The sequence below is a fragment of the Cervus elaphus genome, chromosome 32 (genome assembly GCF_910594005.1).
Source record: "Cervus elaphus chromosome 32, mCerEla1.1, whole genome shotgun sequence".
Classification (NCBI taxonomy): Eukaryota; Metazoa; Chordata; class Mammalia; order Artiodactyla; family Cervidae; genus Cervus; species Cervus elaphus.
In genome coordinates, this window is record NC_057846.1 from 9,331,563 (window position 1) to 9,403,651 (window position 72,089).

Below are 72,089 nucleotides of genomic sequence, written 5' to 3' on the forward strand. Positions count from 1 at the left end.
GAGTGCAAGTTCGATGCATGAAGAAGGGAGCCCAAAGTCGGTGCTCTGGGACAACCCAGAGGGATAGGTTGGGGAGGGAGGGGGGGGGTTCAGGATTGGGGAGCACATGTATGGCTGATTCATGTTGATGTATTGCCACAACTGTCACAATATTGTAAAGTGATTATCCTCCAATTAAAATAAATAATTTTTAAAGCAAAAAAAAACTGCTTTCAAGAAAAAAAATGAATTCATATAAAGGTGATGTAATAAACCATACAAATGTGATGTGTTTAGCAACAAACTGATAAAGAGAAAAAGATATAAAGCTATTTGAAGAAGGATATTCTACAGTAGGAAGGTTAAGGACCAGAAGCAAAGCAAGTTTTGAAACTTGCAGGCATATGTGCATGTATAGAATTCACATAGAGGATATCAGAAAATTGTAGCTGAGATGTCCCCTGAAGCACAAATGTTTCACGTTATTGAGAGACTGACTCAGCTGTACCTATGAAACTCTTAACAAGTTACTGGCGCTAGTGGTAAAGCACCCATCTGCCAATGCAGGATATGTAAGAGAGGCAGCCTCAATCCCTGGGTTGAGAAGATCCCCTAGAGGAGCGCATGGCAGTCCACTGCAGTATGCTAGCCTGGAGAATCCCATGAACAGAGGAACCTAGTGGGCTACAGTCCATAGTGTTGCATAGAGTCAGACACGACTGAAGCGACTTAGCACAAACCAAGATATCACAACGTTCACTGGAGAAAAGGAGTTGCATTGGTGGTTATTTGCAGCTTCCCTGCAAGAAATGTCTAGCTGATAAATCAGCTGAAAGCTTCAATGACAAGCATTTGGAAACTCACATGTCTGGAAATAATGTTGCCTTTTCAATAAGAATAGGAGTTGGGATGTGATTTTCCAAAGCTGCCTCCAGCTTTTGCTCACTCAGCCATGTCTGGCTTGTCGTCACCGTATGAACGATAGTCCACCAGGCTCCTCTGTCCATGGGATCCTCCAGGCAAGAATATTGGAGTAGGTTGACACTTTTGCAGCTTCATTTGTATTCAGGACTAATCAGTAGAAAGGACCTGAATTTGAACACCAGTCCTACAACCTCACAGAGAAAAATGATATGATGTAACTCTACCCCTCAGCCTCAATTTTACCTTATATAAAATTGGTATCACAGAATTACTTACAAGGTATGAAGTTCATTGTGACACCACGTACAGCAGCAAAAGTTTGGAAACAGAGTTAAATAAATCAGAATAGATTCATACTATAAATCATGGGTTTCCCTTGTGACTCAGACAGTAAAGAATCTGTCTGCAAGGCAGGAGACCCATGTTCAGTCCTTGGGTTGGGAAGATCTCCTGGAGAAGGGCATGGCAACCCACTCCAGTATTTTTGCCTGGAGAATTGTATGAACAAGGAGCCAAGCAGGCTACAGCCCATAGGGTCATAAAGTCAGACACGACTAAACTAACTAACACTTTTACTTTTTATTTCATGAATCAATATATAGTCCAAGAAGCATGAGATAAATATATCCTCTTATGGAAAGGTGTTCATATCATACTACCAAATGAACAAACTTAGTTACAGAATAGTATGTAAATCTAGACTCTTAAAATAATACCTTTTTTTTTTAACTTCCCCTCCTTTCGATAATTTTCTTTATTTATCCAGGAGAAAGCTCTGGAAGTAAGGTGGTAACACCTTGTGACACAAAGTTACCATATGGGTTGAACTGTGTTCCTTCAAATGGCAATTCACTCCAGTATCTTTGCCTTGAGAAGCCTATGGACAGAGGAGTCCATGGGGCCACAAAGAGTCGGACACTACTGAGTGACTAACACACACACACACACACAATCCATAATGGTGGTATATGATGGATTTTGTCTATTCAAATCAACTTTTGCACTGAAAATTTCAAATTTTCAACTGACCTCCTCTGATACTTGAAATAAGTTTAACTCATTCATATCATGCCAGACTTTTTTTTTTTTTTTTTAATTTTTTTATTAGTTGGAGGCTAATTACTTCACAACATTTCAGTGGGTTTTGTCATACACTGATATGAATCAGCCATAGATTTACACTTGTTATCCTTGGGCATGGGAGTAGATAGAGGAGGTCTTTAAACTTTTAAACTTCAGCACTTTTTCATTTTAAAATAACTTTGTTTTACATGATAAATGTGACTTAAAGTGATGTGATTTATATAAACTCTCCAACACAGGGCCAATCATTTAATGGGCACTCAAAACTGGTCATAACACATTATAAATACATATACAAATCAACTCAACAATTTCACCTCCAGGAGTTCATACTTATAAAATGTCAAAAACATTTCATTGTTGAATTATTTACTATGTACAAAGACTGGGGAATACATTAAGAGGAACAGATGCATCAACTTTTGTGTATCTTCATAAAGTTGTAAGGGATTTTAAAGAAATGGAAAGATTTAAGTCTATATATCATTAAGAACAGCAGAGTGGTAAGATACAAAATTCATTAAATTGAAAGATAAACACAAACATATGTATGAAAATATTTTTGTTCTTGCAAAGGTTATTACTTAAAGAATTTCAGAAGCAGAATAAAGTGACTGCATCTGGAAGGACTGAGAGCTATTGATTTGGAATGCAAAGGAGGTTTATTTTACAATATTTCATTTTGCATAAGCTTTATTTTTAATAGTATTATTTGACAACATATTTGTTTTTTTTTTATTTAAAAACATTTATTATGCTAAAATTTCATATGTAAGGCAAGTGAAACAGAATAAATAGGATAGTTTATACCACATTAAATATTTTAACTAATAAATAGAATGAAGATAAAAGAAAAGAACCTAATTGAAAATAAAAATGAAGAAATAAAATGTAATAAAAGAAAATGAAGAAATTAATTAAACATTTCTGTAACTCTTTAAAAGTGTCATTGACTAAAAAAAAATACATATTGTTTATTGACTCTCTATGATAAATGAATTTCTTCTTTATAAGTGAAGTGACAACCCAGACATTATCCAGTTTATTTTCTAGAAAGGAAATTGATTAAAAGCACAAGCACATAGTTTATTTTTACTTATAATTAACATTAATCCTACAAAGAAGAGTTTACATCAGGTTTATGATAACTTTTATATTTCAAATAAATTGACCCTAATGATAATTTACTGTCTTCATGACAATAAACGTACTAAATTACTACTTGATCTGCATTTTTTTCCTCCAAAACATCTTCATAGCATTAATCATCTCATAATTTTGTAGACTGTAGACTAAGGGGTTAAGCAAAGCAGTTATGACTGTATAAAACACATTCAATGGTTTATCAAAGGTGAAGGTCTTAGCAGGTCTTGCATATATGAAAATACAGGGGACAAAGAAGCAGACAACCACAGTGATGTGGGAAATGCAGGTCTGGAGAGCTTTCTGCTTGCCTTCTTGACTAAGTTTTCTTAGAGAGTGCAAGATGACTCCATAGGAGATGAGACAGAGCAGAAACACAGTGCTGCAGATCAGTCCTCCATTGACCACAACTAAGATGCCAATGACATCGATATCAGCACAGACAAGTTTCAACAAGGGGTGCACGTCACATATAAAGTGATCAATGACATTAGGGCCACAGAATGGGAGCGCATAGACAGCACTACGCTGAATTACTGAGTATAAAACTTCTAATGCAGAGCGCCAACAGCAGAACAACACACACCCCCTGCCTCATGATAACCAAACGATACAAGGGCTTACAGATGGCCACATAGTGGTCACAGGCCATTACACCAGAAGAAAGAACCCTATTCCACCAAGAATGATATGTTCTATAAGCAGTTTTCTCATGCAAGCTTCAAAAGATGGTATTTCCCCCAAAGAATAAAGCTGAAATCAATCTGGGGGTCATAGAAGATGAATAAGCAACATCCATACTTGATAAGCAAGCAAGACAAAAGTGCATTGGCAATTTCAGGATCTTATTGGCAATTATAGTCATGATAATAAGCACGTTGCCCGCTACCATGTACATGGTCTACACCAAGATATAGAAGAGTAAGAATATAACAGAAAGGACTTTCTACTCTTTTTGAATCTGTGTGAGGCCCAAGAAGATGAAATAAGTTACACTGTTCCTTGACTCCCTCTAATCTGAACAGGAGTTGACTTTGCATATTATAAGCAGCTGATGTGAAAAGCAAGGAGGAAATCTTTTAAATACATTATAAATGAATCTTCATTTATTCATTCAATTAAAACAAGGTGTATGAAGTATCTGTGTCCAATGTGTCATAGGCTTCCCTTTAGTTCAGACAGTAAAGAATCTGCCTGCAATGTAGGCGACCCAGTTTCTATCCCTGGGTTGGGAAGGCCCCCTGGAGAAGGGCATGGCAACCCACTCCAATATTCTTGCCTGGAGAATCCCATGGACAGAGGATCCTGGCTGGATGCAGTCCATGGGACTGTAAAGAGTTGCACATGACTGTGAGACTAACACACCCGTATCCTTAGTGCTGTGGCATGTAACAAGGGATTGCACCATTTCAGGGCACTGCATTAAGGACAACTGCGAGAATTTTCATACAATATAATGAGTCATAGTGTAGGATTATATCAGTCAATCTGGAAAAAGAGAAGGCTTCCTGGAGGAAGCAATGCTATGGCTGAATTGCAAGGAAAAGTAAAAGAATAAGAAAAGGTGGGAAGTGTATTCCAGGGAAAGGTTCACCATTTGTAAAGTCATAAAGCTGTGCTAGAGTCACACTTAATCTAATTTATATTTTCATTGAGAGTAGATCAAACTTTAAATAAAAGATCAATGATGGGGATTGTCTCAAAACTCACTGAGACAACTTTCTTATGGTCTTTAGCTGGATGTTCCTCTTTTCCCTAACCAGTAAATACTGAAACAATCTAATCTTTGTGTCTCCAGCCCCTATTCTAACTTTATTTTGAAACTAGTGCATGTAATATCTCTAATTTTGGACATCTCTAGCTGGATATCAATTCAGCATATTTAAAATTTAAAATTTCTCCTCAATAAAAAAGAAGCTCCTCGGCTCATTAAATGGTATCACCTTCAGTGTAATTACTTAGGGAAAAAAAACAAAACAAAACACTCACAATGTTTTTCTCTTCTTTATTGATCTCATATCACGTATTCATACCTTTAACAAACCCTGTTATCTCTAGTTTCAAAATGTATCACAAATTGATCATTCCCTAACCCCATTTCCTTCCTGACTCCTTCCAATAGCTTCTGGCAACTATGTCCTCTTTCACTCTGACCTCCAACAATTTGTTCTCTGAAGGAAGCCCAAGTGATTCCCTTTTAACTTGTGTCCTTATCATATCACCCAACTGCTGAAAACTTCCCTGGTGGTTTCCAATCATGCACTCACAATTTAGTATATCACATTTAATATTACAATAGCAATAACAATAATTCTAACTTTTTATTTGAAATAACTGAGGCTATGGGCATCTTGATTAATCTACCCAAGGTCACACATTTTCTAAGTGAAAAAAAAATAGCATTGGAATTTAAGTTTGACTTATTTCAAAATAATTGATGTTCTTACACAATGTGTCACACAACTGTGACACCTGGATATAACTGTTCAGTCTCATCTTGTTCACAACCTGAGGGAAGAATTTTTAACTCCCTCATAATGAAAGGTTGTTGCTGAACGATAAGACGCCAGGATTCTTGGCCTCTAGAGGAGACAAATTCAATCCGAGGCCAGAGACGAGGCTGGATCGCTCAGAGCTTTTGTGTAATAAGTTTTATTAAAGTATAAAGGAGATAGAGAAAGCTTCTGACATAAGCATCAGAAGGGGGCAAAAGAGTACCCCTCTTCCAGTCTTCAGCTGGATGTTATATAGTCACTCACAGTCTGTTAATGAAAAGAAAGGAATGTCTTAGAATTTAGAATGGCACCAGATAATTCATCCCCAGCCATAAACGACTGACTTGAGTCTTGTAGAAGGGAAGATTCCCACACAAATAATTTTGTTTACATAGATTAGGGAACAATGCCTGAGTAAGTAGGTTGGGCCATTTGGCAGAACTTACAGAGTCTGGGGTAAATTAACATATCTTAAGACAAACATTTCCATAAAAAAATGTACTGGTTAACTCAAGGTTTGAGAATAGTTAGCTTCAGGTGAAACCAGGTGTCATGGCAACACAGCATTTTAAGAGAAACCTCCTTTTAAATTTGTATAGAGAAGAAAAAAATATTGCTGGTTTGTTTCCTCCTGCCACTTAAGAGAGATAAAAATGTCTGGCACTTGCAGCCTATTTCCTCCGTTTGGGGACCCCTGGCCTTCCTGCCTGTTACCCTCTCAATAATGACCTGGAATTCATTTCATCCAGTTTGACAACAGAGGTCAAAGACTGCTTAAGGATATACTTTCTTTCATTTAGCTCTCTGTTTGTCTCCTCCATGGACTCAACTGATTATTTGCCCTGTAGATTATTTAAAGTAATTTCACAGAGCTCACACACACACACAAGAAAAACTTACTATGTTAGGATAATTTAAAAAGGGCTGAAAATTCCATGTTTCCATAGGAAGATAGCAGTGAGTCATTTCCCAGGGAAATTAATCTCAAGCAAGTTCTTTTCCTACATATTCCAATATTTTAAAAAAAAAAAATCAATTGTTTAGTCCTTCTCATACTATTACATTGGTGTGATCAGACTAGCTGAAAATTGAACTAAACTTTTGAGATATTACTTTCTTGTTCTGTTTTTCCTCCTTTCTGTCTTTTGTTTAATGAATTGTGTTAAGACTAACAAAGAATCTCCTGAAAAATTATATCAGTTCTTAAAAAGATATCATTTTTCCCTATAAGGTCAAAAATCACTAGATGCTTTATCTCCTTTAAACTTATTTATCATTGACTCAAAATTGAAATGTGTCCCAGACTGATTCTTGCTTAATTAAATTCACTGGGATTTTCCACTACATTTTAAAAGTACATATGTATTTAAAGATATTACTAAACCATATCACAGAATTAGGGTCAAAAAGATGTCACAGGGAGGAAAAAACCAGTTTTGTGTCCACTTTTACACTATTTTTATACAAGTACAAAATATCAGCCCAATCATTTTGTTTCAAGGAAGATTAATTTATCAAGCATTCCTTGATAAATTTATAAACTTTCCATAGCAAGTTTATAATTCTTTTTATTTTACACTCAATTTATACTGCCTTGACATTTATTGTATATATATATAAATGTTATCACCAATTTGAATATAACATTTAAACTTTTATGTATTTTTTTTAATTTAAGGTATCTATTTTATACCAGGAATTATGTCATGGGTGAGGACACAGTAATTAATAAAGCAGGAGGAATATTGTGTAAAAGTTCATTCCCACATGGACCTTATATTCTTATAATGGCATCAGATGATAAACAAAGAGATAATTTAATAAAGAAGTTGTAGTCTTATGTAGTGATTATAGGAAAACAAATAGGGTTCTATGTCAGAAATAAGACGGAGAATTCTACAATGGGTCCTTTAATCAGAGAAGACCTTTCCTAAAAGGTGAAGCTTTGGCTGAGATGTAAATAAGAATGGTTATCACTGAAATCACAGTTACAGTCAAATTAAGTAAAAATTAATTGAGTTAAATGATTTCACTTCACAGATGACCTGGTCTATGTATAGAAAAATTCTAAAAATTTAACAGAAATTTTAATAGCAGTGCTCTTTTTTTTTTTTTTTTTTTTAACTTTTTGTCAGTGGCAGTCTAGAGGAGCAAGGAGAAATGTATTTTGCTATTTTATTTTTTAACTTTTGGCCCCACTTCATGGCACGTGTGATCATAATTCCATGACTAGGGATTGAACATGTACCACCTGCAGTGGAAGCACGGAATTAGCTCATCGATTTAGGAAGAGTGAGTGGTCCCATTACCAACTTGGGACTTCCCTGCTGGCCCAGAGATTAAGACTCTGTGTTTTCAGTGTAAGAACAAAAATCTGAACCCCTGATCAGAGAACTAAGATCCCACAAAACACCAGGAGTGGACAAAAACAATAGTTCAAAAAATTTCTCTTAAATAATAATAAAAAAAAATATTTAAAAGACTCCAACAATAAAATGTTCTTAATAACTAGCACTTATGAGCACTTGGTTGTATGACAGTTTATACATATAAGAGTTTATATTTTATTTGATCTTGAAAATATTGCCATTATTTCCCATTTAACAAAAATTGAGAAAGCCATAATTTGCCCAAATTTACATTGTAAGTGGCAAAGCTAGGATTTAATCTCACAGGAATCTTCCTCAAAATGACTATGCTTTTGACCATTAGTGTATACTAAAACTTTTCACTTATTCCTAAAAAATGTCCATGAAATATATCATATATAAAAATCCAACTAAAATAGAAAACTACAAAAACAAGGTTCTTAAAATGATTGACTGGTTAACATTATAAGAAAAATGAGCTTTTTATATCAAGTCCAAGTTTGTATTTCTTGCACTGTGTTAGGACAACAAATTGAGACACAAATTTTTAGGGTAAGGGGTGGCAAATTTCTTCAGAAAGCTAGTAGAGTGAGGATATGATAGACTAGTGTTCAAAAGGACCATCTTGCCTGGATTTGGGTTCTAGTTTCCTTATAGAATAAAAACAGAGAGGTTAAGGGGTAAAGTAAAAAAGGTGATTGCATGTGTTTAGTCACTCAGTCATGCCTGACTCTTTATGACCCCAGGAACAGGAGTCCGCCAGGCTCCTCTGTCCACGGGGATTCCCTAGGCAAGAATACTGAAGTGGGTTGCCATGCTCTCTTTCAGGAGATTATCCCAACCCAGGGATCAGAACCAGGTCTCCTGCATTGCACATGGAGTCTTTACCATCTGAGCCACCAGGGAAGCCAAAAAGGTTATGTTGATGCAAATATTTCCTGGTTCTGGCCAGACTACAGAGGATATGCATTATTTTCTTCTTTCCTGCAGTCATTCCCAGGGGAGACTGGTCAGAATGTTTCCTTGAACTGCTGCTGCTGCTGCTAAGTCACTTTAGTTGTGTCCGACTGTGTGCGACCCCATAGATGGCAGCCCACCAGGCCCCCCCATCCCTGGGATTCTCCAATGCATGAAAGTGAAGTCGTGTCTGACTCTTAGTGACAAGGCAAGAGTACTGGAGTGGGGTGCCATTGCCTTCTCTGTTCCTTGCTCTAAATAAATATAATTTATATTAATATTATATTATATTTAATTTATATTAATATTTATATTAATGTTTAGGCATGGGAGGCAGCATTCCCAGAGATGGACCATTTCTTTTGTATTCTATTAGCTACAGGCAACATCTCTTTAGTGATTCACTTGTAGCAACAGTAATAGAATACAAAGTTTAAAGTAAAACAGATCCAGTATGGAGTCATGTTTGTTCTTTCCCATTACAGTGACATTGATTTTAGTGTATCTATATAAAGAGTAAAGCCATAACCAGGAATGACTCAACCATAAAAATGAAAAAAAAAAAAATTGGGTCATTTATAGAGACATGGATGGGCCTAGAGAATGACATACACAGTGAAGTATGTCAGAAAGAGAAATGCAAATATTGTATAATAATGTATATATGTAGACTCTGTTAAAAAAAATGATATAAATGATCTTATGTACAAAACAGAAATAGACACCCAGAAGTAGAGAACAAACATATGGATACTATGGGGGGAAAGCAGGTGTAGAATGAATTATGATATTGGGACTGATATATATATGCACACTATTGATGTTTTGGGTAGAATAATGAGTAATAAAATAGGTAACTAATGAGAACCTATGCATTGACACTACTCAATTCTCTGTGGTGACCTAAATAAGAAACTCGAAGAAGACCAGAGCTATATGTGTATGTGTAGGTGATTCACTTTGCTGTACAGCAGAAAGTAGCACAACACTGTAAAGCAACTATGCGAGCATGTGTGCTAAGTTGCTTCAAACGTGTCCAACTCTTTGCGACCCTATGGACTGTATACTGCAATAAAAATTTAAAAAGAGAATGTTTTTAGATTTACAGAAAAACTGAGAACATATTTCAGAAAATTTCTGTATATTCCACACAATTAAAATTCTTATATTGCTAATGGTTCAGTTGTTACAAATTAATAAGTGAGTATTTATACATAAAAACAAAGCAGTATGAGGAAACTGAGAATTAGTTAGGTCTATATGGACTGCAAGGAGATCCAACCAGTCTATCCTAAAGGAGATCAGCCCTGGGTGTTCATCAGAAGGACTGACACTGAAGCTGAAACTCCAATACTTTGGCCACCTCATGTGAATAATTGACTCCTTGGAAAAGACCCTGATGCTGGGAGGGATTGGGGGAAGGAGGAGAAGGGAATGACAGAAGATGAGATGGCTGGATGGCATCACCGACTCGATGGACATGAGTTTGAGTAAACTCCAGGAGTTGGTGATGGACAGGGAGGCCTGGCATGCTGCAATTCATGGGGTCGCAAAGAGTCAGACACAACTGAGCAACTGAACTGAACCGAACTGAATATGCACTGGTATGTAAAGATATTCAGAAGGCTAAGTAGTGCAAAGGAAAATTTATACCCAGAGACATAAACACACACACACACACACACACATATGTGTGTGTGTGTGTGTGTGTGTGTGTGTGTGTATATACACTTGTACTTTCAAAATATTAGTTGAATTTCAGAAACTGAATGACTGCATTTGGAAGTACTGGGGAACATGTTTTGTGATGTGCATGAGGTTTATTCTACTTTCATTTGCCTGGCTTCTATATTTAGTATTTAAACTTATTCATCTTGTTTTCAATTTTGATTTAAAATTAAATATTATACTAAAACATTCATGTGTAAAGCAAATGAAATAGAAAAAAAAGAATGGTCCATATAGAGTTAAAGTGTTAACTGGTATAATAATAAGAATGAGGTAAAGTATGAGAATTCAACTTAAAACCAAGAACGGAAAGTAATGAAAGTAAATGCAGAAGTTAATTAAAAATTAGTGTGCTCTATAAAAATTTCATTGACTAATTCATTAAATGCTATTTATTGATGTCCCACTGAATGTATTCCACCTCTTTAAGTGCAATCATAAATCAGGCATGATAGAGTGTACATTTAGCAAGGAAACTATCATTATTTCTAAAAAAAAAAAATAGTTCATTCTTTAATTTAATTATTGTAAATCCTTTAGAACAAAGGAAAGCTTGCATCTCATTTATAAACATTTCAACATTCCAAATAAATTGTTTCTAAGGCTAAAGTAGTTTCTTCCTGATGAATAACACACTTATTTAATACTTGATCTCGTTGTGTTTCTCCAGAGTTTCTTCATAGCATTAGTCATCTCAGAATTTCTTAGACTGTAGATTAATGGGTTCAGCATGGGGGTTATGACTGTGTAAAACACGCTCAATGATTTGTCAAAGGGAAAGGTCTTAGCAGGTCTTGAATACATGAAAATGCAGGGGACAAAGAAGCAGAAAACCACAGTGATGTGGGAGCCACAGGTCTGGAGGGCTTTCCACCTCCCTTCCTGACTCAGGTTCTTCAGAGAGTGCAGGATGACTCCATAGGAGACAAGTAGAGCAGAAAAACCATGGCAGAGCTCAGTCCTCCATTGGCCACCACTAAGATGCCAATGACATAGGTGTCAGTACAGACGAGTTCCAATAAGGGGTACATGTCACACATATAGTGATCAATGACGTTGGGGCCACAGAATGGGAGCCCATAAACAGTGCTAAGTTGAATTACTGAGTGTAGACAACCTCCAACACAGGACACCACCAGAAGTACAACACACACCCTCTGCCTCATGATGACCAAGTAATGCAAGGGCTTACAGATGGCCACATAGCGGTCATAGGCCATCACCAGCAGAAGGAAGACCTCTGATCCTCCAAAAAGGTGTTCAGTAAAGAGCTGGGTCATACAAAATTGGAAGGATATTGTATTTACCCCAAAGAACAAGTCTGAAATAAATCTGGGGGAAATGGAAGAAGAGTAAATTAAATCTATAAATGACAAGCTAGCAAGAAAAAAATACATAGGTGAATTCAGGGTCTTACTGAAAGTTATCGTCACAACAATGAGCAAGTTGCCCATCACAGTCAAAATGTAGACAAGCAAGAACAGAACAAAAAGGACTTTCTGTTCCTTTGGATTCTGTGTGAGGCCCAGGAGGATGAAATAAGTTACATTGTTCCTTGGTTCCATCTAATCTGGATGGAAGCAATTTACCTGCAAAACAAGGGAGAACACTTTTAAATGCATTTTATTTATTTATTTATTTATTTTTCATTTGTCCCTATTCCCTTTACTCATTTTAAATAATATGCATATTTATTTTTTCAATTGAAGGGTAGTTGATCTACAGAATTTTGTTTTCTGTCAAACCTCAACATGCATTTTAAATTAATCTTTTTATTAATCCATTCAATTAAAACAATGTATATGGAGTTTCTATGTCAAATACATCACAAGCATTATAATTACCAACTTGAATAAGGCATATTTCCCTATCTTCAGTGATATGACACATAGCAAGGGATCAAACAATTCCAGGCCAATGCATTAAAGGCCATTACAGAATATCCATACAATGCTAAGAGTCACAGTGTCAGATTATATCAATCAATCTGGAATAAGGGAAGACCTCTGAGAGGAAGTAATGCTTTGATTAAGCTTTCAAGGAAAAGTAAAAGAACAAGGAAAGATGAAAAGGGAATTCCACTGAAAGATACCCCATTTATGAAATTCCAAATGTGCACCACTGAGTCCCATGTAATATAATTTACATATTCAGTGAGAGCAGATCAAACTTTAGGTATAAAGTCAGTAACCTGGATTGTTTCAAAACTCACTTGGGGTCTTTAGTAAAATATTCCTCTTTCTTCCTGAGCAGTAATTACTGAAATAGTGTAATTTTGTGTCTCCAGCCTGAATGCGTGCACTTATTTTGAATCTTGTACATGTAACACCTCCAATTTTGGACATTTCTAATTGGATATCAATTTGGTATTTTCACAAGAAATATTTTTTCAATAAAGAAATCCTGTTCCTCGTCTCATTAAATGATATCACCTTCAATATATTTGCTCAGACCAAAAAAAAAAAGCAAATCTCAGAGTGCTTTTCACTCACTTATTGATCTCATATGCCTTTTTCAGAGCTTTACCAAATCCTCTAGTCTCTAATTTCAAAATGTATCACAAATTTAATCCTTCCCTACCCTCATTTCCTTCCTGGCCCAGTGCAATTTCCTCTCCCCAATTATGTCCTATTTTATTCTCACCTCAAGCAATTTGTTCTCCTGAAGCAGTCCAAGTGATTTTTTTTTTTTAAATTGTGTTCTGGTTCTAGTGGTAAAGAACCCACCTACTAATGCAGGAGACGTGAGAAGAGGGTTCAGTCCCAGATTCGGGAAGACCTCCTGGAGGAGGGCATGGCAATTCACTGCAGTATTCTTGCCTGGAGAATCCCATAGACAGAAGAGCCTAGTGGGCTACAGTCCATACAGTCACACAGTCAGACACAACTGAAGAGACTGAGCATGCATGAATGCATATCACTCAACTGCTCAAAGCTACCAAGATGGATTCCAATCATGCACTCACCATTTAATATATCACACTTCATATTACAGTCTCCATAATGGCATTTCTCACATTTTATTTGAAGTAATTTCCCTAAGGTCACACACTTTATCTGATAAAACTAGAACTGGAATTGAAGTTTGACTTGCTTCAGAACAGCTTACTCTCTTACACGGGATAGTCACACAGCTGTGAAGCCTGAATTCCACTATCTATTTAAGTCTCACCTTGTGGAGAAATGTTCACAATCTGAAAGATGTATTAACTCACTCATGAAGCCTTGGAAATCTTCTCATCCAGTATGACAACAGAGATCAAAAGACTGCTTGAGGATATTTTTCCTTTATTCAGCTGCTTATTTCCTCCATGGACTTGTCTGATTATTCAGAAGATTTCCATTTTCACTGTAGACTAAAGAAATTGCACAGAGTGCACTAAAAAAGAAAAAAAGAAAGAAAAAAAGTTTACCATTCTAGGATAATTTAACCAAAAGAATTGCAAATCTTCTATTTCCATGGGAAGACAGGAACTAGCCTTTTCCCAGGGAAATTGATCTCAAGTAAGTTCTTTCCCTACCTATTTTAGTATAGAAAAATTCCATTCAATTATTTAGTCCTTTTCATTCAATCAAGTTGGTTTGATAAAACTCAGTTCAGTTCAGCTCAGTCATGTCCAACAATTTGAGACCCCATGGTCGGACTAGTTGAAAGTTGAATTGAAATGTTGACATGCTATTTTCTTGTGCTGCTTTTCTTTCTTTCTTTCTCTTAACGCATTGCATTAAGCTTAACAAAGAACATACTGAAAATGTATATATGTTCTTAAAAAGATATCATCATATTTCCCAATAGTGTAAAAAAAAATCACTGGACATTTAATCTATTCTGATTTTATTTATTATTGTCAGAATTGGCATGGGTCCAAGACTGATTCTTGTTTAATTAAATTCACTGGGATTTTCCACTACATTTTAAAGCAACATGTATATGTAAAGATACTATTAAACCACATCACAGAATTAGGGTTAAAAAGATATCACAGGGAGAAAAAAACAGCTCTATAACCATTTTTAGACTCTTTCCAAATAACAAAATATCAGCCCAATAATTTTGTTCCAGTGAAGATTAATTCACCAAGTGTCTCCACAATTGCCATAGCAAGTTTGTCATTCTTTATATTTCATACTCAGTTTATCCTGTCTTGACATTTGTTACACATAAAATGTTATCAGTAGTTTGGATATAATATTTATGTTTTTGTCAAATTATTTTTCATAATTTAATAAAAAGATAGCTATTTTATACCAGTAACTGTGTTATGCGTGAGGACACAGCAACTGATAAACAGGAAGCAAGCCATGTAAAAGTTTCTTCCCACACGCACTTTATATTTTCATACTAGAGTCAGACAGTGAAGAAGGAGACAATTTAATAAATTAGTTGTAGTCTTATGCAATGCTTATAAGAAAACAAATTGGGTACTGTGATAGAAATAAGAGGGAGAATTCTACTGTGCATACTGTAATCAGAGAAGACCTTTCTTAAAAGGTGATGTTTAAGCTGAGATCTAAATGATAAAACTGGCTAGCATTGGAAGCACCATTACAGATAGTCAAAATAACTAAATATTAAGTTAAATTATCTCATTCCAGATATGACCTGGGCTATGTGTAGAAAAAAATTATAAAATTTAACAGATTTTTTTTATTGCAGTCTTAAGTTATAAAGGAGTATATAGAGTGTGCACTTGTCTTGCTTCATATTTTAAGGAGAAAGCTTTCAACTTTTGAAAGTTGAGTACAATATGAGCTGTGGTTCTGTCAGATACAGCCTTAATTATGTTTGGTACTTTCCTTCTATACTCAATTTGTTGGGGATTTTTTTTTTTTTTTTTCATTATGAAGGGATGTTGAATTTGCATACTATGAAAACATACAATGAATAACGCAGTGGTTCTTAGGTCAGGAAAGAGGCGGCACCATTTTAGTTTAACCAACAACAGCATGATTAGCATCAACAGTACAGCATCTCCTTGAGGATTCCTGTCCTTTTCGGGTGTGCTTCGGCAAGTTGTTAACTGTAGCTCAGATTAGAATCTGTAAACCAAACCATCCAAAGATTCTCTAAGACATTTAACTGGATAGAATAGATAGACATAATTCAGTGCCTTCAGATGAGAACTTTCCCATGTACCAGACATAAAACTCCCCACATCGTCATCACTTTTAGTGGAATGTCATCGATTTCAGAAGCATTCAGTTAATAAGAGCCTCCCACTTTTGTGCGTGTGTTTTTTTTGTTTGTTTGTTTGTTTTGTTTTATTTTGTTTGCACAAGCAGTTACTTCTAAGAGGGTTAATTAGACATGATGGTCATTCATTCAATAAATATTAATTAAGCATTAATTTGGGCTTCCCTGGTGGATTCTGGGACAAATTCTCTTCTAGCTCAGGACATGTGATACTGAACAAAACAGACACCCTATACTGCTTCTTAACTTCCTATATTTGGAGTCTTTACATATACTACTAGCATGTTATAATGAATTCATGTTCATAGCAAAATCAAGTTTTGACTTATCACACACGTGTTGTTAGGGGACTCAGACTTACAGCTGTGTCACTTCAACTTTTGAAAATACAGGGCCAGTTTATAAGGAAAGGATAAGAAAAAGAAATTCAAGTAAGGCCAAGGATATAAAGTACCATTAGAAGCAAGAATGCATACAAGGCCAGTCAGCTTTCACAGTGTTCTTCCCAGCTGAGAGAGAGAAATTATGCACAACCTTTCCTAAAATTAGATTAATGAATGAATTCATATATATATGTATACATATATATGTGTATGTGTATATACACACACACACAATAATCTCAAAAATGACAAAATGATCTCTGTTCATTTCCAAGGCAAACCAATCAATATCACTGTAATCCAAGCCTATGTCCCAACAAGGAACACGAAAGAAGCTGAAGTTGAACGGTTCTATGAAGACCTACAAGACCTTTTAGAACTAACACCAAAAAAAGATGTCCTTTTCCTTATAGGGGACTGGAATGCAAAAGTAGGAAGTCAAGAAACACCTGGAGTAACAGGCAAATTTGGCCTTGGAGTACAGAATGAAGCAGAGCAAAGGCTAATAGAGTTTTATCAAGAGAAAACACTGGTCATAGCAAACACCCTGTTCCAACAACATAAGAGAAGACTCTACACATGGACATCACCAGATGGTCAACACCGAAATCACATTGATTATATTCTTTGTGGCCAAAGATGGAGAAGCTCTATACAGTCAGCAAAAACAACACTGGGAGCTGGCTATGGCTCAAATCATGAACTCCATATTGCCAAATTCAGACTTAAATTGAAGAAAGTAGGTAAAAACCACTAGATCATTCAGGCATGACCTAAATCAAATCCCTTATGAATATACAGTGGAAGTGAGAAATAGATTCAAGGGACTAGATATGATAGACAGAAAGCCTGATGAACTATGGACAAAGGCTTGTGACATCGTACAGGAGACAGGAATTAAGACCATCTCCATGGAAAGGAAATGCAAAAAGCAAAATGGATGTCTGAGGAGGCCTTACAAATAGCTGTGAAAAGAAAAGTGAAAAGCAAAGGAGGAAAAGAAAGATATTCCCATCTGAATGGAGAGTTCCAAAGAATAGCAAGGAGAGATTAAAAAAAAAAAAAAAAGAAACAAACAAACAAAAAAAAACTTCCTCAGAGATCAATGCAAATAAATAGAGGAAAACAATAGAATGGGAAAGACTAGAGATCTCTTCAAGAAAATTAGAGATACCAAGGGAACATTTCATGCAAAGATGGGCTCAATAAAGGACAGAAATGGCATGGACCTAACAGAAGCAGAAGATATTAAGAAGAGGTGGCAAGAATACACAGAAGAATTGCATTAAAAAGATCTTCACGACCCAGATAATTACGATGGTGTATTCACTCACCCAGAGCCAGGCATCCTGGAATGTGATGTCAAGTGCGCCTTATTAAAGCTAGTGGAGGTGATGGAATTCCAGTTGAGCTATTTCAAATCCTGAAAGATGATGCTGTGAAAGTGCTGCACTCAATTTGCCAGCAAATTTGGAAAACTCAGCAGTGGCCACAGGACTGGAAAAGGTCAGTTTTCCTTTCAATCCCAAAGAAAGGTAATCCCAAAGAATGCTCAAACTACCACACAATTGCACTCATCTCACATGCTAGTAAAGTAATGCTCAAAATTCTCCAAGCCAGGCTTCAGCAATACGTGAACCGTGGACTTCCAGATGTTCAAGCTGGTTTTAGAAAAGGCAGAGGAACCAGAGATCAAATTGCCAACATCTGCTGGATCATGGAAAAAGCAAGAGAGTTCCAGAAAAACATCTATTTCTGCTTTATTGACTATGTCAAAGCCTTTGACTGTGTGGATCACAATAAACTGTGGACAATTCTGAAAGAGATGGGAATACCAGACCACCTGACCTGCCTCTTAAGAAACCTGTATGCAGGTCAGGAAGCAACAGTTATAATTGGACATGGAACAACAGACTGGTTCCAAATAAGAAAAGGAGTATGTCAAGGCTGTGTGTTGTCACCCTAATTATTTAACTTATATGCAGAGTAAATCATGAGAAATGCTGGGCTGAATGAAGCAAAAGCTGGAATCAAGATTACCAGGAGAAATATCAATAACCTCAGATATGCAGATGACACCACCCTTATGGCAGAAAGTGAAGAGGAGCTAAAAAGCCTCTTGATGAAAGTAAAGGAGGAGAGTGAAAAAGTTGGCTTAAAGCTCAGCATTCAGAAAACCAAGATCATGGCATCTGGTCCCATCACTTCATGAGAAATAGATGGGGAAACAGTGGAAACAGTGTCAGACTTTATCTTTGGGGGCTCCAAAATCACTGCAGATGGTGATTGCAGCCATGAAATTAAAAGACACTTACTCCTTGGAAGGAAAGTTATGACCAACCTAGATAGCATATTTTAAAAGCAGAGACATTACTTTGCCAACAAAGATCCATCTAGTCAAGGCTATGGTTTTTCCAGTAGTCATGTATGGATGTGAGAGTTGGACGGTGAAGAAGGCTCAGCGCTGAAGAATTGATCCTTTTGAACTGTGATGTTGGAGAAGACTCTTGAGAGTCCCTTGGACTGCAGGAAGATCCAAGCAGTCCATCCTAAAGGAGATCAGTCCTGGGTGTTCATTGGAAGGACTGATGTTGAAGCTGAAACTCCAATACTTTGGCCACCTGATGTGAAGTGTTGACTCATTGGAAAAGACCCTAATGCTGGGAGGGATTGGGGGCAGGAGAAGAAGGGGACGACAGAGGATGACAAGGCTGGATGGCATCATCGAGTCGATGGACATGGGTTTGGGTAGACTCTGGGAGTTGGTGATTGACAGGGAGGCCTGGTGTGCTGCAGTTCTTGGAGTCGTAAAGAGTTGGAAATGACTGAGCAACTGAACTGACTGACTGCTCATATATATAAACAGAAACCCACACACAGACATATATACTTGGTGGTTCAGTCACTAAGTCATGTTCATCTCTTGCGACCCCATGGACTGTAGACTGCCAGGATCCTCTGTCCATGAGATTTCCCAGGCAAGGATAGTGAAGTGTGTTTCCATTTCCTTCTTCAGAGGATCTTCACTACCCAGGTTTGAACCCAGGTATCCTGCATTGCAGGAGCTCTATTGCATTGCAAGGGAATTCTTTACCAACTGAGCCACCATGGGAGACATATATATATATATATATATATATATATATATATATATATATATATGTTATACATTTATTAGTTTAACACTCTAGAGAGTTTATTATTAGTTTAACACTCTACTCCATGTGAGTAGTTCTATTACAATTTACAGGACTTATCGTTGGCAATAAAGTGTTCAAAATAACTAACATTAATGAGCACTTAAGTTCAGTTCCTAAAGAATCTGCCTGTAATGCTGGAGACCTAGGTTTGATCCCTGGGTTGGGAAGATCCCCTGAAGAAGGAAAAGGCTATCCATTCCAGTATTCTGGTCTGCAGAATTCCAAGGACTTATAGTCTATGGGGTCACAAAGCATCAGACATGACTGAACAACTTTCATTTTCCTTTCACTTTCAGGTGTCTAAGAACTTACTTGGATTATTTTCTTTGATCTTGAAAATATCTTCATTATTCCCCATTTAATAAAAAATAAGAAAGGCATATTTTGCCAAAGTTTGCATTATTAGTGGCAAAGCTAAAATTTGATCTTAGAAGAATCTTTCTCAAAGACTATGCTCTTAACCATTAGAATATATTGAAAGCTATCACCCATTCCTTAAAAATGCACATGAAATATATTAAGCATAAAATCCCTACCAACAAGAGAAAAACTATAAAAATGAGGCTTTTAAAGTGAATGATTGGCTAAGATTATAATAAAAATGACTTTTTGTCATTGTGTCCAAGTGTGTACTGCTTGCCACACATCAGGCCAATAAAAGGAGAGACACGTTGTTAGAACAAGGAAGGGGAACTTTATTCAGAAAGCTAGTGGAGAGAGGATACAGTGGGCTAGTGTTTGAAAGGATCATCGTCCATGGGTTTGTGTGCTAGTTCCTTTATAAAACAAAAATGGAATGAGCAAAAATGAAGGAGCAAAATTTTAAGAGGCAGTAAGTCGATGCAAATATTTTCTACTTTTGGCCATACTCCAGAGGGCATGTGTTAATTTCTTATTTCCTGCAGTCATTCAGTGGTGGGCCTGGTCAGGAAGTTTCCTTGAGCTAAACAAATGTATTTTATTTTAATATTCATGCATAGAAGGCATTTTTACCTGAGATGAGCCATTTCTATTATATTCTTTAAGCTATAGGCATCATGCCTTTAGTGAGCAACTTGTACCAAAAGTAATAGAATACAAAGTTTAAAGTAAAAGAAAAAGATCTGGTAGGAGTCATATTTGTTCTTTTCTATTTCATGGACATCAATTCTAGTGCATCTTTGTTGCTCAATCACTCAGTCATGTCTGACTCTTTGTGACCCCATGAACTGCAGTGCCCCAGGCCTCCCTGTCCCTCACCATCTCCCAGAGTTTGCCCAAACTCATGTCATATCCAGTTTATAAAGACTGTATCGGGTGGAGAGGAAGGTGGAAGGGGGGATCGGGATGGGGAATACATGTAATTCCATGGCTGATTCATGTCAATGTATGACATAACCCACTGAAATGTTGTGAAGTAATTAGCCTTCAACTAATAAAAAAAAAAAAAAAAGACTGTATCTTTATAAAGAAGTAGAGTAAGAGCCAGGAATGACACAGCTATAGAAAGGAATGAAACTGGGTCATTTATAGAGACATGGATGGACCTAGAGACTGTCAGAGTGAAGTACATCAGAAAGATAAATGCAAATACTGTATAATAACACAAATATGTAGAATCTGAATAAATTGATACAGATGATCTTCTTTATGAAGCACAAATAGAGACTCAGATGTAGGAAACAAACATACAGATGCCAAGGGAGAAATGCAGGCAAGGGATGAATTGTGCAATTGGGATTGACATAAATAGAGTATTGACACTATGTATAAAATAGGTAACTAATGAGAATTTGCTGCATAGCACAGGGAGCTTTACTCATTGCTCTGTGGTGACCAAAACAGAAAGAAATTCAAAAACAGAGGGGATATATGTATACCTATATCTGATTCACTTTGCTATACGGTAGAAAGTAGCACATTGTAAATCAACTATGTTGCTGTTTAGTTGCTAAGTTGCGTCCGACTCTTTTTGCAACCCCGTGAACTGTAGGCTATTAGGTTCCTTTGTCTATAGAATTATTCAGGCAAAAATACTGGAATGGGTTCCTGTTTTCTTCACCAGGGGGTCATCCCTACCCAGGGATTGAACCTGTGTCTCCTGCATTGGCAGAAGGATTCTTTATTACTGAGCCACGACAAATAAAAATTTTAAAAAGAAAATTCTTTTTGATTTACAGAAAAATTGAGAACATATTTCAGAGAATATCTATATATTCTACACAATCAACATCATATATTATCATGGTACATTTTTTACAAATTAATAAACCAATATTTCTACATTAAAAAAAGTAAAGCAGTATGAGAAAATTGACAATTACTTAAGTCTATATGGACTAGTAGGGCTTCCCAGGTGATGCTAGTGGTAAAGAACCTGCCTGACAGTGCAGGAGACATAAGAGACAGGGTTCGATCCCTGGGTTGGGAAGATCCCTTGGAGAAAGTTATGGCAACCCACTCCAGTATTCTTGCCTGAAGAATCCTGTGGATGAAGAGCCTGGAGGGCTACCATCCCCAGGGTGGCAAAAAATTGGACATGACTGAAATAGCTTAGCCCTCATGCACACATATGGCCTGGCATTTAAAGATCTTCAGAAGGCTAAGTAGTGAAAAGTTTATACACAGTGGCATCAAAATAAACATATATGACAACACACTTGTATTTGTAAAGATTGTTAGTTGAATCTCAGAAACAAAGTGATTGCATCTGGGAGAAGAGGGTGACACTGATTTGGGATATGTATGAGGTTTATTCTACTCTCTTTCATTTTTCATGGATTCTTTATTTAATATTTATAATTATTTATTATATTTTCAATTTTGATTTTAAAAAATTTTACACTAAAAAGTTAAGTGGTAAAGCAAATGAAATTGAATAAAGAATATGGTCCATATAGCATTAAACAATTCAACTATTATAATAATTAGAATGAAGGTAAAAGATAAGAATCTGACTTTAAGAATGAGAAAGTAATGAAAGTAAACCCAGAGGTTAGTTAAAAATCAGTGTATTCTATAAAAATTCCATTGACTAACATATTACCTTATTTTTTGATGCCTTAACTGTAAATGTATTCCACCTCTCCAGGTGCAATGATTAAACCAGATAAACCAGAGAGAGAGGTTGCATGCTAGCAGAGAAACTGTCATTATTTATGAACAAGCAGTTCAGTTTTAATTATTACAAATACTTTAGAAAGAAGGAAATCTTGCATCACATTTATAAAGATTTTGCATTACAAAGAAATTGGTCCTAAAGCTAAATTAGTTTCTTCATTATAGATATTGTACTTATTTAATATTTGATCTGATTTTTTTCTCCAGAGCTTCTTCATAGCATTAGTCATCTCAGAATTTCTTAGACTATAGATTAATGGGCTCAGCATGGGGGTTATGATTGTGAAAAATACACTCAATGATTTGTCAATGGGGAAGGTCTTAGCGGGTCTTACATACATAAAAATACAAGGAACAAAGAAGCAGACAACAACAGTGATGTGGGAACCACATTTCTGGAGGGCTTTCTGCCTCCCTTCCTGACTCAGGTTCTTCAAAGGGTGCAAGATGACTGCATAGGAGATGAGTAAGAGCAGAAAAACAAGAGTGCAGATCAGTCCTCCATTGGCCAACACTAAGATGCCAATGATATAAGTGTCAGTACAGACGAGTTCCAATAAGGGGAACATATCAAATAAAAAGTGATCAGTGACATTGGGGCCACAGAATGGGGACCCATAAACAGTGCTAAGCTGATTTACTGAGTGCAGAAAACCTCCCAACCATGATACCACCAGCAACACAACACACACCCTTTGCCTCATAACAACCAAATAATGCAAGGGCTTACAGATGGCCACATAGCGGTCATAGGCCATCACCAGCAGAAGGAAGACTCCTGATCCACCAAAAATGTGCTCTATAAACAGTTGACTCATGCAGGCTTCAAAAGATATAGTATTTTCTCCAAAGAACAAATCTGAAATCAATCTGGGTGTCATAGAAGATAAATAAGCAACATCCATAATTGATAAGCTAGCAAGAAAAAAGTACATCGGTGAGTTCAGAGTCTTACTGACAGTTATAGTCACAATAATGAGCAGGTTGCCCACCACAGTCAAAGTGTAGAAGAGCAAGAACATAACAAAAAGGACTTTCTGATCCTTTGGATTCTGTGTGAGGCCCAGGAGGACAAAGTAAGTTGCATTGTTCCTAGATTCCATCTAGTCTGGACAGGAGCTGAGTTTACATATTAGAAACTGTATACCTACAAAATAAGGGTGAGATTTTTTAAGTGCATTATAAATTAATCATTTTATGTATCCATGCAATTACCACAATGTGTATAGAGCACCTATTTTTCTCCATTGTTTCAGAAAATGTGATCACCAAAATGGATGTCATACTATCCTACTCTTATTGATATGGTACATAATGAGGCATTAAACAATTCTAGACCAGTGTAAGATGCTTTATAAGAATATTCACAGGATGCTAAAAGTCACAGGCTTCCCTGGTGGCTCAGATGGTAAAGAATCTCCCTGCAATGTGGGAGACCTGGGTTCAATCCCTGGGTCAGGAAGATCCCTTGGAGTAGGAAGTGGTAACCCACCCCAGTACTCTTGCCTGGAGAATTCCATGGACAGAGGAATCCATGGGGTCACAAAGATTTGGATACAACCGAGTGACTAACACTACTACTACTTAGAGTCATAGTGTAGAGATATAGCAAACCTAATTCAGAGGATATTTCCTGGGGAAAAAAAAATCAACTGAGTTTTAAAGGAAAGATGATAGAATAAGAAAAGATGGAAAGGGAATTCCATAAAAAGGTAAAACATTTCTAAAGTTCTGAAATTGTAATACTAAATACCCATATAAACTATTAGTAGTACACACATTCAGAGTGAGCAGCTCAACTATGAATAGAAAGTCACTGCTCTGTGTTGCCACAGAACTCACTGAGACTTTTCTTAGGGTCTTTAGTTACTGTTCTTTTTTTCTGACCAATAAATAGTGAAGCAGTCAAATTTGTGTCTCCAGTCCATAAAGTGAAGTTGCTCATTCGTGTCCAACTCTTTGTGACCCCATGGACTGTAGCCCACCAGGCCCCTCAGTCCATAGAATTTTCTAGGCAAGAGTACTGGAGTGGGTTGCCATTTCGTTCTCCAGGGGATCTTCCCAACCCAAGGATCGAACCTAGGTCTCCTATATATTGGGCAGACACTTTACCATCTGAGCCACCAGGGAATTCCAGTCCATATCTCTAACCAAATTCCCAGACATGTATAGGCAGCATTTTTGGACCTCCTCAGTTGGATATCAGTTTAGTATTTATAAAACAAATTTTAAATTTTACACAATAAAAAGTTGTCTCCCATCTCACTGCATAGTCCCACCTTTGATGTAACTGTTTAAAAAAATAAAAACAGTATTTTTCACTCCCTTTTGGCTCTCATATTACTTATTGATACTTTTAGTTAAATCCTGGAGAAGGCAATGGCACCCCACTCCAGTACTCTTGCCTGGAAAATCCCATGGACTGAGGAGCCTGGTGGGTTGCCGTCTATGGGGTCACACAGAGTTGGACACGACGGAAGCGACTTAGCAGCAGCAGTAGCAGCAGCAACTAAATCCTACTGTCTCCATTTTCAAAATATAACACAAATTTGGTCATTCCTTGTCCCCCATTTCCTTCTTTGCCCACTGCCATAGCTTTCCAAATCTCTCCATTTTTATTCTGGCCTTCAATTTGTTCTCTGGAAGTAGTCTAAACTTTACTCTTTAAATCTTGTTCTGATCATATTACTCAACTGCTCTAAACTCTAACAGTGGATTCCAATCCATCACTCACAATTTAATGTATCACATTTAACATTTGCAGTTAAAAGAACTGTAGCCACCATTTTGGGGGGTGAGGCTCAGAGGTGAAAGAACTCACTTTTCAAAGCAGGAGATGGAGGTTCGGTCCATGGGTTGGGAAAAAACCCTAGAAGATTAAACGGCAACCCACTCCAATATTCTTGCCTGAGAAATCCCATGAACAGAGGAACCTGGCAGTGTACAGACCACGAGGTAGCAAAAAGAGTTGAAGGACAGCTTAGCACTAAACAACAGCAACAATTACCATGTAATAGTCTAAGAAAATGAGGTTCAGAGCATCTAGCTAACTTCCCCAAAGTCAAGCAGCTTTAAGTGATAAAAGTAGAACTGGTGGAGAAGGAAATGGCAACCCACTCCAGTACTCTTGCCTGGAAAATCCCATGGACCAAGGAGCCTAGTAGGCTACAGTCCATGGGGTCACAAAGAGTCGGACACGACTGAGCAACTTCACTTCACTTCATGGCAAAATGTCTTGTGTGAAACACGTTTTTCTTAATTTCCATGAGACAAGATTCTGCAGTCTAATAAAACTTTTATCTACTGTACATAGAAAAAAAAAGAAAAGTAGAACTGGAATCTAATTTTGATTTATTTCAAAATGATTAAATTTCTTACATAATAAAGTCACACCACTGTGAAGACTGGTTCCCACAATTTACTATCAGTTGTACCTTGTGGAGGCTTGCTCACAATCTGAAGAAAGCTTTTTTATGTTGCTCATAAAAACCTGGAATTCCTCTTTATTCTAGTACTACAACAGAGAGTGAAAGCCTGCATTATTACTTGAGGAAATAATTTATTACATTCAGTTATCTATTAATTTTCTTCATGGAATCATCTGATTATTCAGAAGACATTTTAATTGAATTGTAGATTGTTTAAGAGAAATACCATGGCAACTACAAAAAAAAAAAAAAAGGGTTTACCATGTTTAAATAATTTATTGAAAAGACTACCAAGCTCTATGTTTATACAGGAAGATAGCAACTAACCACTTCCCAGGAAAATTTATTATAAGTAACTTACTTCCTTACTACCTTCAAAAAAAAAAAAAAAAATTCAACTGTTTAGTCCTCCTCAATCAGTTCTTTTGGTGTGGCCAGACCAGTTGATTTGAGATTTTGAATACATTCCTGTGCTGTTTTCCTTTTTTTTCTCTCTCTTTTGATATTTTGATATCCACGTCTTCAGTTCTTTAAGCCTAAGAAGGACCTTCTGAAAACGTTCTATCAGTTTTTAAAAAGATATTATCTTTTTTTCCAACTAGGGGCAAAGATCACTGGACATTTTATCCCTTCTAGTGACATTTATTAAGTCTTGGAATTGGAAAATGTCCAAGACTGATTCTTGCTTAATTAAATTCACTGGGATTTTCTACTACATTTTAAAAGTACACTTGTATTTAAAGATACTACTAAGCCAAATCATAGAATTAAGGTCACAATGATTGAGGAAAAAGTCAGCTTCAGCACCATTTTAAGGCTACTGCCAACCAGGAGCAAAATACCAGCCCAATCATTTTGTCCCAGTGGATATTAGCTCATCATGTATTTCTTCATTTGCCCTAGCGCATTTTTCTTTTACTTACTACTCAATTTATTCTACCCTACATTTGGCTAAACATGCAAAATTTTTATCAACAATTGAGATATAATAACTAGTTATTTATCCATTTTAAGAAAAAAATTAAGCATGTTAATTGCTCAGTCATGTTTGACTCTGCGATCTCATGAACATGTCAGTTTCCTCTGTCAGGTTCGCATGAGCCTTCCAGGCTCCTCTATCCATGGAATTGTCAAGGCAATAATATTGGAGTGGTAGTCATTCCCATCTCCAGGGGTTCTTCCTGACACAGGGATCAAACCCTGGTCTCCTGCCTGGCCGGCAGACTCCTTACCATAATTTGGAAAAAAAAAAAAAAAAGATATCTATCTCTTATATCTAAATTGGTGATGCTGGTGCTGCTAAGTCGCTTCAGTCGTGGCCAACTCTGTGTGACCCCATAGATGGCAGCCCACCAGGCTCCCCCCTCCCTGGGATCCTCCAGGCAAGAACAGTGGAGTGGGTTGCCATTGCCTTCAATGCATGAAAGTGAAGTTGCTCAGTCCTGTCCGACTCTTAGCGACCCCATGGACTGCAGCCCACCAGGCTCCTCAGTCCATGGGACTCTCCAGGCAAGAGTACTGGAGTGGGTTGCCATTACCTTCTCCAAAACTGGTGATGAAAATTATACAAAACATATTTTTATCACCAATTTAGATGTAAGAACTAGATATTTATTGAATTGTTTTACTTTTAAATTTTAGGCACTTATTTTATTCCATGAATGGTACTACAGGTGAGAATACAGCATTTAATAAAAAAAGGAAAATTCCTCCCTGCATGGAACTTATATTCTTATAACAGAAACAGATAATAAAGAGACAACTTAATAAAGTAGATACAGACTTATTCAGTGCTTCCCAGACAATAAATAGTGTACCATGGCAGAATAAGTGGGAAATATCTACTATGGATAATGTAATCAGAGACGATCTTTCTTAAAAGATGATGTTTACACTGAGATCCAGAGGATAGGAAGTGGCTACCACATTATTACAGGCAGTCAAATTAAATAAAAGTTAATTAAGTAAAATTAGCCCATTTCCTAGGTGGCCTGGTCTGTACATAAGAAACTCTACAAATTTGACAGGAATTTTTGTTGCAGTACCATGTTACAAGGAAGTGGTGAGAAGGTGAGCGTGTGCACTCATTTTTGGGAGGGAGACGCACTGCCTAGCTTGTGGGAGCTCAATCCCCTGCAGGATCTCAGTTCCCTGACCAGGGATTGAACCTGGGTCACGGCAGGGAAAGGTCCAGTCCTACCACTGGACACCAGGGAATTCCCAAGGGTGTGCACTCTTGTCTTGATCCAGATTTTATTGGAGAACCTTTCAACCTTCCAACGCTGAGTAAGTTTTGAGCTGTGGGTTGCTTGTATACTGCCTTTATTTTGTTCAGTTTTGTTCCTTCTATACCCAATTTGTTCATAGCTTACTTTTTGTCATGAAAGGATGTGAATTTCTATTCTATCAGTGAACAACACAAAATGGAAATAAAAAAAAAAAATTCCATTTAGAATAGCATCAGAAAGAGTAAAGAATTAAGCAAGGAGGCAAAGTTTTGTACACCAAAAACTACAAAAAGTTGCTGAAACATTATGGAATATGCAAACAACTGAAAAAATCATAAACTCGAATATTTAATATTATTAAGAAGTCAATACAGCTCTTCTGTTTCAGTGCCTCGCGCTCTCTCGGGCAACATGGCGGGTGTGGAGGCAGCAGCGTCCTGCGGGAGCCACCTGAATGGCGACCTGGATCCAGACGACAGGGAAGAGGGAGCTGCCTCTACGGCTGAAGAGGCAGCCAAGAAAAAAAGACAGACGAAGAAGAAGAGTAAAGGGGCTGCCCCAGGGCAACAGGAACCTGATAAAGAAGCTGGAGCCTCAGTTGATGAGGTGGCAAGACAATTGGAAAGACAAGCATTGGAAGAGAAAGAAAGAGATGATGACGATGAAGATGGAGATGGTGATGGAGATGGAGCAGCTGGAAAGAAGAAGAAAAAGAAGAAGAAGAAGAGAGGACCAAAAGTTCAAACAGACCTTCCCTCAGTTCCAATATGTGACCTGTATCCTAATGGTGTATTTCCCAAAGGACAAGAATGCGAATACCCACCCACACAAGATGGGCGAACAGCTGCTTGGAGAACTACAAGTGAAGAAAAGAAAGCATTAGATCAAGCTAGTGAAGAGATTTGGAATGATTTTCGAGAAGCTGCAGAAGCACATCGACAAGTTAGAAAATATGTTATGAGCTGGATCAAGCCTGGGATGACAATGATAGAAATCTGTGAGAAGTTGGAAGACTGTTCACGAACATTAATAAAAGAGAATGGATTAAACGCAGGCCTGGCATTTCCTACTGGGTGTTCTCTGAATAACTGTGCTGCCCATTATACTCCCAATGCTGGTGACACAACAGTATTACAGTATGATGACATCTGTAAGATAGACTTTGGAACACATATAAGTGGTAGGATTATCGATTGTGCTTTTACTGTCACTTTTAATCCCAAATATGATACATTATTAAAAGCTGTAAAAGATGCCACTAACACTGGAATAAAGTGTGCCGGAATTGATGTTCATCTCTGTGATGCTGGTGAGGCAATCCAAGAAGTTATGGAATCCTATGAAGTTGAAATAGATGGGAAGACATATCAAGTAAAACCAATCCGTAATCTAAATGGACATTCAATTGGGCCATATAGAATACATGCTGGGAAAACAGTGCCCATTGTGAAAGGAGGAGAGGCAACAAGAATGGAGGAAGGAGAAGTATATGCCATCGAAACCTTTGGTAGCACAGGAAAAGGTGTGGTTCATGATGATATGGAATGTTCACATTACATGAAAAATTTTGATGTTGGACATGTGCCAATAAGGCTTCCAAGAACAAAACACTTGTTAAATGTCATCAATGAAAACTTTGGCACTCTCGCCTTCTGCCGCAGATGGCTGGATCGTTTGGGAGAACGTAAATACTTGATGGCTCTGAAGAATCTGTGTGACTTGGGCGTTGTAGACCCATATCCACCATTATGTGACATTAAAGGATCATATACAGCACAGTTTGAACATACCATACTTTTGCGTCCAACATGTAAAGAAGTTGTCAGCCGAGGAGACGACTATTAAACTTAGTCTAAAGCCACCACAACACCTTTTATTTTCTAAGCTTTGTTGGAATACATTATACCAGATTTAATTTGCAACATGTTGTCTTAACAGTGGACCTATGTAATACTTTTATCCATGTTTAAAAAGGAAGGAATTTGATCAAAGGCAAACCATTTAATGTTATTAACCAAGGAAAAAGCTTCCAGGACTTTGAAATGTTAACCATTTTCTGTCTGTAAAGCTCCAAATAGTTAGGAATGACATACATTTTGTTTCAAACACCTAAGAGATGCTTTTCAGATATTTATATTGCCATATTCTTAATTGAATGCTTTGAATGACTACATCCAGTTCTGCACCTATATACCCTCTGGTATTGCTTTTTAACTTTCCTGGAATCCATTTTCTAAAAAATAAAGACATTTTCAGATCTAAAAAAAAAAAAAAAAAGAAGTCAATACAACCTACAGTGATCTACAACTTCAGTGCAATTCCAATAAAAATCCCAAAAATATTTACTACAGAAGTGAAAAAAAATCTAAAATTTAAATGAAATCTCATAGTATTCCAAATAGACAAAACTATTATTGTTCAGTCACTAAGTCATGTCCAACTCCATGTGACACCACAGACTGCAGCATGCCAGGGTCCTTTGTCCTCCACTGTTTCCCGGAATTTGTCCAAATTCATGTCCATTGAGTTGGTGATGCTCTCTAACCATCTCATCCTCTGCACCTCCACTCCTCCTTTTGCCTTCAGTCTTTGCCAGCATCAAGGTCTTTTCCAATGAGTCAGTTCTTCAAATCAGATGACTGAACTATTGGAGCTTCAGTTTCAGCACCAATCCTCCAAATGAATATTCAGGGTTGATTTCCTTTAGGATTGACTGGTTTGATATCCTTGCTGTCCAAGGGACTCTCAAGAGTCTTATCCAGCACCACAGTTCAAAAGCACTAGTTCTTTGGCTCCCAGCCTTCTATTTGGTCTAACCCTCACATCTGTACATGACTACTGGGGAAATGATTGCTTTGACTATGTGGATTTTTGTCAGCAAAGTGATGTCTCTGCTTTTTAATACACTATCTAGTTTTTTTTCCTAGCGTTCCTTCCTAAGAGCAAGCCAAAACAATAATATTTCCTTATTCTAAAATGTACTGTAAAGGTATGATAATCAAAACAGTGTGGTGTTGGCATACAGACAGAGATAAAGGGAAAGTGGTCATCATGCTGTAGTTGGAAGACCCTAAGTACATAACCTCCCTCAGGTACATAAAAATCACAGCTCTTTACTGTGCAGCTGTTGATGACAATGACCTAAAGATCAACAGAAAATATCCCTGCTCATAGAATTGAAATAAGCAGGCTAACAATGTGCAGCCTTGTCATTCTCCTTTCCAGCTTTGAACCAGTCCATTGTTCCATGTTTAGTTCTAACTGTTACTCTTTGGCCTGTATACAAGGGAATATTTCATGCAAAGATGGGCTCAATAAAGGTCAGAAGTGGTATGGACTAACAGAAGCAGAAGATATTAAGAAGAGGTGGCAAGAATACACAGAAGAACTATACAAAAAAGATCTTCACAACCCAGATAATCACGATGGTGTGATTACTCACCTAGAGCCAGACATCCAGGAATGTGAAGTCAAGAGGGCCTTAGGAAGCATCACTGTGAACAAAGCTAGTGGAGGTGATGGAATTCCAGTTGATTTATTTCAAATCCTTAAAGATGATGCTGTCAAAGTGCTGCACTCAATATGCCAGCAAATTTGGAAAACTCAGCCGTGGCCACAGGACTGGAAAAGATCCGTTTTCACTCCAATACCTAAAAAAGGCAATGCCAAAGAATGCTCAAACTAGTGCACAATTGCACTCATCTCACACGCTAGTAAAGTAATGCTCAAAATTCTCAAAGCCAGGCTTCAGCAATACGTGAACCATGAGCTTCCAGATGTTCAAGCTGGTTTTAGAAAAGGCAGAGGAACCAGAGATCAATTTCCAATATCTGCTGGATCATGGAAAAAGCAAGAGAGTTCCAGAAAAACATCTATTTATGCTTTACTGACTATGCCAAAGTCTCCGACTGTGTGGATCACAATTAACTGTGGAAAATTCTGAAGGAGATGGGCATACCAGACCACCTTACCTGCCTCTTGAGAAACCTGCATGCAGGTCAGGAAGCAATAGTTAGAACTGGACATGGAACAACAGACTGGTTCCAAACAGGAAAAGGAGTACGTCAAGGCTGTATATTGTCACCCTGCTTATATAACTTATATGCAGAGTACATCATGAGAAACGCTGGGCTGGAAGAAGCACATGCTGGAATTAAGATTGGTGGGAGAAATATCAATAACCTCAGATATGCAGATGACACCACCCTTATGACAGAGAGTGAAGAGGAACTAAAAAGCCTCTTGATGAAAGTGAAAGAGGAGAGTGAAAAAGTTGGCTTAAAGCTCAACATTCAGAAAACTAAGGTCATGGCATCTGGTCCCATCACCTCATGGGAAATAGATGGGGAGACAGTGGATACAGTGTCAGACTTTATATTTGGGGGCTCCAAAATCACTGCAGATGGTGATTGCAGCCATGAAATTAAAAGACACTTACTCCTTGGAAGGAAAGCGATGACCAAACTAGATAGCATATTAAAAAGCAGAGACATTACTTTGCCAACAAAGGTCCATCTGGTCAAGGCTATGGTTTTTCCAGCGGTCATGTATGGATGTGAGAGTTGGACTGTGAATAAATTTGAGTGCCGATGAATTGATGCTTTTGAACTGTGGTGTTGGAGAAGACTCTTGAGAGTCCCTTGGACTGCAGGGAGATCCAACCAGTCCATCCTGAAGGAGATCAGTCCTGGGTGTTCATTGGAAGGACTGATGCTGAAGCTGCGACTCCAATACTTTGCCCACCTCATGTGAAGAGTTGACTCATTGGAAAAGACCCTGATGCTGGGAGGGATTGGTGACAGGAGGAGAAGGGGATGACAGAGGATGAGATGGCTGGATGGCATCACCGACTCAATGTGCATGAGTTTGAGTAAACTCCGGGTTTTTGTGATGGACAGGGAGGCCTGGCGTGCTGCGATTCATGGGGTTGCAAAGAGTCAGACACAACTGAGCGATTGAACTGAACTGAACTAAAGAGTAATTTCATAATTTCAAGCCGAATTTATACAGCAAGAAACGAATTACACTGTGTATTATTCGTTTCTCCTTTCTGATATTTCTCTATTTGTTTCTTGTAAATTCTTACTCCAGAAAAAGAAATCCAGCAGTGATTTTTGCACTCGCAAGCTGTCCCTTCCCTATGTATCTATCTGAGAATTCTTACCCTGACTACTTCACCATGGACTAAGCAAAAATAGCAGCTTCACTGGTGGCTCAATAGTAAAGAATACACCTGCCAGTGCAAGAGACACAGGTTTGATCCCTGGCTCAGGAAGATGGCAACCCAGTCCAGTATTCTTGCCTGGGAAATTCCATGGCCAGACGAGCATGGCGGGCTACAGTCCATGGTGTCACAAAAGAGCTGGACACTACGTAAAGATAAAACAACAAGCAAAAACAAGAGAAATTCTGAAGTCAAGATCTTAGAGAAAAGTTAATTTCATCCATGTGACTATATAAATAATTTAGTAAAGTAATGATAAGACTTTGGAGGAAAACTTAAGCAACAATGATGAAACTTAGGGGCTTATAGATGTTCTTTACATTGCATATGCATTAAATGTGGACGCAGAAGCCTTGGCAAAGTACATTAAAAACTATCAAAATGCCCCAAAATAATTAGCCAATGTTAGATACTTAACATATACTAGTCCCTAAGATTATTTTTCTGCAATTTATCTGGAAAATGTCTTCATTTTCTTTCACAAGAGGTATAATCCTCATTATGTATATAAATCGTCACTTTATTGGCATCATGAAAAGCCTGTTACTCTCCTCTTTAATAAACACTTCTTGGCATTTTTCACCTCTGTGTTTCTCACTGTATATATGATAGGATTTAACATGGGAGTGAGGATTATAAAGACCACACTCACCAACTTGTCTGCAGGGTAAGTGGTCACAGGAACGTGTGTAGCTGAAAATACAAAGCACAGAAAAAAAGCACCACTACTGTAAAGTGAGAGCCACATGTAGAGAGGGCTTTGCATTGTCCTTCAGCACCATGGGATTTCAGAGAGCTCAGGATGACAATGTAGGATATAAGTAGCATGGAAAAAATGAGCAAGCACGTGGCCCCACTGTTGGTTGCCACAACCATCCCAAGCATGTAAGTGTCACTGCAGGCAATTTCCAACAGTGAGAAGAAATCACACATGAAATGGTCAATGGCATTGCAACCACAGAAGGTCAAGTCCATCAGGAAAAGAATCTGCATTGTGGAATGTACGATCCCCCCAGTCAAGGCCACCACCACCACCAGGAGCTGGCAGAGCCCCTGTCTCATGATGGTCATGTAGTGCAGAGGCTTGCAGATGGCCACATAATGGTCACAGGCCATGGCAATGAGGACAATGATCTCTGATGCTCCCAGGAAATGTACCCAAAAAAGAGTCAGGCAGCCACCCCATGAGATGGTTTTCCTCTTGCACAACAGGTCAGTGATCATTTTAGGGGTGGTAGCAGATGTGTAAAAGGCATCTATGAAGGCCAATAAGTGAGAAAAAAGTACATGGGAGCTGAAAGTGTGGGACTGAGGGAGATGGTGATGACAGTGAGCAGACTGGCCACCATGGTAAACAGGAAAATGAGCAGAAAGATAATAAAGAGTATTTTATGCAAATGTGGATTCTGTGTGAGTCCCAAGAGAACAAATTCAGTCACATTATTGGGAGACATGAAGAGATACATTTTGGAACTACACCTCCTGATGTCTGAATTATCTACAAAGGAATAAGAATGATACCTACTAGTCATCAAGGGTTTCTGGCTTGAATTTTTTAGAACAAAAGTAGAGTAGTCAGTATAACTATGGAGCATGTCCTTGGCACTTTTGCCTCAATATCTGTGTCAAGTCTTTCTTAATTCTTCCATGATAGCTTTTTATCTCTTTAAGCACCTTAGTACTACCACCTGCAAAACATTTATAAGGACAATATTTGATGTGTATTTAACTGAGAAAGGGCTTCCCTTGTAGCTCAGCTGGTAAAGAATCCGCCTGTAATGCAGTAGACCTGGGTTTGATCCCTGGGTTGGGAAGATCCCCTGGAGAAGGGAAAGGCTACCCAATCCAATATTCTGGCCTTGAGAATTCCATGGACTGTATAGTCCATGGAGTAGCAAAGAGTTGGATATGACTGAGCAACTTTCACTCACTTGCTCACTCTTACTGAGAAAATATGGCACTAATTACTTTAGATCTGGATTCTCTTTCTGGTTCCTACTCCATTTGACTTTACTGCATCATCTCAGCGTTTCATGCTTCCAAGACCTCCTCTGTGCCTGTAAGATTAGAAATTGTAATTATCAGATGTATCTCATAAACTGAGAAGTCCTGCACAAAGGTAAGAACTATTCCTTCTTCCATGAGGATTTACATTTGAACTCTAAATTCTAACTGCGACAAGAAAAACAGTTAAAAATTCTCTCTCATAAACAAGAAGTTTAGGGAAATGTATGGAAGTCTTTGGTGACAAACATTCCCTAGTACCTACTGGAACACACACGCTACTGAAGTGTGTTTCCTCACTGCATGTACCATAGTGGTTGGCACAGTGTCTGCAGTTCCTGAAACAAACTAGGTGGTAAGAAATGCTTGGTGAATTGCCATTCTCCACAGATAAAAATAGTCCTGCTTTCCCAGACTATAAACTTACTAGGAATTCAAGTGTTGTTGTCTTCCAACTCTATTTATAAGAAATATAATTTAATGTTTCAAAGGAAGCTGCACTCCAGGTCAATACTTTCTGACACACACTATGGAGTAAGTATAAAAACAATAATCACTTCTAGGAAAGTGTAGTTTCATGACAATTATAGTGACTTAATTGATATTTTTATTCTTCAAAATTCTGATCTGCTTACATTTTAGCATAAGTCATCTTCAGTACATTTACAGATTCAACAGACTTGAATAAGAAATCTCTTACGTGGGTATTCAGTACAAGAGGATCTGTTCAGAAAAGGAAATCCTTAGCTTCAAAATCTAAAAGGAAAAAAAAAATGTAATATGAGGAACAGAAAGAAGTAGTTTAACAGATAAGCTAAATAGGTAATGTATTATACATGTAAAAATATAAACATCAGCTAACAGAAATACATATAAAATATATTACTTATTGTAAGTATCTATCACAAGTTCATTCATTCAACAAATATTTATTTGGTAATTGCTATGTATCTGATGGAGAAGGAAATGGCAGCCCACTCCAGTATTCTTGCCTGGGAAATCCCAAGGACAGAGGACTCTGGTGCACCACAATTCATGCGGTTTCAAATGTTGGATATGACTGAACAACTAAACCACCACCACCACCATGTATATGAATGTATGTATGCTTGTTCACACAAAATCATGAAGCTTGCCCTTGTTAAATGCTATGAATGCCTGAAATTTTATTACCAAACAGCAACAGAGCACCCACCCATAATATGAATGACCTTCCCACTGTTTTATGCATCTGCTACATGCATTATCATGCTTTCTTCTCCCATGTACTCATAGCATCCATCTCCCATCATTCCTGGTTACAGGAGGCTGCACTACTAATGGAATGAGTAATCTGGGGGACAATTATTTCCTAAAGAAGAGGGCCTTAATTTTCATTTTCATTTCACCATAACGTTGCAAAAAAAAAAAAAAAAAAGAGAAGCCCTATTTTTAAACCGAACTTCATATATATTTCTAAAATTTTTTGTGCTTTTGTTTTTGTTTTTAATATGGTATTTTTAAGAGTCTAACCTCTACTATAGGTTTTTAATTTTTATTTTTCAGTATGTGATATAAATTTTGGACATTTAAGAATCCAATATTCAGTTCCCATTTTTATTCAGGAGTGTGTTGATTACTCTCTCCCACTTTTGACTCTCCATTTTCTACCTCAGAACACCTCTATTTCCTCCTTTCCCCTTCTCTTCCCGATCCAATTCTGTGAATCCTTGTGGGGGTCTGGGCTACGGAGAACACTTTGGGAACAGAGAACTGCATAGATCTCTCTCTCTCCTCTTGAGTCCCCCTTTTTCTCATCGTGCTCATCGCTATCTCCCTCCTCCCTCTCCTCTTTTTCATGTAACTCTATGAACCTCTCTGGGTGTCCCTCACGGTGGAGAATCTTTTCACCATTAACCTAGAAGTTTTATTATCAGTGCTGTATAGATGGAGAAGTCTTGAGACTACTAGAAGAATAAAACTGAAATCCAGAGGCAGGAGACTTGAGCCCAAAACCTGAGAACACCAGAAAACTCCTGACTACACGGAACATTAACTAATAAGAGACCATCCAAAAACCTCCATACCTACACTGAAACCAACCACCACCCAAGAGCCAATAAGTTCCAGAGAAAGACATACCACACAAATTCTCCAGCAACACAGGAACATAGCCCTGAGTGTCAACATACAGGCTGCCAAAAGTCACACCTAACACATAGACCCATCTCAAAACTCATTACTGGACACTCCATTGCACTCCAGAGAGAAGAAATCCAGTTCCACGCAAAAGAACACCGACGCAAGCTTCCCTAACCAGGAAACCTTAACAAGCCAATTGTCCAACCCTACCCACTGGGTGAAACCTCCACGATAAAAAGGAATCACAGACCACCAGAATACAGAAAGCCCACTCCAGACACAGCAATCTAAACAAGATGAAAAGGGAGAGAAATACCCAGCAGGTAAAGGAACATGAAAAATGCCCACCAAGTCAAACAAAAGAGGAGGAGAAAGGGAATCTACCTGAAAAAGAATTTAGAATAATGATGATAAAAATGATCCAAAATCTTGAAAACAAAATGGAGTTATAGATAAATAGCCTGGAGACAAAGATTGAGAAGATGCAAGAAATGTTTAATAAGGACCTAGAAGAAATTAAAAAAGTGTCAATTAAAAATGAATAATACAATAAATGAGATCAAAAACACTCTGGAGGGAACCAACAGTAGAATAACAGAGACAAAAGATAGGATACGTGAGGTAGAAGATAAAATGGTGGAAATAAATGAAGCAGAGAGGAAAAAAGAAAAAAGAATCAAAAGAAATGAGGACAACCTCAGGGACCTCTGGGGCAATGTGAAATGCCCCAACATTTGAATCATAGGAGTCCCAGAAGAAGAAGACAAAAAGAAAGGCCATGAGAAAATACTCGAGGAGATAATAGCTGAAAACTTCCCTAAAATGGGGAAGGAAATAGTCACCCAAGTCCAAGAAATCCAGAGAGTCCCAATCAGGTTAAACCCAAGGCGAAACACCCCAAGACAAATATTAATCAAATTAACAAAGATCAAACACAAAGAACAAATATTAAAAGCAGCAAGGGAGAAACAACAAATAACACACAAGGGGATCCCCATAAGGATAACAGCTGACCTTCCAATAGAAACCCTTCAGGCCAGAAGGGAATGGCAGGACATACTTAAAGTAATGAAAGAGAATAACCTACAACCTAGATTATTGTACCCAGCAAGGATCTCATTCAGATATGAAGAAGAATTCAAAAGCTTTACAGACAAGGAAAAGCTGAGAGAATTCAGTACCAGCAAACCAGCTCTTCAACAAATGCTAAAGGATCTTCTCTAGACAGGAAACACAGAAAGGCTGTATAAACGTGAACCCAAAACAGCAAAGTAAATGGCAATGGGACCATACCTATCAATAATTACCTTAAATGTAAATGGGTTGAATGCCCCAACCAAAAGACAAAGACTGACTGAATGGATACAAAAACAAGACCCCTATATATGCTGTCTACAAGAGATCCACTTCAAGACAAGGAACACATACAGATTAAAAGTGAAGGCCTGGAAAAAAATATTTCACACAAACAGAGACCAAAAGAAAGCAGGAGTCGCAATACTCAGATCAGATAAAATAGAGTTTCAAACAAAGGCTGTGAAAAGAGACAAAGAAGGACACTACATAATGATCAAAGGATCAATCCAAGAAGAAGATATAACAATTATAAATATATATGCACCCAACATAGGAGCACCGCAATATGCAAGGCAAATGTGAATGAGTATGAAAGTGGAAATTAACAATAACACAATAAGAGTGGGAGACTTTAATACCCCACTCACAACTATGGATAGATCAACTAAACAGAAAATTAACAAGGAAACAGAAACTTTAAATGACACAATGGACCAGCTAGACCTAATTGATATCTATAAGACATTTCACTCCAAGACAATCAATTTCACCTTTTTCTCAAGTGCACATGGAACCCTCTCCAGAATAGATCACATCCTGGGCCATAAATCTAGCCTTGGGAAATTAAAAAAAAATTGAAATCATTCCAGTCATCTTTTCTGACCACAATGCAGTAAGAATAAATCTCAATTGCAGGAGAAGAAAAAAAACTATTAAAAATTCTGATATATGGAGGCTAAATAACACGCTTCTGAATAACCAACAAATCATAGAAGAAATCAAAAAAGAAATCAAAATATGCATATAAACAAATGAAAATGAAAACACAACAACCCAAAACCTATGGGACACTGCAAAAGCAGTGCTAAGGGGAAGGTTCATAGTATTACAGGCTTACCTCAAGAAACAAGAAAAATGTCAAATAAATAACGTAGCTGTACACCTAAAGCAACTAGAGAAGGAAGAAATGAAGAACCCCAGGGTTAGTAGAAGGAAAGAAATCTTAAAAACTTAGGGCAGAAATAAATGCAAAAGAAACAAAAGAGACCATAGCAAAAATCAACAAAGCTAAAAGCTGGTTTTTTGAGAAAATAAACAAAATTGACAAACCATTAGCAAGACTCATTAAGAAACAAAGGGAGAAGAACCAAATTAACAAAACTAGAAATGAAAATGGAGAGATCACAACAGACAACACTGAAATACAAAGGATCATATGAGACTACTACCAGCAGCTCTCTGCCAATAAAATGGACAACTTGGAAGAAATGGACAAAAATCTTAGAAAAGTTTAACTTTCCAAAACTGAACCAGAAAGAAATAGATCTTAACAGACCCATCACAAGCAAGGAAATCAAAACTGTAATCAGAAATCCTCCAGGAAACAAAAGCCCAGGACCAGATGGCTTCACAGCTGAATTCTACCAAAAATTTAGGGAACAGCAAACACCTATCTTACTCAAACTCTTTCAGAAAATTGCAGAAGAAGGTAAACTTCCAAACTCATTCTATGAGGCCACCATCACCCTAATTCCAAAACCAGACAAAGATGCCACACAAAAAGAAAACTACAGGCCAATATCACTGATGAACATAGATGCAAAAATCCTTAAAAAAAATTCTAGCAAACAGAATTCAACAACATATTAAAAAAATCATACACCATGACCAAGTGGGCTTTATCCCAGGAATGCAAGGATTCTTTAATATCCACAAATCAATCAACGTAATACACCATATTAACAAATTGAAAGATAAAAACCATATGATTATCTCAATAGATGCAGAAAAAGAGCCTTTGACAAAATTCAAAATCCATTTATGACTAAAAATCTCCAGAAAGCAGGAATAGAAAGATCATAACTCAACATAATAAAAGCTATATATGACAAACCCACAGCAAGCATTACCCTCAATGGTGAAAAATTGAAAGCATTTACCCCAAAATCAGGAACAAGACAAGGGTGCCCACTCTCACCACTACTGTTCAACATAGTGTTGGAAGTTTTGGCCACAGCAATCAGAGCAGAAAAAGATGTAAAAGGAATCCAGATAGGAAAAGAAGAAGTTAAACTCTCGCTGTTTGCAGATGACATGATCCTCTACATAGAAAACCCTAAAGACTACCGGAAAATTACTAGAGCTATTCAACGAATATAGTAAAGTTGCAGGATATAAAATTAACACACAGAAATCCCTTGCATTCCTATACACTAACAATGAGAAAACAGAAAGAGAAATTAAGGAAACAATACCATTCACCATTGCAACAAAAAGCATAAAATACTTAGGAGTATATCTACCTAAAGAAACAAAAGACCTATACATAGAAAACTATAAAACACTGATGAAAGAAATCAAAGAGGACACAAACAGATGCAGAAATATATCGTGTTCATGGATTGGAAGAATCAGTATTTTCAAAATGGTTATACTACCCAAAGCAATCTATAGATTCAATGCAATCCCTATCAAGCTACCAACGGTATTTTTCACAGAACTAGAACAAATAATTTCACAATTTGTATGGAAATACAAAAAACCTCAAATAGCCAAAGTAATCTTGAGAAAGAAGAATGGAACTGGAGGAATCAACCTGCCTGACTTCAGACTCTACTACAAAGCCACAGTCATCAAGACAGTATGGTACTGGCACAAAGACAGAAATATAGATCAATGCAACAGAATAGAAAGTCCAGAGATAAATCCATGAACCTATGGACACTTTATCTTCGACAAAGGAGGCAAGGATATACAATGGAAAAAAGACAACCTCTTTAACAAGTGGTGCTGGGAAAACTGGTCAACCACTTGTAAAAGAATGAAACTAGAACACTTTCTAACACCATACACAAAAATTAACTCCAAATGGATTAAAGATCTAAATGTAAGACCAGAAACTATAAAACTCCTAGAGGAGAACATAGGCAAAACACTCTCCGACATAAATCACAGCAGAATCCTCTATGACCCACCCCCCAGAATATTGTAAATAAAAGCAAAAATAAACAAATGGGACCTAATTGAACTTAAAAGCTTTTGCACAACAAAGGAAACTATAAGCAAGGTGAAAAGACAGCCATCAGATTGGGAGAAAATAATAGCAAACGAAGCAACAGACAAAGGATTAATCTCAAAAATATACAAGCAACTCCTGCAGCTCAATTCCAGAAAAATAAATGACCCAATCAAAAAATGGGCCAAAGAACTAAACAGACATTTCTCCAAAGAAGACATACAGATGGCTTACAAACACATGAAAAGATGCTCAACATCACTCATTATCAGAGAAATGCAAATCAAAACCACAATGAGGTACCATTACACACCAGTCAGGATGGCTGCTATCCAACAGTCTACAAGCAATAAATGCTGGAGAGGGTGTGGAGAAAAGGGAACCCTCTTACACACTGTTTGTGTGAATGCAAACTAGTACAGCCACTATGGGGACCAGTGTGGAGATTTCTTAAAAAACTGGAAATAGAACTGCCATATGACCCAGAAATCCCACTTCGGGGCATACACACTGAGGAAAGCAGATCTGAAAGAGACACGTGCACCCCAATGTTCATCGCAGCACTTTTTGTAATAGCCAGGACATGGAAGCAACCTAGATGCCCATCGGCAGATGAATGGATAAGGAAGCTGTGGTACATATACACCATGGAATATTACTCAGCCATTAAAAAGAATTCATTTGAATCAGTTCTAATAAGATGGATGAAACTGGAGTCCATTATACAGAGTGAGGTAAGCCAGAAAGATAAAGATCATTACAGTATACTAACACATATATATGGAATTTAGAAAGATGGTAATGATAACCCTATATGCAAAACAGAAAAAGAGACACAGATGTACAGAACAGACTTTTGGACTCTGTGGGAGAAGGCGAGGGTGGGATGTTTCGAGAGAACAGCATCAAAACATGTATATTATCTATGGTGAAACAGATCACCAGCCCAGGTTGGATGCATGAGACAAGTGCTCAGGCCTGGTGCACTGGGAAGACCCAGAGGGATCGAGTAGAGACTGAGGTGGGAGGGGGGATCGGGATGGGAAATACATGTAAATCCATGGCTGATTCATGTCAATGTATGGAAAAACCACTACAATATTGTAAAGTAATTAGCCTTCAACTAATAAAAATAAATGAAAAAAAAAAAAGGAAAAGAAAACCTTTTGGGTAATCCTGTTACCTTAAAATGTGTATTATGGGAATGCGTCTGGTAAGATCTTTCTAGTGTTAGTTCTAATCCTGCCTTCTTAAAATGTAAATTGTAGGAGTGAGTCTAGTAAGATCTTTACAACCTTGAGACATTCTTTTCATTTATTGTAATAGCCAATTTAAAAAAGTATATAGCTCCCTTGCTAAGACTAGCAAGGGGGGCACTCTCCATCCTCCTTCTGATGTCTATGTCAGAAGTTTCTCTGTCTCTTTTTATACTTTAATAAAACTCTACTACACACATGTGCACACACACACACACACACACACACACACAATGAACTGCATCCTTTTGAGACTGTGTCTCTGCTGACTGAGGCACAAATCACTATATAAGTGAATTTCCATCCAGCCCTGCAATGATTCACTTTTCCTAGGGGCAGAGGTTTACTAGAGCCAGGCCAAGAAGATGCCCCACAAACATAAATCCAGCTCATGGTATTATTCATTCAATCAGTTTCTCCACAACTAAGATCTCTTCTTCAGTAAAATGGCCACACATTGATTCATTTGCCTGATAATGTAGGTGAAGTAAAGCCAATAGAACTTGTTCTTGGCCACCTGGCTAGTACCAGGACTGAAATATTCTATTGCTTTATTTGGTAGTCTCTACATCTTTCAAAACTACAATTGATATTGTGTCACGTCTAAGTGCAGGACAGTTGTCATTATAATGGGTTTGAAAATATTCACCACCCCAAAAAAATAAATAAATTCTTTATCCCTGCATAATGATGGGCTTCCCAGTTGGCGCCAGTGGTAAAGAATCCACCTGCCAATGCAGGAAACATAGAGATGTGGGTTTCATCCCTGGGCCCAGAAGATCCCATGGAGTAGGATATGGCAACCCACTCCAGTATCGTTGCCTGGAAAATCCCATGGACAGAGGAGCCTAGTGGGCTATAGTCCACAGGGTCACAAAAAGTTGGACATAACTAAAGCCACTTAGCATGCATGTATAACAGTGGTGGTGGTGGTTTAGTCACTAAGTCATGTCCGACTCTTGTGACCCCGTGGACTGTAGCCTGCCAGGCTTCTCTGCCCATGGGATTCTCCAGGCAAGAATACTGGAGTGGGTTGTCATTTCCTTCCCCACGGGATCTTCCCAACCCAGGGATTGAACCCAGGTCTCCTGCATTGAAAGCAGATTCTTTACCAACTGAGCTATGAGGGAAGCCCCATGGCAGGCTTTATATTTAGAAATGTTTGGAGTTAGAGCCTTCATTTTTTTTCCTATTGTGGAAAACGTATCACAGATTACAACTGGTTCATTAATGGAGTTGACCACTGACGTGGGAAATCTTCTAAGAAGAAGGAGTCTCTAAGTTTTACTGAAGATGATCCTCACAGATGATGGGCCAACATCTGTGCTTGGATGCACTTTACTAACATTCTAGTTACTCCACGGTTTTACCTGACCATGTAGACATAAGCTAAGGCAATATCCCTCAATCTTTGTCCACTATTGGCCCCTAAAAGTGTTTCTTAGATATTCTGTTTCCTTAATCATATGTCCCTTGAAAGTAGTTATATCACAAATATATTACTAAAGGCAATATCTCTCAATCTTTGTCCACTATTGGCCCCTAAAGGTGTTTCTTAGATATTCTGTTTCCTTAATCATATGTCACTTGAAAGTAGTTATATCACAAATATATTACTATCTATGTGAGTTGTGTATATCTCTGCATTATACATAGAAACAGTGAGGAATATTTGTTCCCCCAAGGAACTATTTTTACCTTATTAGGAGAGGCATTTCTCCCATGTCAAATGCACATTTTTAAATAACCTACTTATTTTTCAAAAAGGAGGAAGCATAATGTGGTTATTTATTCAGACCAAATTGAAATTCTAGCTGTACTTCAAGCACCTACATGAATCCCTATCCATTTCTTCTATCCTGCATAACCCTTTCATAAAATGTTTTCATCTTACTCATTACTAACAAAATTATATTTCTAGTTAATCATTTACTTGCTTATTATCCATCTATGCTCACTGGAATTTAAGTTCCACACAAACACAAGCTTTGTATTATTGTGCTGAATACCCAGCTCCTATAACTCTGTGGCTCATTGTTGCACTGAATGGTATTTTGTGAATAAAACAAATAGGTCAAAATTACCTAAATTAAATTGGCCATAATGACAATTTTTTCCCCAAAATAAATGTTAATATGATGGGATATCAATAGGAAAATCCCTATGGAAATTACATCTAGTTAGCTCTTTAAGATGCTACCACATATACAAACAGAGTATCAGTCTCCTCAGTTATTGAGTTGCTCTGTTTTACTCTAAACATCTCTTTCACACAAGTGGAACACCACTTCTTTTGAAAATCAACAACTTGAATTGCATTCCTTGAGGCTATCACATCCCACTTTTCTTGATACCCACAAAAGCAAATATATCTGCAAAAAAGATCATCACGGCTTTTCCTTGACACAAGGATTTCCTTGATGCAATCAAGAGAGTGTAAATAGCATAGGAAATGGAAGTCAACATAGAGCTAATAGGAAGAAAATGCATTCCACCACAAAAGTAAGAGAAAAATCCCTCAGGGTCAATCTTTGCAATGTAGCCAATGATCAGATTTGTCTTTGGTATTTTTCACACCAGGACAACACAGAGTATCATGAAGAGGAAGAGGCAGTCTAATCAGGTGGTAGTTGTTCCTCAGAGAAGATTCTTGGTGATGAGGGCATAGGAGCATATAAACAAGCTTTATATATATATATATATATATATATATATATATATAAAGTTATATATAATACATATAGATATCTTTTTCCATTTATTTTTATTAGTTGGAGGCTAATTACTTTACAATATTGTAGTGGTTTTTGCCATACATTGACATGAATCAGCCATGGATTTACATAAACAGGCTTTAAACTTACAAACCAGCAAGATTCTATCCACTGAGAATGCCTGCCTCTTTTCCATTTCCTTCTTCTTGTGCTTTTCCAGTTTGCTGTTGACAGTTTATAATCTGTGCCACCTTGATCTTCTCACTCCTCCAGGGAGCCTCTGGTACAGCTAAGACACCATTAGTCTGTTCCCCTCTTCATGGCTTCTCTTTGGTCTTAGAGTAGAAACAACATTTACCCAGTACTTTTCCTATGTAACTCATGGGTTACACTCCTGTCCTCTCTTAACAGTCGCATGACAAAATGAACCACATATCATTTAGCCTAGATTCTATTGAAATATTTCATTCTCACTAGTAATTACAAACCTGGTCATTTAAATAGATAAGTGGTAATTATACACGCTTTCAGATCAAGACTTCATAGAAAAGGTTCTCTTTGCTAGGATTTTGGGACAGTCACACACAACTTAGTGAACACTGTCACCCCAGGATCACGCTCAGGTGGTACTGCACCTTCAGATTATGGAAGAAATAGTCCCAGGACATCACTGAGTCTGAGAGAGTTGCTTTTTTGAGAAATAACAAGAGTTGGAGTGTCATAGTCAGAGGAGTTCTGATTTATGAGTTATGTTATAATGTAGAATAACCAGATATTCTTCAACTACATAGAGAAGCATTGTAGGTGTCTCCAACTTTCCAAAAATTTTCATCAGTCACTGTGTGTTTATGAAGACCTACTTTAGTGCTTCTTTTCATTAACGAAAAATAAATCTTAAGGGGGGTTTTAATTTAAAAAAAAAGTTAACATGCTACCATCTTCTAGCACTACATTTGAGACAAAGCTACAACCAATGTAACACAGTGAAAACAACACATTTTTCTCCTTGAAGGCCAAGCTGAATCATTAAAACTGCACATAATTTTATTATCCATAGACTTTAACATAAGACAGACAACTGTATTTCTTTTGAAAGAAAGTAGGACTGAGGTTTAAAGACCTGGATTGAAAGATGTAGCTGAAACTTGTGAAAGAAACCTGCATTTCAGGGTGATAGTTCCTGACACATTTTATGGGGGAAGCATATGTGATCTGAGTCAGTTAAGTCAGTAAGCTTTTCATGTCTTCAGTTTGCTTCTACATAAAATGGGGATAATAAAAATGGAACTATTAATACCTGTTTAGTTTGTGAATAAATCAACTGAGGTGAATAGGCCTGATAGATAATAAAGGGTTTATTTAATGTAAATATATGTAGCAGACCTACAGGGCAACAGCTCTGAAAACTAAACAAATGTCTTTCTATTGAAATTTGATAACAGGTGTTTCAGTTCAGTCGCTGGGGCTCAGTCCTGTCTGACTCTTTGCGACCCCATGGACTGCAGTATTCCAGGCTTCCCTGTCCATCATAAACTCCCAGAGCTTGCTCAAACTCATGTCCATCGAGTCAGTGATGCCATCCAACCATCTTATCCTATGTCATCCCCTTCTCCTCTCACCTTCAATCTTTCCCATCATCAGGGTCTTTTCAAATGATTCCGCTCTTCTCATCAGGTGGACAAAGTATTGGAGTTTCAGCTGCGGCATCAGTCCTTCCAGTGAACACCCAGGACTGATTTCCTTTAGGATGGACTGGTTGGAACTCCTTGCAGACCAGGGGATGCTCAAGAGCCTTCTCCAACATCACAGTTCAAAAGCATCAATTCTTCGTTGCTCAGCTTTCTTTATAGTCCAACTCTCCATACATGACTGGTGGAAAACCATAGCTTTGACTAGACAGACTTTTGTTGGAAAAGTAATGTCTCTGCTTTGTAATATGCTGTCGAGATTGGTCATAGCTTTTCTTCCAAGGAGTAAGCATCTTTTAATTTCATGGCTGCAGTTACCTTGTGCAGTGATTTTGGAGCCGCCCCCCCCCCCAAAATAAAGTCTAGTTTCTAGTTTCTAATGTCTCCTCAAGTCTTGATATAGCAAAAGAAAACATTTTCTTTATATTCAAGAAAATCTGTAAGCCAAAAGGATATTTAAGCATATAAGAACAAATTAAGAGTAATTTCAAATTTTCTGGTCTAATTTGTGCAACAAACAGAATTAGAGCTAGATCGACAATTAACATTTTCCCTTTTAGTGGCTGTCTCTCATTTTGCTTTTGATAAATTCATAGTACAAAAAAAAAAAACAGTGATTGCGTCATTCTGTCTAAGAATTTCCATTTCCTACTGGATATACCATAGGCTAAGCAAAAATAAATAAATAATCTCTTACATCAAGATCCTAAGAAAAAGTCAATTTCATCCAAATAACATACATAAAGAATTTAGTAAAATAGAACTAAGACTCTGGGGAGAATCTTGTTCTACAGTGATCAACAGAAGAGTAAATATTAATAGCTGTTCTCTCCATTGTTTATTCTGAATCTATGAATGTGAACATTGAAGCCTTGTTAAAGTACAAGTTATCAAGATGTCTTATAAATACCTGCTGCTGCTGCTAAGTCGCTTCAGTTGTGTCCGACTCTGTGTGATCCCATAGATGGGAGACCACCAGGCTCCCCAGTCCCTGGGATTCACCAGGCAAGAACACTGGAGTGGGTTGCCATTTCCTTTTCCAATGCATGAAAGTGAAAATTGAAAGTGAAGTCACTCAGTCGTATCCGACTCTTAGCGATCCCATGGACTGAAGCCACCAGGCTCCCCCGTCCATGGGATTTTCCAGGCAAGAGTACTGGAGTGGGTTGCCATTGCCTTCTCCTATAAATGCCTCCTGAGTTCAGTTCAGTTCAGTTTCTGAATCTTTGTGACCCCATGAACCGCAACACCCCAGGCCTCCCTCTCCATCACCAACTCCCAGAGTTTACTCAAACCCATGTCCATCGAGTTGGTGATGCCATCCAACCATCTCATCCTCTGTCGTCCCCTTCTCCTCCTGCCCCCAATCCCTCCCAGCATTAGGGCTTTTTCCAATGAGTCAATTCTTCACATGAGGTGGCCAAAGTAACGGAATTTCAGCTTCAACATCAGTCCTTCTAATGAACACCCAGGCAGGACTGATCAACTTTAGGATGGACTGGTTGGATCTCTTTCCAGTCTAAGGGACTCTCAAGAGTTTTCTCCAACACCATAGATCAAAAGCATCAGTTTTTCAGCACTCAGCTTTCTTCACAGTCCAACTCTCACATCCATACATGACCACAGGAAAAGCCATAGCCTTGACCAGATGGACCTTTCTTGGCAAAGTAATGTCTCTGCTTTTTAATATGCTATCTAGTTTGGTCATCTCTTTCCTTCCAAGGAGTAAGTGTCTTTTAATTTCATGGCTACAGTCACAATCTGCAGTGATTTACAAGCCCCCAAAAATAAAGTCTGACACTGTTTCCACTGTCTCCCCATCTATTTCCCATGAGGTGATGGGACCAGATGCCATGATCTTAGTTTTCTGAATGTTAAGCTTTAAGCCAAATTTATCACTCTCCTCTTTCACCTTCCTCAAGAGGCATTTTAGTTCCTCTTCACTTTATGCCATAAGGGTGGTGTCATCTGCATATCTGAAGTTACTGATATGTCTCCTGGCAATCTTGATTCCAGCTTGTGCTTCTTCCAACCCAGCATTTCTCATGATGTACTCTGCATGTAAGTTAAACAAGCAGGATGACAATATACAGCCTTGACGTACTCCTTTCTCTATTTGGAACCAGTTTGTTGTTCCATGCCCAGTTCTAACTGTTGGTTCCTGACTTGCATATAGGTTTCTCAAGAGGCAGGTAAGGTGGTCTGGTATGCCCATCTCTTTCAGAATTTTCCACAGCTTATTGTGATCCATACAGTCGAAGGCTTTGGTATAGTCAATAAAGCAGAAATAGATGTTTTTCTGAAATTCTCTTGCTTTTTTGATGATCCAGTGGATGTTGGCTATTTGATCTCTGGTTCCTCTGTCTTTTCTAAAACCAGCTTGAACATCTGGAAGTTCACGGTTCACTTATTGCTGAAGCCTCGCTTGGAGAATTTTGAGCATTACTTTACTAGCATGTGAGATGAGTGCACCTGTGCAGTACTTTGAGCATTCTTTGGGATTGCCTTTCTTTGGGATTGTAATGAAAACTGACCTTTTCCAGTCCTGTGGTCACTGCCCAGTTTTCCAAATTTGCTGGCATATTGAGTGCAACACTTTCACAGCATCATCTTTCAGGATTCGAAATAGCTCAACTGGAATTCCTTCACAACTACTAGCTTTGTTTGTAGTGATGCTTTCTAAGGCCTACTTGACTTCACATTCCAGGATGTCAGGCTCTAGGTGAGTGATCACACTATTGTGATTATCTGGGTCATGAAGATCTTTTTTGTAAAGTTCTTCTGTGTATCTTTGCCACCTCTTCTTGATACCTTCTGCTTCTGTTAGGTCCATACCATTTCTGTCCTTTGTCGAACACATCTTCACGTGAAATATTCCCTTGATATCTCTAATTTTCTTGAAGAGATCTCCAGTCTTTCCCACTGTGTTGTTTTCCTCTATTTCTTTGCATTGATCTCTGAGGAACGCTTTCTTATCTCTCCTGGCTATTCTTTGGAACTCTGCATTCAAATGGGAATATCTTTCCTTTTCTCCTTTGCTTTTCACTTCTCTTCTTTTGACAGCTATTTGTAAGGCCTCCTCTGACAACCATTTTGCCTTTTTACATTTTCTTTTTGCACTTCTTTTCCATGGGGATGGTCTTAACCCTGTCTCCTGTACAGTGTCACGATCTTCCATCAATAGTTCATCAGACTCTCTGTCTATCGGATGTAGTCCCTTAAATCTATTTCTCACTTATACTGTATAGGCATAAGGGATTTGATTTAGGTCATACCTGGATGGTCTGGTGGTTTTCCCTACTTTCTTCAGTTTAAGTCTGAATTTGGCAATAAGGAGTTCATGATCCGAGCCACAGTCAGCTCCTGGTCTTGTTTTTGCTGACTGTATAGAGCTTCTCCATCTTTGGCTGCACAGAATATAATCAATCTGATTTCAGTATTGACCATCTGGTGATGTCCATGTGTAGAGTCTTCTCTTATGTTGTTGGAAGAGGGTATTTGCTATGACCAGTACATTCTCTTGGCAATACTCTATTAGCCTTTGCCCTGCTTCATTCCATACTGCAAGGCCAAATTTGCCTGATACTCCAGGTGTTTCTTGACTTCCTACTTTTGCATTCCAGTCCCCTATAATGAAAAGAACATCTTTTTTGGGTGTTAGTTCTAAAAGGTCTTGTAGGTCTTCATAGAACTGTTCAACTTCAGCTTCTTCAGCATTACTGGTTGGGGCATAGGCTTGGATTACCATGACAGTGAATGGTTTGCCTTGGAAATGAACGTAGATCATTTTGTCATTTTTGAGATTGCATCCAAGTACTGCATTTCAGACTCTTTTATTGACCATGATGGCTAATCCATTTCTTCTAAGGGATTCCTGCCCACAGTAGTAGATATAATGGTCATCTAAGTTAAATTCATCCATTCCAGTCCATTTTAGTTCGCTGATTCCTAGAATGTCAACATTCACTCTTGCCATCTCCTGTTTGACCACTTCCAATTTGCCTTGATTCATGGACCTAACATTCCAGGTTCCTATGCAATATAAACGCCTAATTATCATTAAATCTTCAATAGATGTTAGTTTCTAGGTGTTTTTTTTTTTTTTCCTGTCAGGGATCTGCAAAAGTTGTTGTTGTTTGTTTGTTTGTTTTTTAACCCCACAATTTACGTATATAATCATTCCCACATATATATCCTTTTCTTGACATAGTGGATAACCTAAGTTACTCTCCACTCCAGTGTCAACAAACTGCTCATGGCACCTTTCACTTCTGTGTTTCTCACTGTGTAAATGATAAGATTTAACATGGGAGTGAGGATTGCAAAGAACATAGCCACCAACTAGTCCCCAGGGTAAGTGGCCACAGGACAAGTGTAGCTGCATATACAAGGGACCACCACGGTAAAGTGGGCACACATGTAGAGATGACTTGTGCCGTCCTTCAGAGCCATGGGATTTCAGGGAGCTCAGGATGACTATGTAGGAGATGAGGAGCAGGAAAAAAAAATCAGTGAAAGCATCCCCACTGAGTGAGCTGCCACCACCATTCCCAACCTGTAGGTGTCGCTGCAGGCAAGTTGCAACACAGAAGAAATCACAGGTGAAGTGATCAATGACCTTGGAACCACAGAAGATCAAGTGGACTGTGAGGAGAATCTGCACGGTGGCATGCAGGATTCCCCCAGTCCAGGCCACCACCACCACGAGCTGGCAGAGCCCCTGTCGCATGATGGTCGTGTAGCTTGCAGAGGCTTGCAGGTGGCCATGTAGCGGTCATAGGCCATGACAGTAAGGAGTATGATCTCTGGTCCTCCCAGGAAGTGCTCCAAAAACATCTGAGTTAAACAGCCACCCCAGGAGACGGTTCTCCGCTGGTACAGCAGGTCAATGATCATTTTGGGGGTAAAGACAGATGTGTAAGAGGCATGTATGAAGGCCAAGTAAGTGAGAAAGAAGTACATGGGGGCAGAAAGTGTGGGGCTGAGGGAGATGGTGATGACAATGAGCAGACTGGCTAGCATAGTGAATGGGAAAATGAACAGAAAGACAATGAAGAGTATTTTCTGCAGGTGTAGGTTCTGTGTGAGCCCCAAGAGAACAAATTCAGTCATGTTGTTGGGAGGCATGAGCAGATCTCTTCAGTAAGTAACACCTTCCTGGGACCTGAATTACCTGCAAAGGAATAAAGAACAATACTTCTGAATCATGAAAGGCTTGTCATTTAAATTTCTTAGAACAAAATTAGAGCAGTCAGTGTGACTGTGGAGCATGTCCTTGGAATTTTTGCCCCAGTACTTTTTCCAGTTCTTTCTAACTTCTTCTGTGATGGCTTTTTATCTCTTCAGACACCTAGTACCTGTCACCTGTAAACTATCTGTAAGATAATAGCTGATGTGTAATTTACTAAGAAGAAAACACTGGGCTATCTACATGAGATCTGTATTTTCTTCCCAACTCCGTTTTACTTTACTAAGTCATCTTGGTGTCCCATGCTTTTGCGCTCTCCTCTGTTTCTGTGAGTTTAGAAATAGTAACCACCAAAAGTAGAGGATACTGACAATCTATAGTTCATAGGGTTGCAAAGAGTCAGACATAACTGAAATGAGTTAGCATGCATGCACACACCTTGTAAGCAGAGTGATCAAGCCTGCAGGTAAGAGTTGTTCCTTCTTCCATTAGGATTTACATTTGAAACCTCAGCTCTAACTGTGGAAAGAAATACATGGTCAATACATATCTATCACAAACAAGCAGTTTAGGGAAATGGATAAATCCTTGGCAACACAGGCCAGCTGGTACCTTGCAGAACATATATATTATTAGGGTGTGTTTCCTCACTTACCATCGTGGCCTGGCATGATGTGGCAGTGCCTGAAATCTGTTAAGTGATGAGCAAATGCTTGCTGAGTTGCCGTTCTCCACGGCAGAGCATAAGGCAGGCTCCTCAAACCATAAACTTAGCAGGAATCAGTTTCTCCTGTCCACTAGCTCTATTTTCCATAATTCTCAATGAGAAAAATAAATTAATGTTCGAAAGAAAACTACACTCCAGGTTAATGTTTTCTGGCACACAGTAAGGCGTACATAGGAAAATAATAATGGCCTCTAGGAGAAATTATCTTACTAGGTCATATTATTGTCAAGATAATTTCAGTGTTTTTAAAATAACAATTTTATTCTTCAAAATTCAGTTTCACATACAATTTAACAGTCATCTTAAATAATTATACAAATTCAGTATGCTTAGATTAAAAAAACTCTTTGATGGTTGTTTATTGCAAGGTAGTCTATTAAGCAAAGGAAATCTTTATTTTCAATGTTTTAAAAGGAAAAAAATTTAATACGGGGAATAAAATAAATAATTTTCTGAAAAAGTTGGAGTAATAAGTAAGCCAACATATTTATAAGCATAAATATATATATATCAACTAAGAAAAACACATATAAACTCTATTATTAAATGTAGCTATTGCAGTTCATTCATTAACAAATATTTGTTAGACACTTACTGTGTATATGAATGTATATTTGTTCACATAAAGTCATGAAGAGTGTCCCTGTTAAATGCTCTTAATGTCTGAAATTTTATTACCAAACAGCAGCAGCTCATCCATCCATGATAGGAATGATCTTCCCACTCTATTATGCTTGCCATATACATTGCTATGCTTTTTTCCCCTATCTTCCCATAGCACCCAACTTCCATATTTCCTGGTTACAGAATAGAAATTACTAATAGAATTACTAATGCATTACTAATAGAATGAACCTAGACAGCATATTAAAAAGCAGAGACATTACTTTGCCAACAAAGGTCCATCTAGTCGAAGCTATGGATTTTCCAGTGGTCATGTACGGATGTGAGAGTTGGACTATAAAGAAAGATGAGGGCTGAAGAATTGATGCGTTTCAACTGCAGTGTTGGAGAAGACTCTTGAGAGTCCATTGGACTGCAAGGAGATCCAACCAGTCCATCCTAAAGGAAATCAGTCCTGAATGTTCATTGGAAGGACTGATGAAGCTGAAACTCCAACACTTTGGCCATCTGATGAGAAGAGCTGACTCATTTGAAAAGACGCTGATGCTGGGAAAGACTGAGGGCAGAAGGAGAAGGGGACGACAGAGGATGAGATGGTTGGATGGCATCACCGACTCAATGGACATGAGTTTGGGTAAACTCCAGGAGTTGGTGATGGACAGGGAGGCCTGGCGTGCTGCAGTCCATGGGATCGCATAGTCAGACACGACTGAGCAACTGAACTGAACTGAATAGAATGAAAAATCAATGAAGATAAATTTCCCAGAGAAGATAAAGAGAAGATAAAACGTAAATATAATACAATGCATTCTGAAAAAAAAAAGTGTTTTCATTTAAAATAAGTAAAGAGATTTTTTAAAATTATCTGAAATGAAAATGTTACACTTAAGTGGAAACAAAGTTCTGCAGCTCCACCATATTTCCTTATGCTGAGACTGGTGCCCCAACAGAACTGAAAAGAGGCGAGTGCATATAAAGTAACAAGTAGACATAAGTATTTTAGAAACCACCATGAAGACATAAAAATCAGTTTTCCTTTTTCTTTGACTCTACAGTACTCTTTCTAGGTATAGACATTAAAGGAAAATACTTTTAAAAGAGAACGATTATTACTTACATAAGTGTTCAACATAATTATTAAGATCTGTGGAAAATTTGGAAACTACATGGAATGTTCAACTTTGGAGAAATCAATTAAAATACACTTCATATATTTGATTAGTGTGTAGTTTTTAATAAGTGTTTTCTCAAAATTGTATAATATCATAGGAAAATTCTTATGTTATATCATTAATTGGGGAAATTTTAGATGCAAACATAAATTATATGATTATTCTAATTTATTTTAATTAATTATTTTGTTATTCTATTTCTATTGATATATGATTTCTATATATATAAATAAAAAGCAAATATTTCACTATTAAATTGATAGTGTTGTAATGAGTCTACCTTTCTTGATTTTTTTTTTATTTTTATTAGTTGGAGGCTAATTACTTTACAATAGTGTAGTGATTTTTGCCATACATTGACATGAATCAGCCATGGATTTACATGTGTTCCCCATCCCGATCCCCCCTCCCACCTCCCTCCCCACTTTCTTGATATTTTACATGCTGAAGAAATGATTTAAATTGGTGAGAAAGAGAGGTGATTATATGGTTTCTAAGATCCATTTAAACCTGAGAGTCAAAATTATATGATTTCCTGAATAACAAAATCTTACCTATGAATGTGTCTGACATGGGTCCATGGCCAGAACCCTAGGTAGTTGTCAGTTCACCAATAAGTAAGTTGTAAGATTAAAAATGTCAACTAGCTCAACTACAGTGAATGTCTTTGCTGATTTATAGATGGTGCCTTTACATAAGGCTTTCTTTTGAACCTTAAAAGTGCTACCACATTTCCTGCATGCAGACGAATTCTATACAGGCTTACCTGTACGAATTCTTACCTCAGGCTAATAGGACCTCAGGGGTATTTCACCATCATTAGCAGATCCTGCCAACAACACAATTATTTCATGTAACATAACTGAACTTTAGAAGATAAATTTTAGAGAATTCATCTTTCATTGTCATCTCTTTCTTGATCAACATGAAGACAAAACACTATGCCAAGAGAACAAAATAAGTTAACCATTTATGATTTTAGGTGTTTGATAGCAAATGAGCTTAAGATGTACCCTGAATATTGATTATTGTATAAAGTCATCAGTTAGGGGGGTACTATTTGATTTAATTCTTTTCTTTACATACTTTAGTTTTGAAATTGAGCTACCATTTAACAAGTCGAAACTTTTAAATACTGCTTTCTAATGCACAGTAAGTGCATGATATGAACCCTATTATAATAGTGGCACTTCACACAAGGTGCTCTTTACATATTTTTTCATTTGTATCTTGGTTGTATCTTGCTTCACTTCTGGAATTAGATCAACATGACAATGATGAAAATAATTCTATTTTTCAATTATATTCAGAGTGTGTAGAATGCATTTATTTCAGTCATTTAAAATTATTCTTATAATATTCTTATGGAATGGAAAAATATGTATGAATGCATAATTTACAACAGGAAATATAGGACATGGAATTCTAATACTATTTTCAAAGGCACAATAAGAAGCCAGACCACTAAATCCTGGGTCAGGATACTTATCTTTAAACTACTGTTTTATAAGCTAAGTGTTATTACAAGTTTAGGCTGTCACCAACCATGAGGCCTATTATAACTGCAAACTAAAAGAAATACATTATGATACTTGAAATTTTCTTAAAAAAATAAATTTAATTCAATTAACTTTGGGTATTCTCATGTTCACATTTGCTTGTGTTAATAAGAAGACAAATAAATTGTACAGAACTCCAGATTGAATCCAGAGAATGTGTCATGAAGGAAAAGAGTTTATGAATGTTGAAATCACATGACCAAACCTAGTTTGACTAGAGCCTTTAATATGATAGTGCCATAACAACATTTGTGATGGCAGATGCCAAAGAAAATCTGAATGAGGATTTAAAACCATCTAAACAATTGTGAGCAATATGGATTTTGTTAAAGTATTATAGTCAAAATCTCTTGACTCTTTCATATCTGAAATGAAAGCCAGATTCATATCAGAGAATTAGCATGTACTGACAGAGTCATCATTCCCAACCAATAAAAACTTGAAATCCATTCACAATGGCCCACTGAGTGGTCATCCAGCCTCTACTTAAATAGCTACTGTGCTGATAGAGTGGTTGCTTTAGAATCCCTACACCTGTGTATTCCAGCTCCCCAGAGACTAGAGTGGCATGCTATGGATAGAGACTCTGTTTGATCTAAATCTGAAAATGTTGTCTATGAAAGTGATTTTTCAAAAAAAAGGAGTGCCTGGAATTATATCAAGAAATTCTGTTTTTAGAATACAAATTCAAGTTCAGAATGTAGTAAAGCCCTGGACAAAGAGCCACTCAGACTCTCAAATTTGAGCAATAAACTGGAATGAAAGTAAAAGTTATTGTATAAATGGACAATATCACAGTTGATCAGAAACTAGGTGAGGGATGGTATGACTTTTGGTAGGTCCTAATTTCAAAAAAGTTCATCTACCTGCCAAAGTGTTCTTATGGGCATCTTCATGCTTTTCAATAGGTAGAGAAACATGTCCTCAAAGTAACAAAGTACACAGTGTAGAGTTCATATAATATTAGTCGATTCTGAAGACTTCCTAGTAGGATATCTAAGTTATTTACCAGGAATGGAAAAGTTTGGGGAGGTGGGCTGTGGTCTCATAACTCCTCCAATTTTACTACTAATTGAAGTAGAAGTTAATATAAATATTTACAACAATAAACACACTGACTTGGCAGAATCACAGAACTTGGAAACACCTTTCAATTACTTAAGTAAACCTCATGTAGAAATAGGGAAATCTGCTAAATTTATAGAGGAAGATGAGGGCATAGTGTGAAATAATACTCATGTCTCCTGATCCTGAAGGTAGTGTTCTTACTCGTTGTTACAACTTCATAACCTTAAAATGTTTGCTAAATATTGCTAGATCACAGAATCCATTTACTTCTTAAATTAGACATACAGTACCCATGAAGTGAGAAGCTAGATCATTATGTCAAAAGAGGCATGGATGCAAAAGACACTAAGCCTTTTCTGACCAGCTCATTGATAAGTGTGAGGTCAAATGTAGATTAAAGTGTCCTCCTTTCAAAGAAGAAAATCATAAAGTAAGATTTATGTCCATTTTGTGGAGAAGAATACAAAAATTTTTGAGACACCATTCAATCCTTCACAATATGTGTTTTATTCTGGATAGGAAAACAAGATTTTAAAACATGCAGTATTCCTAAAATAGGTAGTGTCATGACATTGTAAATATATTTTCATTGGACATTTTCTACCTTTGCCAAATGAGCCTAAAGCTTAGAGGAAGAGGAAACTATTGGGGAGAAGAGTAGAAATTGTCCCAAAATTGAACCTTCTAGATGGTGTGAAACCTGACAGAATAAATGGGAAATTTTCAAATTATTACTGAAATCAATATTTATATTGCCAGGTTTTAAATGTTTGAAACTTAAGTCATTGGAAATGTATGGAATTTTACCACAGTGATATGATAGAGCACATGAAAAAGGGGAAGAAAAAAACAACACCTGTATGTAAAGCACTCATAACTATAACATAAATAACATAACAAAGTTAATATTTGTAGCAAATTTAAATATATGTTTTATATATTTATATATTAAATATATATTTAATGTAGATAGAGTCAATCAGAATTTTCAGTAAAAATTCCCTTCAACAGATCAAGAATTCAAGTAGTCGACACAATCTATAGAGTTGTTTCTATGTTCCATACATTGTGCAAGGAAAAGAGAACATAGACAACTAAGTAACTTTGCATGACCTCAGGGAAATTACAGATCAATAAACATCGAGTTTAGCATATTAACAAAGACTTTTATCTCTTCATTTGATATCTACCCAAAGTTGAATATTAACTAAAGTTCAATCTTGGTCCTTCTGTGTTGCTATTACAGAATATCATGGACTGGATGATTTAAACCATACACACTTATTTTTCACAGGTATGGAGGCTCAGAAGCCCAAGATTAATGTCCCAGAAGATTCCCAGAGCTGGGGAGGTCCCCTTCCTAGTTCATGAAGTGAAGTGAAGTGAAGTGAAGTCGCTCAGTCATGTCCGACTCTCTGCGAGTCCATGGGTGGAGGAGCCTCTGTGTTTCTCCAGGCAAGATTACTGGAATGGATTTTTCCAGGCAAGAGTACTGGAATGGGTTGCCATTTCCTTCTCTAGAGGATCTTCCCAACCCAGGAATCAAATCCAGGTCTCCCGCATGGTAGGCAGACACTTTACCATCTGAGCTACCAGGGAAGTTTATAGACTGCCCTTTTTTCCTATGTCCTCACATGGCAGAAGGGTCAAGTGAAGTCTCTGAAGTCTCTTTATAAGGACATTACTTCACTTGTCAGGGAACAACCTTCATTAGCTAACATTTTCTAAAGCTCCTCTCCAACTTCACCACATTTAAAAGGAACTTATTTATGATTTTGGAAAGAGACACACATTTTCAGTCTACAACAGTACCTGAAACTGGAGAAATAAATTACAGAACATCTAATCGACCCAAATAATTGGTTCTATTTAGTGAATAGTATCGTGTTTGAGAATTCTTTGAGATAATGTAAGGAATCTTCATGTAACAGTGATGAAAAATTGAGATAGGATGTTTTTCTCATACACTGTGATTTATTAAAAACACCCACCACTTCGTAGCTGTAGTCCCTCATGAATTCAGACTAAGTAAGGGAGGAAGAATAATAAGCTTCTTTGACCACATGATTCTACCTAGAAGTGGATAATATTTTGCTTCAAAGTTCATTCAGAGAGGCAGAGAATTTATGAAAGAGGACTTTGCTAAATAAAGCAACATATTCTGACCTCTTTATTTCCTAATAATTTGTATTTTATTAATGAGCTATAAGAATAGCATATGCTGTTACCATTTTTAATGTCTACATCACCCAAAATATCTTGTATCAAGCTCTATAGTTCATCTTTGAAGTTCATGAATATGGTTTATGCAAAATTTACACATGAAAGTCAGAATCTGGCCCTCCATAGACACCTACGTAAAACTATAAGCAAAAAAGATGATGGAGATACTGAAAAATAGCAGAAGTATTATTAGATATTCTAAACTAGATGGAAATATTACTGGATCATCTCTATGAAAATATAGTGCAAACAAATCTGTTCTACTTGAGATATCTTGATTACCCAGTTGGGAATATAAGTAAGATTTGGTTATTTATATTTGCACTTTGTTCATTTTGATTATTTTTATAAATTTAGTCTTCTTATGATTAAAATATAGAACTCTGAAACATCATTCTCCTTTGATGTTACCATTTTAAGCAATATAAAGAAAAATATATGCAAAATATCTTGCAGATAGAAAATACAATATATATCTCTCATATTAATACAGGTGGCTATGTGTAGAGAAGAGTCAAGGAAATTTTTATGTTACATATTTTTTTTCTGAAATCTGGAATGTGTTCTATCAAATCTGAAAAAGATTACAATATTTATTTATAGGAAAACCATGAGCAAATCAATAAGAAAAATACATTTAAAGTACTAACTATTGTTTACCTCATCATATAGAAGATAAATCAATAGAATGAATAGTGACATTTTATACACCCAACTGTATGTATTTTCTAAGAAACTCTGAAAATCTTAACAATGTTATTTCAAAATCAATATATACTTTGGACTAGGAAATAATGAAATCTTTAAAGTATGCTGTGATGATTGGAAGCATTCACGTAAATGTTCAGGCATACTTCTTTTTAAATCTGAGATGCTTACTACAGTTAAGTAATCACAAAAGGCTTTCATGGAAAGACTATTCTTCATTGACAATAGGTGATGTGTTTCTCTACTGCCTGCCTCATTTTCTTTTTCTGATCCAGAGCTTTTTCATGGCATTTTTCATCTCTCCATTTCTCAGAGTATAGATTAGAGGGTTCAGCATAGGGGTGATAATGGTATAAAACACAGTCAAGGATTTATCAATGGGTAAGGTGGAAGGAGGTCTCACATACATAAAAATACAGGGCACAAAGAAGAGGACAACCACAGTGATGTGGGAGCCACAGGTGGATAAGGCTTTGTGTCTGCCTTCCTGGCTAAGATTCTTCAGGGAGTACAGAATGACCCCATAGGAGATGAGTAACAGTGTGAAGATGACCATACAGATCGCCCCATCATTGGCCAGCACTATGAGGGCAATAACATGGGTGTCAGCGCAGGCAAGTTCTAACAAGGGGTACATGTCACAGATGAAGTGGTCAATGACATTTGGGCCACAATAGGGAAGGTTGTAAACTGAAAGAGGATGAATTACAGCATGCAAAAACCCACCAACCCAGGCCAAGAGTAGCAGCAAGGAACACACTCGCTTATTCATGATTGTCAGATAATGCAAGGGTTTACAGATGGCCACATAGCGGTCATAGGCCATGACCACCAGGAGGCATATATCAGCGCCACCAAATAAGTGTCCTATAAACAGCTGGGTCATACAAGCTTGGAAGGAAATGGTTTTCTTCTCACACAGCAAGTCTATAATCATATTTGGAGTGACTGTAGTTGAATAAACAGCATCCATAAATGATAAGTAGCCAAGAAAGAAGTACATAGGGGCATCCAGTGTTGAGCTGACCACCACAGTCATGACAATGAGTAAGTTGCCCACCATCGTCACAATGTAGATAAGCAGGAAAATGACAAATAATATTTTCTGACCCTGGACACTCTGAGTGAGCCCCAAGAGGACAAACTCTGTTACATTGTTCCTTTGTTCCATAGATCTTTCTGTATATCTTTTTTCACTGTTCAAGACAAAGCTATCTGTAAATATACTTATTAATAGTGATTTTCCTAAGTCTTAAGATATTTGTTTATTCATTTAACCAATGGGCTGTATGGTTCATAATAATGATCCAGTATTTTCAGAGATTATAATACAAATCTGCTTAAAACACTGTCCCAAACCTCAAATCTTACAGAGAAGCAAGTTATCAAGATACATTAGTGAGAAAAGAGCAAAATTTAAGTAAATGTTTTGCCACAGTCTCTTTCTACCCAGAAGCTAATAAAATTGTACAAATAATTATTACCTTATAAACATTAAATAAAACTTTAATTAAAAAGTAAAGCAATATTTTCTTTATTTTTCTTTCCATTTATTAAAGACAACTTTCTCCATTCTAGGTGTGGAAAAATCTTCTTAACCAATCACTGTCATTTCAAATAGCTATATTTGACAATTTCAAATTTACTTATTAGGATTTAGGAAAACATACAATAATGTCAATTGACAAAAGTAGTTTTTTGAAAGATTTACATTTTAGAAGATACACATAGAGTTAATATCCAAAACAGATACATGTTTCTAAGCAGTTCACAAATTAAAAAGGTAAAAAAATTATATAAAATAAATTTAAATTATCAACATCCAATTAAAGAAGAATACATCTAAATGGACAAGAAGCATATGATAGGATGCTGAAGCTCATCTGTGAACAGAAAAGTTGGAATTGAAGTAATGGTTTGTTGACTACAGTATTATTAGTGTTCTTAAAAATCACTGAATCAGGGTTTACAGATGCTATATCATTAATTTTTAACAGATTAACATACGACGTTTAGAGACCATGTTAATTGAAACTTTACATATGTCTGCCCATAAAAATATCTCCAAATTATTACTCTTGAAATTAATTTCTAGGAAAACTTTGTTAGAGAAGAAAATTTTATTCCAGTTTATGAGAATATGAAAACATCCAAAAAGAGTGTTGCAAAATAGCATCAATCTCCATATATTTCAGTAATCAGAAAAGATTCCTAACACAGCTGATTATGAAAATCACAAAGAAAACATCCTGAAAGACTGAATTCTTACACCACCATTATACTCTTGCACACTGGAAAACCTAGTTCAGAATCTTATATATAAACACATTTCCTGAATTACCTGCATAAGAAGACAACCTGTCCTTCCATGTCCAGGACTCGGATGTTCTCCCGTCCTTCATGCACTGATGCAACTCTGTGAACACACACAGCCAGACACAAGCAACATCACTGGACTTTGAACTCTTTCCATGTGACCAACAGTATTCTTGCTTGCAGCAAATCTAATTCATCACAGACATCCACCAAAACTTACTTTAAAATTGTTTGGGTTTTCTAATTGAATGTGAATGTGCTGTTACCTAAAGAATTCTGAATCTTGATGGTGAACAGAGACCCAAAATAATTATTAATGGCAGGATTTGTCCTGAACACATTTTGGTTGGAGAGAAAACTGGAAATTGTATATGAATTGCTTACACAAAAAATGTTGGTATTTGTGTTTTATGTCAATCAAAGTGAAATAATAAAATAGTCTTTACAATATTTTGATTCTCCATCAATTATAAAGCCCTCTCTTCATCTTTGAACTGTGAGTTTCCTGAAGGATGGCAACTAACTTCACTTACATACTTTATTACAGTTTGAGTCAACTATCCAAACTCCTGAAAGTCTGTCATGTAAAGTAAGGGAAAAGGTCCATAAAAACATTATCTATATTTGAAATACTGCACATATTATTGAGTCATTCAACTGGTTTATCTCCAAGGATGATTCTTATCTAATTAAATTAATTAGGACCTCAATCATAAATTTGATGGTACACTCAGAATTACCTCCAAAGATGCCAACAGGGTAATCACCATATAGAATAGGAATTAGAGAACCCTGTCCTCTTGGGGAAAAGTACAAAAAAAACAACTTGAGGTCATTTCACCACGAGGGAAGATTTCAGTCTCAGTGGAAATGAAATGGTAAAAGGTTTCTTGTTTAAACTGTGACCTATTAAAATAAGCATATTTATTTAAGTTTAATCTTTGTTTTTGAAAATGTTATCTGATCAGATTTCCAGAAGATGATGAATGCTAATTTCAGAACAAATAATTTAAAACCCGTTTCAAATGTAGATAGATTTTTCACATAGTTAGTCACATAGTTTCAGACAGTCAAATTGACAGAATTTATGTTAGGATGGAAAGGAGGAAAGAGAAAACATTTGTGGTAATATTATTCCATTCCTCTCCAAGTGCTCATGAGCCCACCAAAGTACACAATAGACTAGACTAGGTTATGACCTCATTGCAATACATTTCAAATGACTTACAAAACAATTTTTAAAATGTATAAGGAAAATATCATATTTTTCAATAATTTACAAAGTAAGCAATAGGATTCTCATTAGTTCTCCATCATATTCTCTTTCTCTCTCTCTCCCTCCCTCCCCACAGCAAGGTCTATAGGACTACAATATGCAGTATTCTATTCCCAAAATTCTAGCTTACTTAGTTTCATCAAACCCTCAACTTCAAATCCCCAACTCAGAAACACTATCAGGATCTTTTGAGTTATCTCTCTGTGTACCTCCACATGGAAATCTTTTAAAGTAATAAACATGAAATGATAGAAAAATGAATCAGTTTGTTTGTTTACCACCTTTCAGTGATCATTGCCATTGTTTTTCTGATATCTAGTGTTTTGAAAACAATTACATCATATTTTTCTGCATTGTTGCTTGTTTTTCAATAACTATACATGAATTTTTATAGCAGGTTTATTCATAATTTCAAATAACTGGAAATCATAAATATATTATTAAATTATAAAGAAATAAGCTCTGATACATCCATGAAATTGAATACTGATTAGCAATAAAATGAATGAATTTTTGATAGACATAATAATATGCATAAATCTCAAATGCATGATAAAAGAGCAAAAATAAAAGAATTTATATTACTGTATAGTATACATGATCTCACAAATAGAAAATGCAAAAAAAAAAAAAAAAACTACTAGAGTTAGTAAACAAATCCAACAAAGTTGCAGGATAAAAGCTCAATACACAAAAATTAATTACATTTACACTTGTGAACAATGATCTATCCTAATAATAAACTAAGAACATAGTTTTATTTGCAATAACATTAAAAAGAATAAAATATTTAGGAAAAAATTTAATCAAATACATACACTGAAAATGATCTGTACACTGAAAATTATATGATATGGATATAAATTCAAGACACAAGTGGAGAGATATACTGCTATCATTAAATGTAAGAGTCAATATTATTAAAATGTCATTTGCAACAACTTGGATGGACCTAGAGATTGTCATAATAAACAAAATCAGAAAGAGAAAGACAAATACAAAATAACATTACTTTTATGTGTAATGACAAATATGGCACAAAGGAACTTATCTATGAAATAGAAACAGACTCATAGACCTAACAAACACACTTACAGCTGCCAAGAATGTAGGGGCTGGGAGAGGAATGAGTTTGGGATTATCAGATGTTTACTACTATATAAAGAATGAATAAAAGGCAAGTTCCTGTTTTATAGTACAGAGAGCTATATTCAATATCCTCTGATAAGCCATAATGGAAAGCAATAGGAAAAACATGCAAAACTGAATAATTTTGCTGCATCACAGAAATTAACAAAACATTGTAAATTATACATATGTAATATAAAATATGTTTTAAAAATGTAAAAATATTTACATCATCCAAATAAATCTACTAATTAATTTTTTCAAAGAAATACATTTTTCCAAAGAAATACAAATATAATCATACAACTCATACAAAAGCACATTAAAAACCCAAATAGCCAAAGAAATTTTGAGAATAAAGAAATATAGGGACAGAAATTTTGTTTTCAAAATTTATTACCAATATATAGTAATCAAAATACTCTAGTATTTACCTGAAAACAGATCCATAGACCAATAAACAGAATAGAAAGCTCAGAAATAAACCCACGCTTACAGCCGTTACCTTTATTTATTTATTTTAATTGGAGGCTAATTACTTTACAATATCATGGTGGTTTTTGACATACATTGACAAATCAGCCATGGGTGTACATGTATCCCCATCCTGACCCGCCCCCACCTCCCTCTCCATCCCATCCCTCTGGGTTGTCCCAGTGCACTGGCTTTGAGTGCCCTGTTTTGTGCATCAAACTTGGACTGGTCCTCTATTTCACATATAGTAATACGCATGTTTCAATGTTATTCTCTTAGATCATCCCACCCTTGACTTCTTCCGCAGGGTCCAAAAGAATGTTCTTTATATCTGTGTCTCTTTTGCTGTCTCGCATATAGGGTCATCATTACCATCTTTCTAAATTCCATATATATTCATTAATATACTGTATTGGTGTTTTTCTTTCTGACTTACTTCACTCTGTATAATAGGCTCCAGTTTCATCCACCTCATTAGAACTAACTCAAACATGTTCTTTTTTATAGCTGAGTAATATACCATTGTGCATATGTACCACAACTTTCTTATCTATTCTTCTGCCAATGGACATCTATGTTGCTTCCATGTCCTAGCTGTTGTGAACAGTGCTGCAATGAACACTGGGGTACACATGTATCTTTCAATTCTGGTTTTCTCGGTGTATATGCCCAGCAGTGGGATTGCTGGTTTGTATGGCAGTTCAGTATTCTTGGCTTGAGAACCCATGAACAGTATGAAAAGGCACAATGATAGGATACTGAAAGAGGTACTCCTCAGAACGGTAGGTGCCCAATATGCTACTGGAGATCAGTGGAGAAATAAATCCAGAAAGAATGAAGGGATGGAGCCAAAGCAAAAACAATACCCAGTTGTGGATGTGAATGGTGATGGAAACAAGGTCTGATGCTGTAGAGAGCAATATTGCATAGGAACCTGGAATGTTAGGTCCATGAATCAAGGCAAATTGAAAGTGGTCAAACAGGAGATGGCAAGAGTGAATGTCGACATTCTAGGAATCAGCGAACTAAAATGGACTGGAATGGGTATATTTAATCAGATGACCATTATATCTACTACTGTAGGCAGGAATCCCTTAGAAGAAATGGAGTAGCCATCATGGTAACAAAAGAGTCCAAAATGCAGTACTCGGATGCAATCTCAGAAATGACAAAATGATCTCTGTTCATTTCCAAGGCAAACCATTCAATATCACAGTAATCCAAGCCTATGCCCCAACCAGCAATGCTGAAGAAGTTGAAGCTGAACGGTTCTATGAAGACATACAAGACCTTTTAGAACTAACACCCAAAAAGAAAAAAAATGTCCTTTTCATTATAGGGGGCTGGAATGCAAAAGTAGGAAGTCAAGAAACACCTGGAGTAACAGGCAAATTTGGCCTTGCAGTATGGAATGAAGCAGGGCAAAGGCTAATAGAGTTTTGCCAAGAGAACGCACTGGTCATAGCAAACACCCTCTTCCAACAACACAAGAGAAGACTCCACAGGGACATCACCAGATGGTCAACACTGAAATCAGATTGATTATATTCTTTGCAGTCAAAGATGGAGAAGCTCTATACAGTCAGTAAAAACAAGACTGGGAGCTGACTGTGGATCAGATCATGAACTCCTTATTGCCAAATGCAGACTTAAACTGAAGAAAGTAGGGAAAACCACCAGACCATCCAGGTATAACCTAAATCAAATCCCTTATGACTATACAGTGTAAGTGAGAAATAGATTTAAGGGACTAGATCTGATAGACAGAGTGCCTGGTGAACTATGGAAGGAGATTCATGACATTGTACAGGAGACAGGGATCAAGACCATCCCCATGGAAAAGAAATGCAAAAAAGCAAAATGATTGTCTGAGGAGGCCTTACAAATAACTGTGGAAAGAATATAAATAAAAAGCAAAGGAGAAAAGGAAAGATATTCCCATTTGAATGCAAAGTTCCAAAGAATAGCCAGGAGAGATAAGAAAGCCTTCCTCAGCAATCAATGCAAAGAAATAGAGGAAAAGAACAGAATGGGAAAGACTAGAGATCTCTTCAAAGAAATTAGAGATACCAAGGGAACATTTCATGCAAAGATGGGCTCAATAAAGGACAGAAATGGTATGGACCTAACAGAAGCAGAAGATATTAAGAAGAGGTGGCAAGAATACATAGAAAAGCTGTACAAAAAAAAATCTCCATGACCCAGATAATCACGATGGTGTGATCAGTCACCTAGAGCCAGACATCCTGGAATATGAAGTCAAGTGGACCTTAGAAAGCATCACTACAAACAAAGCTAGTGGAGGTAATGGAATTCCAGTTGAGATATTTCAAATCCTGAAAGATGGTGCTGTGAAAGTGATGCACTCAATATGCTAGCAAATTTGGAAAACTCAGCAGTGTCCACAGGACTGGAAAATGTCAGTTTTCATTCCAATCCCAAAGAATGGCAATGCCAAAGAATGCTCAAACTACCACACAATTGCACTCATCTCACACGCTAGTAAAGTAATGCTCAAAATTCTCAAAGCCAGGCTTCAGCAATACATGAACCGTGAACTTCCAGATGTTCAAGCTGGTTTTTAGAAAAGGCAGAGGAACCAGAGATCATATTGGTAACATGTGCTGGATCATTGAAAATGCAAGCGAGTTCCATAAAAACATGTATTTCTGCTTCATTGACTATGCCAAAGTCTTTGACTGTGTGGATCACAATAAACTGTGGAAAATTCTGAAAGAGATGGGAATACCAGACCACCTGACCTGCCTCTTGAGAAACCTATATGCAGGTCAGGAAGCAACAGTTAGAACTGGACCTGGAACAATGGACTGGTTCCAAACAGGAAAAGGAGTACGTCAAGGCTGTATATTGTCACCCTGCTTATTTAACTTAAGTGCAGAGTACATCATGAGAGACGCTGGCCTGGAAGAAGCACAAGCTGGAATCAACATTGCCGGGAGAAATATCAATAACCTCAGATATGCAGATGACACCATGCTTATGGCAGAAAGTGAAGAGGAACTAAAGAGCCTCTTGATGAAAGTGAAAGAGGAGAATGAAAAAGTTGGCTTGAAGCTCAACATTCAGAAAACAAAGACCATGGCATTTGCTCCCATCACTTAATGGCATATAGATGGGGAAACAGTGGAAACAGTGTCAGACTTTATTTTTGGGGGGCTCCAAAATCACTGCAGATAGTGATTGCAACCATGAAATTAAAGGATGCTTACTCTTTGGAAGGAAAGTTATGACCAACCTAGATAGCATATTAAAAAACAGAGACACTACTTTGCCAACAAAGGTACGTCCAATCAAGGCTATGCTTTTCCAATGGTCATGTATGGATGTGAGAGTTGGACTGTGAAGAAAGCTGAATGCCGAAAAATTGATGCTTTTGAACTGTGGTGTTGGAGAAGACTCTTGAGAGCCCCTTGGGCTAGAAAAAGATCCAACCAGTCCATCCTAAAGGAGATCAGTCCTGGCTGTTCATTGGAAGGACTGATGCTGAAGCTGAAACTCCAGTACTTTGGCCACCTCTTGCAAAGAGTTGACTCATTGGAGAAGACCCTGATGCTGGGAGGGATTGGGGGCAGAAGGAGAAGGGGACAACGGAAGATTAGATGGCTGGATGGCATCACCGACTCGATAGACATGAGTTTGAGTAAACCCTGGGAGTTGGTGACGGGCAGGGAGGCTTGGCGTGCTGTGGTTCATGGGGTTGCAAAGTAAAACTGATTTTACTATTTTCATTACAATGGTGATTGGGATTGTCTCCTTCATTTCTCTTTCTGTTTCCTAATTGTTAGTGTATAGGAATGCAGAGTATTTATGTATTTTAATTTTATATCCTGAAAATACATTTTATCCATTGATTTGCTCTAGTAATTTTCTGGTGGTGTTTTTAGGGTTTTCTATGTAGAGGATCGTGTCATCTACAAACAGTGAGAGCTTTACTTATTCTTTTCCATTCTGGATTCCTTTTATGTCTTTTTCTTCTCTGATTGCTGTGGCTAAAACTTCAAAAACTATGTTGAATAGTAGTGGTGAGACAGGATACCCTTGTCTTGTTCCTGACTTTAGAGGAATACTTTCAATTTTTCAAGATTGAGGATAATGTTTGCTGTGGGTTATTGTAGAAGATCTTTATTTCGTTGAGCTATATTCCTTCTATGCCTACTTTTTGGGGAGGATTTTTTGTTTTGTTTTTGGCTTTTTGGTTTTTTTTTTTTTAAATCATAAATGGGCATTGAATTTTATCAAAGGCTTTCTCTGCATCTGTTGAGATAATCACATGCCTTCTATCTTTCAATTTGTTAATATGGTATATCACATTGATAGATTTGCAAATGTTGAAGAATCCTTGCATCCCTGGTATAAAGCCCACTTGGCCATGATATATGATATTTTTAATATGTTGTTGGCTTCTGTTTGCTGGGATTTTGTTGAGGATTTTTGCATCTATGTTCATTAGTGATATTGGCCTGTAGTTTTCTTTTTTGTGGCATTTTTGTCTGGTTTTGGTATTAGGGTGATGGTGGCTCATAGAGTTTGAGAGTTTACCTTCCTCTTCAATTTTCTAGAAGAGTTTGAGTAGGATAGATGTTAACTCTTCTCTAAATTTTTGGTAAAATTCACCTGTGAAGCCATCTGGTCCTGTGCTTTTGTTCCTAGGAAGATGTTTTCATCACAGTTTGAATTTCCATGTTTGTGATGAGTCTGTTAAGATTTGCTTTCTTCCTGGTTCAGTTTTGGAGTTATGCTTTTCTAAGAATTAGTCCATTTCTTCCAAGTTGTCCATTTTATTGACATATAGTTGCTGATAGTTATCTCTTATTATCCCTTGTATTTTTGTGTTGTCTGTTGTGATTTCTCCATTTTCATTTCTAATTTTATTGATTTGATTCTTCTCCCTTTTTTTTTTTTCCTTGATGAGTTTGGCTAATGGTTTGTCTATTTTATTTATTTTCTCAAAGAACCAGCTTTTAGTTTTGTTGATTTTTTGCAATAGTCTCCGTTGTTTCTTCTTCACTTATTTATGCTCTGATTTTTATGATTTCTTTCCTTTTACTAACTTTTGGGTTCTTAATTTCTTTTTCTCTTATTGCTTTAAGTGTAAAGTTAGGTTATTTATTTGATGTTTCTCTTGTTTCTTGAGGTAAACTTGTATTGCTATGAACCTTCCTCTTAACACTGCTTTTATTGAATCCCATAAATTTTGGGTTGTCGTGTTTTAGTTTTCATTTGTTTCTATGCATTTTTTGGTTTCTTCTGTGATCTGTTGGTTATTCAGAAGTATGTTGTTTAGCCTCCATATATTTGTACTTTTAATAGTTACCCCCCCATAGTTGACATCTAATCTTACCACATTGTGATATGAAAAGATGTTTAAAATGATTTCAGTTTTTTTTTTTAATTAACCAAGGCTAGATTTATGGCCCAGGATGTGATCTATCCTGGAGAATGCTCTTTGTGCACTTGAGAAAAAGGTAAAATTCATTGTTTTGGGGTGAAATGCCCTGTAGATATAAATTAGATCTAACTGGCCCATTGTATCATTTAAAACTTGTGTTTCCTTGCTAATTTTCTGTTTAGTTGATCTATCCATAGGTGTGAGTGGGGTATTAAATCTCCCACTATTATTGTATTATTGTTAATTTTCCCCTTCCTACTTGTTATCATTTGTCTTACATGTTAATGTGCTCCTATGTTGGGTGCATTTATATTTATAATAGTTATATCTTCTTCTTGGATTGATCCTTTGATCACTATGCAGTGTCCTTCTTTGTCTCTTTTCATGGTCTTTTTCAAAGTCTTTTTTTTTTTTTAATCTGATATTATTGCTACTCCTGCTTTCTTTTGGTCTCTATTTCTGTCTCTATTTACATGAAATATCATTTTCTATCTCTTCACTTTCAGTCTGTATCTGTTCCTTTGTTTGAGGTGGGTCTCATGTAGACAGCATATGTGGGGATCTTGTTTTTGTATCCATTCAGTCAATCTTTGTCTTTTGGTTGGGTCATTCAACCCATTTGCATTTACAGTAATTATTGATAAGTATGATCCTATTGCCATTTACTTTGTGTTTTGGGTTCAAGTTT

The 72,089-nt window shown here is 37.0% G+C and overlaps 3 protein-coding genes and 2 pseudogenes across 3 annotated transcripts; 1 reads left to right on the forward strand and 4 right to left on the reverse strand.

Annotated features, from left to right (window-relative positions):
* Positions 1 to 11,314: 11,314 nt before the first annotated feature.
* Positions 11,315 to 12,243, reverse strand: LOC122687734 (annotated as a pseudogene).
* A 10,429-nt stretch (positions 12,244 to 22,672) lies between these two features.
* Positions 22,673 to 23,656, reverse strand: LOC122687735 (olfactory receptor 4A47-like). Its single transcript, XM_043893367.1, has one exon. The coding sequence runs from the start codon at positions 23,654 to 23,656 to the stop codon at positions 22,673 to 22,675; it is 984 nt and encodes a 327-aa protein (XP_043749302.1).
* A 4,932-nt stretch (positions 23,657 to 28,588) lies between these two features.
* LOC122688057 (methionine aminopeptidase 2-like) lies at positions 28,589 to 30,395 on the forward strand. The gene has a single exon (XM_043893871.1). It carries the CDS (start codon positions 28,621 to 28,623, stop codon positions 30,052 to 30,054), a length of 1,434 nt encoding a protein of 477 aa, XP_043749806.1. The 5' UTR covers positions 28,589 to 28,620; the 3' UTR covers positions 30,055 to 30,395.
* Positions 30,396 to 33,962: 3,567 nt separating this feature from the next.
* On the reverse strand, positions 33,963 to 34,887 carry LOC122687736 (annotated as a pseudogene).
* A 26,163-nt stretch (positions 34,888 to 61,050) lies between these two features.
* Positions 61,051 to 61,968, reverse strand: LOC122688111 (olfactory receptor 4A47-like). The gene has a single exon (XM_043893956.1). It carries the CDS (start codon positions 61,966 to 61,968, stop codon positions 61,051 to 61,053), a length of 918 nt encoding a protein of 305 aa, XP_043749891.1.
* Positions 61,969 to 72,089: the final 10,121 nt, after the last annotated feature.

Bases quoted from the DNA above. Each gene is read 5' to 3' on its own strand.
- LOC122688111 (XM_043893956.1), bottom strand. From the start codon at position 61,968: ATGGAACAAAGGAACAATGTAACAGAGTTTGTCCTCTTGGGGCTCACT.
- LOC122688057 (XM_043893871.1), top strand. From the start codon at position 28,621: ATGGCGGGTGTGGAGGCAGCAGCGTCCTGCGGGAGCCACCTGAATGGC.
- LOC122687735 (XM_043893367.1), bottom strand. From the start codon at position 23,656: ATGGAATCTAGGAACAATGCAACTTACTTTGTCCTCCTGGGCCTCACA.